Source organism: Ipomoea triloba, chromosome 1, assembly GCF_003576645.1.
Source record: "Ipomoea triloba cultivar NCNSP0323 chromosome 1, ASM357664v1".
In the NCBI taxonomy this organism is placed as follows: Eukaryota; Viridiplantae; Streptophyta; class Magnoliopsida; order Solanales; family Convolvulaceae; genus Ipomoea; species Ipomoea triloba.
Window position 1 is genome coordinate 30,956,591 of NC_044916.1, and position 71,182 is coordinate 31,027,772.

The 71,182-nt window shown below is 33.2% G+C and overlaps 9 protein-coding genes across 10 annotated transcripts in view; 3 read left to right on the forward strand and 6 right to left on the reverse strand.

Annotated features, from left to right (window-relative positions):
* Positions 1–6,426: 6,426 nt before the first annotated feature.
* Positions 6,427–8,012, reverse strand: LOC116032813 (NAC domain-containing protein 2-like). The gene is made up of 3 exons (XM_031275535.1): positions 7,660–8,012; positions 7,284–7,564; positions 6,427–7,184 (listed from the first exon to the last, which is right to left on the reverse strand). Exons 1-3 carry the CDS (start codon positions 7,826–7,828, stop codon positions 6,786–6,788), a joined length of 849 nt encoding a protein of 282 aa, XP_031131395.1. The 5' UTR covers positions 7,829–8,012; the 3' UTR covers positions 6,427–6,785.
* An 8,045-nt stretch (positions 8,013–16,057) lies between these two features.
* Positions 16,058–18,605, forward strand: LOC116019535 (mitochondrial uncoupling protein 3). The gene is made up of 2 exons (XM_031259796.1): positions 16,058–16,492; positions 17,847–18,605. The coding sequence occupies exons 1-2, from the start codon at positions 16,115–16,117 to the stop codon at positions 18,387–18,389; spliced, it is 921 nt and encodes a 306-aa protein (XP_031115656.1). The 5' UTR covers positions 16,058–16,114; the 3' UTR covers positions 18,390–18,605.
* A 529-nt stretch (positions 18,606–19,134) lies between these two features.
* On the reverse strand, positions 19,135–21,318 carry LOC115996606. The gene is made up of 4 exons (XM_031235922.1): positions 21,145–21,318; positions 20,851–20,973; positions 19,728–19,830; positions 19,135–19,638 (listed from the first exon to the last, which is right to left on the reverse strand). Exons 1-4 carry the CDS (start codon positions 21,237–21,239, stop codon positions 19,396–19,398), a joined length of 564 nt encoding a protein of 187 aa, XP_031091782.1. The 5' UTR covers positions 21,240–21,318; the 3' UTR covers positions 19,135–19,395.
* A 132-nt stretch (positions 21,319–21,450) lies between these two features.
* Positions 21,451–24,224, forward strand: LOC115996613. The gene is made up of 3 exons (XM_031235934.1): positions 21,451–21,802; positions 23,286–23,359; positions 23,800–24,224. Exons 1-3 carry the CDS (start codon positions 21,554–21,556, stop codon positions 23,867–23,869), a joined length of 393 nt encoding a protein of 130 aa, XP_031091794.1. The 5' UTR covers positions 21,451–21,553; the 3' UTR covers positions 23,870–24,224.
* A 1,210-nt stretch (positions 24,225–25,434) lies between these two features.
* On the forward strand, positions 25,435–27,773 carry LOC116017176 (transmembrane emp24 domain-containing protein p24delta9). The gene is made up of 4 exons (XM_031257711.1): positions 25,435–25,741; positions 26,042–26,251; positions 27,214–27,290; positions 27,379–27,773. Exons 1-4 carry the CDS (start codon positions 25,532–25,534, stop codon positions 27,521–27,523), a joined length of 642 nt encoding a protein of 213 aa, XP_031113571.1. The 5' UTR covers positions 25,435–25,531; the 3' UTR covers positions 27,524–27,773.
* A 117-nt stretch (positions 27,774–27,890) lies between these two features.
* LOC116017162 (integrin-linked protein kinase 1-like) lies at positions 27,891–32,704 on the reverse strand. Of its 2 annotated transcripts, XM_031257695.1 has the most exons (11): positions 32,394–32,704; positions 31,144–31,218; positions 30,517–30,633; positions 30,120–30,214; positions 29,544–29,664; positions 29,401–29,480; positions 29,235–29,294; positions 28,823–28,944; positions 28,649–28,734; positions 28,450–28,565; positions 27,891–28,210 (listed from the first exon to the last, which is right to left on the reverse strand). In XM_031257695.1, exons 1-11 carry the CDS (start codon positions 32,685–32,687, stop codon positions 28,120–28,122), a joined length of 1,257 nt encoding a protein of 418 aa, XP_031113555.1. In that variant the 5' UTR covers positions 32,688–32,704; the 3' UTR covers positions 27,891–28,119. The 2 variants fall into 2 exon arrangements, with proteins under 2 accessions (XP_031113555.1, XP_031113564.1); XM_031257704.1 differs by lacking the exon at positions 27,891–28,210 and having other exon boundaries at positions 28,485–28,570.
* A 463-nt stretch (positions 32,705–33,167) lies between these two features.
* LOC116017152 (26S proteasome non-ATPase regulatory subunit 11 homolog) lies at positions 33,168–36,889 on the reverse strand. Its single transcript, XM_031257685.1, has 2 exons — positions 36,699–36,889; positions 33,168–34,594 (listed from the first exon to the last, which is right to left on the reverse strand). Exon 2 carries the CDS (start codon positions 34,567–34,569, stop codon positions 33,298–33,300), a length of 1,272 nt encoding a protein of 423 aa, XP_031113545.1. The 5' UTR covers positions 34,570–34,594; positions 36,699–36,889; the 3' UTR covers positions 33,168–33,297.
* A 642-nt stretch (positions 36,890–37,531) lies between these two features.
* On the reverse strand, positions 37,532–43,501 carry LOC116032425 (probable protein S-acyltransferase 22). Its single transcript, XM_031274969.1, has 9 exons — positions 42,960–43,501; positions 42,733–42,846; positions 41,389–41,784; positions 41,080–41,148; positions 40,872–40,943; positions 39,770–39,898; positions 39,580–39,660; positions 39,314–39,496; positions 37,532–38,556 (listed from the first exon to the last, which is right to left on the reverse strand). The coding sequence occupies exons 1-9, from the start codon at positions 42,999–43,001 to the stop codon at positions 37,807–37,809; spliced, it is 1,836 nt and encodes a 611-aa protein (XP_031130829.1). The 5' UTR covers positions 43,002–43,501; the 3' UTR covers positions 37,532–37,806.
* A 24,118-nt stretch (positions 43,502–67,619) lies between these two features.
* The window catches only part of LOC116012368 (eukaryotic translation initiation factor 5A-5-like), a 7,261-nt gene continuing 3,698 nt past the window's right edge, over positions 67,620–71,182 (reverse strand). Inside the window, exons 2-5 of the mRNA XM_031251894.1 lie at positions 68,411–68,533; positions 68,253–68,309; positions 68,119–68,173; positions 67,620–67,927 (exon numbers count right to left, since the gene is read on the reverse strand). Of these exons, the coding sequence (XP_031107754.1) occupies positions 67,803–67,927; positions 68,119–68,173; positions 68,253–68,309; positions 68,411–68,533 (360 nt within the window). The 3' untranslated portion in view covers positions 67,620–67,802. The remainder of the gene's footprint in view (positions 67,928–68,118; positions 68,174–68,252; positions 68,310–68,410; positions 68,534–71,182) is intronic.

A 71,182-nucleotide genomic window follows, 5' to 3' on the forward strand; every position in this document is an offset into this window, starting at 1 on the left:
TTAAAGGGTTGATTTTATCGTATATTGTGTAAAATCGGTAATATTTTTTGGATTTGATGGGCGGTGATTTGTAAAATATTTCTTTTGATAATATTGCATATTTGAAAAAGAAGTATATATAATTTGTTATTGTAATTAAAAAAATTCTCATATGTACTCTATGAAACATAATGAAGAATATGTGTGTTTGTAATATTAGCTAGATTCATTGAACATTTGACCTCAATTAGTGGCCATGTTAGCAAATTCCCTATAGTTTGTGTACTTGTGTATGTGGATATAAAGCCACCAGCATGCACAAAAACTAATGATTAATGCTTAACGCGTAATGTTTATTTAAGCTGTTTTGTCCGTGAATGGAATAGACAAATGATATTTTGAGGGAATTAATCATTTAATTACTTTGGTCAAGAAATTAATTAAAATGAAGGATAAAAGTAAACTTTGTAAAGATAATGAAACTAAAGCTTAATGGATTTTTAGTACTACCGACTCTATTACATTGTAGTATTTGTTCATCTATACTTTATCAATCTGTTGAAACATAAAGAGTCAATACCGCATTCACTGAAGTTCGATCTCATGATATATCATTTGGGAGAACTATTAAAACAGGTTAATTTCACTGGACTAATTTGTTACGTCTCACAATAAAATTAAAGTGGGATGAGGTTTGATTTTTAAGGCCTACCTAAATAGCTATATAAATATAAGAATAAATATAAATAAATCTCTTTTATATATATAAAATTCAAATCATATGCAAAGTTGTTTCCAGGTAAAAACGCTCACAAACAACCTTTGGATCTAAGTCAATTTTTTTTTTTTTTTAATCTCATTCATTAATTGAGAGGAGATAGGCAGTGGCATTCCTGTAATTAAGTTCAATTTAATTACCAAGTTTCCCTCTTCTTAGGGGCAAGAAAGTTTTTTTTTTTTTTTTTTTTTTAAAAGGTTATAAACTCAAATAGAGCACTAACTTCATTCTCCCTTTATTGCTTTCTACATTCTCTCCACTACACTGCGTTTGCCCGTCTCCACTCCACAAACAACCTTTCTTACAAGGTTTTTGAAGATCTCAACGTCTTTTTTGCGCTCTTATTCTTATTTGATCCTTATTTTATATAGACTCCCCTTTCAGGTGAGAACCAGTATTCTCATGTAAACCTGTGAAATAAATAAATATACGGTAAGTACTACATGAATGCACAACAACTACTCCAGTTTCACAACTACTACATGAATTCATCAAAACTACTATAATAATGCACATAAAATACTGCACGGATGCACCGCAAATATTCGCGTTTGTCCTCTACGCATTCCTGAGAATAGTTATTATGCATTCATGTAGAATTTGTCATGCATTCTTTAATAAGTTCGCATAGAAAGTTTGGTTCACATTTGATCACAACTACATACATACATACATACATACATACATATATATATATATATATATATATATATATAAAATAGATCAAACAGTTGAGATGATTGAAGTGGTGCATCCGATGCAGTGGTACAATAGTGTAGTGGTGCAGGTGCATCAGTACAGTGGTGCAGTGATGTATATTAACAGGTCAAAAAAAATTATAAACCACAAGATCAACGGTGCATAATAATAAACAGGTTTAAATTAGAGAGAGACACACATACGCGCCTCATTGGACTTCACCTTTTTGATTGAATGGTTTTCTTATTATAAGTTATAACATATGTCAATTGCAGGACTGCTCTTTTTGGCCAGCAATCAATTTCTAACTTCTGTACGTTGATATATACCATAACTATTGCGTGGACCACGATAAAAAATACATAAAATATATTATTTTAACTCATAAAATATATTATTTTAACATATAGAGTACATTATTCTAATTCATAAAATATATTATCTTACCTCATAAATTTCATTATTCTAACACATAAAATACAATATACATTCTTCTAACTCAGAAAATACATTATCTTACTCTAGAAATTTCGTTAGTCTAACACATAAAATACATAATTATAACACATAAAATACATTATTCTAACTAATAAAATATATATATTATCTTATCCCAGAATATTTATTATTCTAACACGCACGTGGAGTAAGATTTTTTTTTTAACATCATAACAACATCGTTTTGAATCATGTTACATATACTAATTTGTATGATATATATGAAGCCACAAAAAAGTGGAAGCAAGCTAGCCAAGACAAAGATTAGTTATGTTATCATGTTTGAAATGATGTTTATGTTTATGTTTTTTTTTAAAAAAAAAAAAATACACGTAAGAAAGGGGTCGTCAAACATTTGATTAGACAAATGATATTACACCAATGATATTTGATTAGTGTGCCTATTTATTATTTGAGGGAATTAATGAAGCCAATGCCATTATTAAAGTATCAATATAATAACACAGATGAGGTTTCTTGTGAACTTGCCATTACTTTAATTTTTTGGGCTATTCGTCGCCTTTTAATTATGTGGATCGAATTTATATCAATTGCACATTTCTTGTGAACGGGTTAGATATACTTTTAGCTGACTAACTTTTAATTTTAATTTGTTAGTTGAATTTAAGTCACATTCTTTATCTTCAAACTTTTCATCAATTGCATTTAATCCTACCCTCCAATACTTACATATGCATATAATATGTGGCAAGTATTAACTTAACAAAATATGTGCCAAAGACCTTGTGGTCTAGTGGCATCCGGTGTCCCGGTTAACACTTCCACATGGATGATGTGAGTGGTTTCGAGCCTCAGTGGAGGCAATTATTAACTTGTTGTGCTTCAGTATGTTGAGAAAGTAGCTTTGACTGTAACAGATTCAGTAGTTTTTTCAAACTATTAAATAAAAAACCATAGTTGCTTTAATCTAAGATTCATTATTGTCAATTACCCTAAAATCAAATTTAAATTTAATATATATAAGAGATTTTCCTTAATTATGAGGCCTCTTGGTGCTATTCCATTAATTAAGTTTCTAAAAAAGTAATTCCTAGATATCTATAGAATCCAACCTCTTTTTTGTTTTAGAAAAAAAAAAATTTAAACCTCTTACTCTCCTTTGTTTTCAAGGAATGTAAACAAAAATTTTCATAAGTCAAAGTGCACGCAATATACCGTTGCCAGTTCAATTTGACCTTCTTGATTTGAGCCGTTCGACTATGGACAACCCATGCTAGTTTATCTTCTTGTGGTATTTTACGGACTAGGGTTACAAGGCAAAGTTTACCCAATGCATATATACTCTCAAATAGTGGCTGCAAGTTTTCTTCTGTCACTCAAATTTTATTTTAAAAAAAAAAAAGAAAAGAAAAAAAAAAGCACACAACCAAATATAGGAACAGCAACATTATATTCTAAACTTTTAAATTGTCAGATGATTTAAACTTGTCTAACTACCAAACCACCTCTAAGAATATAATATTTCTTGTTTTAAAAATATTTTTAATAAGCACATCTTAGACAAAAAGAAATTAAATACTCTTTTTTTTCTAGTACTAATGACTCACACTGCAGCACAATCTTATGACATCCCATAAAGAGTCACTACATATCACTTGACCACAAGGTTATTGGCAAATTTAAATACTCTACTCAGAAGTACTAGGGATTAATCAGATACACTCGAAATTACTTTTGATAAAGATTGAGTATTCGACTTTATGTTATAAATTATACAGTAATAATTAAGGGAGTTTAAAGTTTAATGTATTGAAGAATAATAACAACAACAACAATAATAAATTATTTTTATGTTTAACTTTAATTTGTGCTGTACTGTAGCCAGACTAAACCCATTCTTTGAGACATGATACTAAACAACTCAAAATATATATCGTTAACCTCAACATCGAAATGTGAATGTGTCGTCTAATTTGTTGAATTGTTAGTTGATATTGAAAAGTTAACTTTTAAAGTCAAAGTTGATCTGTATTAGTGAAACAAATTATTGGGGTTTCATGTTGTTAATTAGTCTTTGTGTTGGTAAAAGACTAATAGACACCATATCATTGTAGATGAAGTGAATTTGGAAGTTTAATGTCACATCCTAATAGTTAATTAATATACTGATAATCATTTATATGTTATATGTAAATTGACAATAACAAAAGTTTGAAAAATATACTATCTAGTTTTAACAAGGATTTAGGAGCACATTTTCTTATTAATATTTTTTTACTATATTTTATGTATCATATCAAGTACTATCTAATGTAATTGGTAATTATTAACACCCTACATATTATTATCTTTCGTATAAACTAGTTATTTGTTAATTGAATCGCTTATTTACAAGATAAACACACAAATGAGTCAGATAAGATGATATAAGACTTATTAGTATATATAGAATTAAATTATTGGTATAAGTAACACTATCCTTTTAGCATACATACCAATTATCAAATGAAATTTAAAAGTATATATATTATGTATATGATGGAAAAGTAAATAATTTTAGATATATATATTTGCGTATTCCTTCTTCCAAATCACATGTTTCTTATGGTAGGTAGGTCTTATAATCAATAGGATTTATTAGCTAAGTTTGTATCAATTTGACTGTGAGTTAGTCACATTATATTACACCATGTTATTCTAAAATAAAATTTTTATGTAAAAGATATGAGATAAAAGTAATATTATCTTAAAAAGGAAAATAAATATAATGTAAATTTAGACAAATTAGCAACATGTAGTTAACCATTTTTTTTCATTAATAGCATAACAAGTTGCATTATTTTATTATTATTTTTGTATGAAAATGGGAGGCTGAGAACTTTAAGGGGAAGACACATCGACATAACACCTCGCTGCTGTAGTCTCGCAAGAAAAACAATAACTTAGTTCTTCATTACAAATTGCAATTTTTTACGTGTGTGTATCAAAACATGATGTCGACTATTATGCAAGTAGAAAAATAAAGTTACACATTTCACTACTAGTTATAGTTTTTGATATACTGATAAACGTTTAATTTGATAATTGATATCAGAGCAAGATACAAATAATTTTTAACATAGTAATAAGCGTTTGACACTAACAATATAACGTGTGCGCTTACACAGACATATATATATATATATATATATATACAAATATTATAAAAGTAAGAAGGAAACAAAAAAAAAAAAAAAAAAAAAAAAAAGACAAACCAACTCAAGATTAGACTTGATAAACATATTTATTCAAATGAGAATAGTTCAACCTTATCTATAAAAAAAAAAATAGACTTTTTCTTGGTATTATTACACAAATGCGGCGGAATTAACTGAAAAATACCTAATAAATCATAACACTCCAAATATGTCAACTTCTTTTAATTGGACCTTTCAATTTTCAAGCCCCATGCATGCACCATAACCCGACCCTTCTATTATATTCCACCAAAATTACATCAAATTCCTTCCCACATTAATCCCATGAGGGCGGTCCATATATATATATCTACTCGTGACTTACCATTTTCCTTAATAATGTTCAAGTCATATTTTTCATCCTTAACACACAAAAAAATAAATAAATAAATTAACATTAAATAAAGTATTTTTTTAAAGTAAAAAGTCTGCCATTCTTGTGGAACGTGGTAAGGATGCAGTGAGAAAATTCATGGAATTTTTTTTGTTTTTGGAAAATTAAATAAAAACATGTGATGGATTGTAGTACCAAACAATCAAACTGCGTGCATGCATTAGTCAACAAGGTTTGCCGACATATGTGCATGTTGGGTTAAGTCTAAGTACCATTTCGAGCAGCCGATGCCAGCCAGACAATATCGAGTCATATAAAGGAGGCAAGTTTCTACATTATTTTCTTTATATTTTACCCAATACAAATGAAAAGTATTCGCACTTTGGTTTGCTTAGCTTGTTTTTGTAAAAGCAACGCCTTTTCAATTCGCATTTTAATTTCGTAAATACCCTTTTTATTTCTTTAAAAAAAGGGGATTTTATTAACAAACAGAGCACAAAGGAAAAAAAAAAAAAACTAAATAAGATTTTTTTGGCCACATGTTTCATCAATTAGTTACTTAAGATCACACACCAAAACTAATCATGTTCTTGTTGAGTAAAATTTTAAGAGCGACAAAATACTCCCTTATGCGTTTTTAGAAATCAGAATTCTCAAAGCTCGAATCGAGAGAGCGAAACCTCTTTATTTAAAAAACATGGAATATAATAACTGATGATCGAGGGACTTGAAATAAAATTCAAATAGAGTTGTATTACCATGTTTTGAATGTGATTGATATTTCAAGTCAAGCCTAAATCCCAACAACATATTTGACATTTTAGCTGGGCTTGCATTAACAATCAAGCAACTTATTAATTTTATAGTTTCATACCGAAATTTGATAATTAATTATATATATTATTTGCTTAAAACACGAAGAAAAACAAAAAGTTTAATAATTAATGGGAGATCATTATGTATGTATGTATGTATATTGATGGAAAGTGAGCTTCTTATTACAATAATCACAAAGCAAAATAGTCCTAGCTAGCTACTAATTTAATCCCCAAACACGTGTGGGAGGAAATACGAATATTAAATTTATAGGGGGGGTTTAATTTAATTATGTTTTTTTTTTGTCTACAGGAGAAAGTTTGGCTGATTGCAGCATGACAAATGTATGACACTTTCATCTGATCTTCATCCAATGCTGAGATATTTTACAATTGCTGGCGGTTTTGTGTCTGTCTTTCACTTTCATTCTTTGAATAATCGGAATCCCATTCCATTCCTTTCCTTTTTTTCCTTCTCAATGACGTCACTGGAATTGGAAAGCTGGGTTCACGAAAATGGGCTGGTTGAAGATGCTATTTTGGCTGTATTGATGTGGGACTACTTCACCAAGGCCAAAAGGGACAATTCCATTGTTATTGGTCATTAGTGTGGGGTTTTGGTTGTCAAAGGTTGCGTTAATATTGTTGTTGTCGCCTAGGAGTTGTGAAATTGACCCAAAACAATCCATTTCCAGGAGATGGGTTAATGAACATGCCCTTGGCAATTTCATGCCTTGTACTTGTGGTCCACCCTCTGATGAACAACTTGCAATTAATTGTGGGTTTGTTTCTTCCACCTCTGTCTTCATCATCATCATCCCTGTATTATTGGCTTTCCCCAAGTTTTTCTTCTTGTAAATTCGACATAAAACCCAATCGTCCAGCTGGAAAAAATTACAAAACGTTTATTATATACGATACTAAATGAAAGGAATCCAGGACATATGTGTGTGAGAGATAAATTTAATTGTGGTTTAGCTTACCCTCATGGACCCATTTTGCCTTGCGGGTAATGCTCTTGATTCGCTGAGGCGATATTCGTGCATGATCCAATCAGTCTTGATGCCCTTTGGTGGCCTGCCCTTGTAAAACACGAGAGCCTTTTTGACACCCACGTATTTAGAGCCACTATAGATGGCCTTGTCTGTGCCCGTAGCTTTCCAATAACCCGACACGGCTGCCCTATTGGGACGAACTCCGTTGGGGTACTTCCGGTCTCGAGGCGTGAAGAAGTACCACTCGTTCTCTCCGAATTCTGCTTTCTCTACAATTAACAAATAATATATATAATTAATAAATTATTGTAACAGGAATAAATAAATACTAAATTGATCAGACTATTTATGTGTATATACTAACCGGGCAATTCCCAAGGATCGAACTTGTAAACATCGACTTCGGGGATAATGGAGACAGGGCAGGGCCTAGAAGTGGCCTGGTTACGAAGGTAATACATGATGAGCTCTTCATCCGTAGGGTGAAACCTAAAGCCAGGAGGAAGATCAGAAGTTTGTTTACCGCCCACCATTTTTACAAGATGGAAAGGATCCAAAATATGTATGTTTTGGTTGTACGTACTAAACTAGGATTGTGTTTGTTTGAGGATATGTTTTGTGGTTTATAGCTAAGAAAGATAGAGAGAGAGAGAGAGAGACGGGGAGATGAGGAGTTGATTCTATAGGAGGAGAAAGGAAAATGAGGTGTTTGAAATGTTTGCAAGGGTAGAGCTGGGCAATTTATTTGCGAAGGTTTCTTGTCGTCTTGCATGCATGTATGGTATGATTACATCATATGCATTTGATTGGTTGTTTTTGACTTTGATTTCTAGCTTTCCTAGTATATATGGGGGTTAGGAAAATCACTTTAGTACTCTTCCTCCCACCAATCACTAGCCAGCAGCTTTGCTTTGCCTTAGACAGGGAGAGAATACTATTCTTTTACTAGATCTTATCTTGCCAATATGAGAAATCCTCATTATTTAAGGTTGCCAAGTGTTAATGAATATTATTTAGAAAAGTGATGAATACATCATCATCATCTTTTTTTTTTTTTTTTGGAACATGTATGATGATAATTACCATTTAATTATCATTATCATATCTTGTGAATGGTAATAAATGAAATACTATTTGTTGTAAGTACAGACAAAATTCAATTCTTCTTGAAGACATACTTAAGAGGGTGTTTAGTTCAGGCCGGTTATCTCACATAACCTTATGAATGTGAATATGGTAATTTCATATTTCCTTGTTTAGTTCAAAGGAATGTGAGATTACTGTAGAGAATGTGAGATTCCTAAACTTTGTTTTTAATTTATTTTTGGTAATTTTATGGGAATCATATTTTTCTTACATTCTTAGGTCAGGTAAGATTCATGAGAATATTATATTATTTTAAAATATCTCTTGAATCAAGCACTTCTCGACAAGTTGAATTTAAGACCTTTCCAAGTGGACTAGACACCGGAAAGGCTTCACCACCTTCACAAATAGGAAACATTATGCTTATAGATATTCGTCTCACATCGGGCATTGATGAGAATCCGAGGTAATTTATAAGGCTGGGTCAAACCCCTAACTTGATTTTGTTGTATAGTTAGAGATTATGCTTATATCATTTGGTATCAAAGCCACATCTTAGATGGGTGCACTTATAGAACGCCCCAGGCCCCGACTAGAGGAAAACATAATACTAATGGCTAATATTGCAAGGAAATTATTTAGGGTGTGTTTGGTTCGCACATCGAATCAGAATCGAAATGCGAATCAAATACTTGGTGATGGTAATGTGTTTTGGTAAAAGTATTTTGCATGTTTGATAATAGGGTAGAATTGGAATGATTATCAATATTGTTGTTTATTTATGTATGATCCTATAATGAGAATAAATGTTTTAAAAATACAAGAACAAAAAATCAAGACAATTTATTCTAATATAAAGACATCCAAAGCACCAATATGAATAAAAAAAAAAGCACTAATCCAAACTTAAAAATCAAATTACCAATTAGGAGGTGAATAATGGAATGAAACTCTTATTTTATTAGGAAATGAGTTTTTTAATTAATGAGATAATAAAATCTTATAGTAGTGTTCTAGAAATCCGCCAGCCAAACAATAACAATGACTTTAATTCACATTCCTTATAGCTAAACCCATGAACAAAATGCACCCTCAGTATTTGGAACAAAAATTGCCAAAATATAATTTGGACGAACCAATTCGCACTTATAATTAGCGTTATCCTGCATCTAGTGCTACTTTAACAAACTTATATTCAAATATAATTTAATTCATATATATCCAAAAATAGATTGAAAAATTCCAAGTCAAAAAGGAAAATATGCATATGGTCTTAAAGCTAGCTGGCTAGCCAGTTAAGCAAAGAGAATTATAGGAGTTTTGGTGCATGAGAACATTCAACTTTTGGAAGTGTATTTATTTTGGGTTTATTCTTTTCCACGCCTATGGAACCGCGTTGCAACATTCTACATTAATAGCCAACTCTACCTAGTTCCGATGCTTTATATTAGATATTTCTTCATTGCTATCTTTAAGACTTTAATTAATAGATATTTTGCCAAAACCTTGTATGTGGTCAAGCGGTATAACTGTAGCTCAACGTTTTATAATTTAATAGTTTGAGTAAGTATGTATGAACATATATTATATATATTGTAACAGAATCAATAATCACTAATACTTTTTAAAAAATTAAAAGATATTTTAAGCACAAAAATTAAATATATATTCTCGAGTTATACGGTAAAACAAAATTTGGCTCTTAATTAAAAAAAATTAATTGACCCTTTAAATTCGTCAAACAAGTGCAAGCAATGTGAACGGTTTTTTTTTTTTTTTTTTTATATCTTATGTTTCACTTATCGAAATATTTTAATTTCTTATCACCCAAAAATATTAGAAATTAAGGGTTTGCGTTTGAAAATTGTATAACCAATCTTTTTTTTTTTTTACCACTTTGAGTATTTGTAAAATTCTCTATCAGTATTTGAAAATTTTGATCGACTATCACTCCTAATTTTTTATCACCAATACTTAAAAAGGGGTCAATATTTTTTTAATTTAAAATTTGATCATGGTTATTGAAAATTAGTAAATAAATAAATAATCCTTTGGTTATTTAATATTTTTTCCTTTTCCTTCTAATAATTATATCAATATTACCCCGCTTCCACAATTTAAAATCTGAATATTTAGATCTGTAAAAAAAAAATCGAAAATTTAGATTTATCATCTCTACATGTCTCGGCGTAGGTAAACAATAACAATTGTCTAATGTTAAATATTTTCAAAACTTTAATTATTTATGGTCATCTGAACATTGATGAGGCTCTCCCCCGCCCCACAACCCCGCCGCAGAATGCTTATCCACAGGGCTGACGGGAGTGTATAATTATGGCAAGCTTATCCAATAGTACATATTTCTTTGGACTAATTAAAGAGTATTGTACATACAATTTTTTTCCATCTACGTACTCAATTATTGGACCAACCAACTCCCAAACGTTAATTAATTAAATTGCTTTTGGCGGCACGCTGGACTAGCAGTTGGTACTTGCCTACTTGGTAGTAAACAACGTGTTTAGTAAATTAGGATATTCTGTAAATATATTAAGATTGGAATGTTATATTTTCTAGAGTTCTTGTGGTTGAACGGGCATAACTGTGACTTCTCAAATGAGAGGTCTCAGGTTCAAACAACAATGTGAAGGTATTGATTCTATGTGTTTCAGATCAGTAGGTTAAGAAAATATGTATGAATAAATACTACATTGTAAAAGAGTTGATCATACTCAAAAATTAAAAAAAAAAATCAAATAAATAAATAAAACTCTTTATGTTCAATATGTAAATTAATTGATTTTATGATCACAAAAAAGAACGCATGATAAATATCATATCACCTCAACCCCAAGCACCGTCAAAATGGATAATAAAAAGTATTTAGCGTGCTTTTCAGCTCAAATACAATGTAAGAAACAAACAGCTTAGGTGTGAAGCAAAGACAAATCCCATACAACATTAATTAGTATTTAATTAATTGGTTGGAACTTGGAAATCATGGAGTGGATAACGTGTGTATACTATGTTACGTTGCTTTTTCTACTCTAGCTACTATAGACTTAACTTCTTAATTATATGATGGCTATTAACAAAATATCATTAATCTAATCAATTCATCAGGGAAACAAACTGTTGAAAAAATAGCATAAAATGACATCGTAAGTAACTTATTTTGTGTTACAAATATATGTGAGGTTCATTTTTAAATTCAGTTAAGTCAAAGTGGATTCGGGTTCTCCCTAATGAGACAAAGGGATTGATATATTGTACGCTCAAAATGGATAATGCGTGAATGAGAAATTGATTCTCAAAGTAGACCCTTTTTAAGTTGGAAAATGAAAGTGGAAAAACTTTAGCCTTTGTTTCACATTGAAAAAAAAAAAGAAGTGAATTTGCACTACTATATATATAAAGAGCTGTAGTTTGAATTGTATAGCATAGGGTCTTCTCTTGCATAGGCTGGGAAACCAATATTACAACGCTCCTAGCGCCTTTGAGAGATTCTAATGAAAGAGTGTTTTGCTCGACTCAAATTAAATTTCAACCTTTCATTACTTGTATTTTCCAGATTTTGTAGTATTATTTCCTTACACAAACTAAAATTTCAAAATTTTAAATTTAAATAATATTATTATTTCAAGGGTTACTAAGTGGATGAAGCATAATTATATTTTTGTACTATAAAATTATAAGTTTGATTTTTTTAAACACTATATTGGTTAGACCTATATAATGTCTTCTTACTAAGATTTGTCTTTTCGCATAATGATTACTAAACTACAATAATCTCCATACAGTTAAATTAAATTAAACTTTCATTACTAAAATCAATTTGTGCAATACAATTACAATTTATTTGCATTGATTGCCAATTGTGACATAGCTAGTAAGGATTATAATTGGTGGTGCAAAAATTAAAACAATTCAAACCATAGTCAAAATTGTATTGACAAAATATAAAATATCATTAGCTAGATAAAATTGTACGAATATAAAATATATTACAAATTCAAATACAATGTTTTTGATAAATTACGGGATAGTACTTATGTACATTATCTCATATTCCAAAATCATTGTAAGATCTCTCATTCGCTTTATTCAAAATACGATTAAAAATATTGTTTCTCAATCAATTAAGATATAATTTGTTTAAATCTAAAATCACGTGTTTAATTATTTTTTTAACATGTTTTTGGTTGAACTCACTGTACAAAGTCTTGCAAGTGCGATTTAGCCCTTTTGTGTTATTTGCAAAGTATTATAAAAGTGAGTTTTACTCTGTGTAAATCATCGGGTAATAGAGTAGATTTTCCTCATCATTTAGAAAAAATTCTAATTTATGAGACTAATATGTACAAAACACACATATATTTTATAGTAATTTAAAATTTTGGTTTAAAATGGAAATCTAGAGTTGTCGCATATAGGTGATTGAGTTGGAATATATATACGGACTATATTTTACTTAATTTAAAATTTTGGTTTAAAATGGAAATCTAGAGTAGTCGCATATAGGTGATTGAGTTGGAATATATATACGGACTATATTTTACTTTCTTTATCATAGTACTGAAAGTGTGAAACTAAATCACAAACTTACAAAAGCAGCCATTCCCCACATAGAAAGTCGACACGTCCCATACTAAAATGGGGTAGAAAAGATAAGAATTCCAAAAGAAAAGATTTATATAATTAAACAAAAAAATGAAAGGTGAGTTTTCGCTTCGTGGTTCTTATCCGTCCACGTCATCAGTGGGGCCTGTTATTGGAGCAGATCCGCCGTTGGATCTCAACATCACCCAATTATTTTTTAATATCTGTAAACGACGCGTGTATGGCGCATGACCCAACTTCGGATTAACATCAACCCTACCTACACGTGGCGTTTTGAATTCAACCAAATTTTGGCGCATCCGATGAGAATATCAAGTCCTAAAGAATATACCATGAATCTCAGCCGCTTGATTCGCTTAATTTTTCCAAATTCTACCTTAACATTTGCTGCCGCCATTCGTGTGGTGGACTTCTTAGGATTATATCCACACGAATTTAGCTTACTGATATAAGTTGGTAGAACAGATATTCACGATTTTAAAAAAGACAAAAAATTAATTATTTGTATCAAAACATAAACTACAAGATTCGTTAATCTATTTACATGATAAACTGACATATTTTCAATGTTCTTAATAATCAAACGATATTACTTATATCTCATAAACTTTGCTTTATATCATTTAATTTATTTAAAATTCATCCTCACACAAATATTTATGTAAAAACTATTTTTTTTTCTCAATAAAATGATACGAATCAAAATGTAACTTACTTTACAAAAATATGCGATCAGATACACTTTGCTTTATATCATATAATTTAATATTGGACACCATGTATACACCATGCAATGCAACTGATTTATAATTTTTTTAAGATAAAGTTGAAAGATAGATAATTGGACCGATGGCATGGAAGTAGTGAATAAGATAGGGGTGGTGAGTTTTAATATTAATTTAGTTGGCATGCGCAGATAATATAGTCGATTTCTTTCTTTTTCCCCCACCTTTAATTTTCAAGAATGGATGACTAAGCAGATTGAGTGTTTGGACCAAATACAAGCAGACACACATCATCAAATGAAAATGAACATTACTTTTTTACGGACTATATATTATTTTATACATATTATGTTTCTTTTTTAACTATGATTTTTTTTTGTTATTACCGTACAATATTTCCGCTCAGACTTATTGGTACCTGTCCTGTTCGTCAATAACGTTGGGTTTATCTGCAGTGTCACGTGGATAACTTTCACACATATATTGATTTTAAAAAATAATAATTATACGTAAAAAAAATACATTTTTAAGGAAAAAAGTTGTGTTTCGGTCCTCTCTCTGTAAGACGGGTTGAGTCAATATAAAAATGTGGAATATTTATACTCTCTCTGTAAGACGGGTTGAGTCAATATAAAAATGTGGAATATTTATACTAAAAAATATAATACTGATCAGGAATAAAATATTTATTACTCATGGGTGAAAATGTAATATTTTTGAAGAAAAATATAATAATTTTACATTTTGATTTAAAAATATTACATTTTTATGAAAAGTATTATCCATTCTCTTATAAGTAATAAACGCTTTATTTTTGATTAATATTACATATTTTTAGTATAAGTATTACATTTTCATATTGATCAGACCGGTCTTACGAATAAGGATCGGTGGGACGGTTTCAAACAATTGTAATTTTTTTTAAATGTTGTGGTTCATTATATTAATTTTAATTAATGGGTTCAATTTTTTATTTTTTATTATTTTATAAATATACATACAGACATGTAAATAAGTAGCAAACTTTGAATAGTGTCCATATCTTCATATTATAAATTTATAATAGTGAGTTTCAATTCAATTTGGATAGACACAACTTATGAATCTTTAAGTGATAAATTTCAATTCAACTACGGTCAATTAATTAGTCAATACATATGGATAGAAAAATCATAAGCATTACAAGCACAATATTTTTTTCTAGTCTAACATTATAAACATGAGAGTTCAAGTGAAAATAATTATCCCCTAAAAAGTGTGGACACATCCACACCTTCCATCTTGAAAAATTAAAGATTAAGATATTATATATTGTTATTGTATTAAACTTTCAAGTTTACCATAAGGGTGGGTTTTGGGTACTGGTGCACCAATTGAAAATTATAGGAATTTTTCACAAATTTGAATTTCAAAATTTATTGGAATGGAGAAAGGAAAGGAACCATGGTGGTCTTGCTTGGCAGTTTCATAATATGGTTAATTCAAAGTATTTGAATCACATTTTCTTTAAAGCTGATTCGCTTCTCTTTGAGAGTGTCAGAAGCATTGAAACTTCAGTTCTCATGATACAATGGATTACTAAAAAATGTTATAGATGTTGACAAAAAACTTAGCTGAATTTTAGTTATTTATAGGAGAGACAAAAAAAGGTTACATACATGCTAATTTTTCAAGCTTTGGGATTGTATGTTTAAATTTTGATTTGTACCCCTATACGACGACAAGAGAGAGTCTTTATACTATACTATTCAAATTTATTAAAAAGCTTAATTATATATATATATATATATATATATACACACACACACACACAAATCCCACGTACTTTTCTATTGTGGAGCAAATACAATTTAAAAGCCTTTTAGTTTTAGATTTCAATTTTTTCTTAACTCAATTGATACACATCAAGAATCAATTTTTTCATTCATCCATTATTTATTTTGAGTGTATAATATACTAAATTTAAACATCACTTAACTGACTTAAGAGAATTCAAATTCACTTTGACCTGACCCAAATTAAAAGTGCATCTCACTCAAAACATTAACTAAAAATATCACTTAACAAGTTAACATGTAATTTTTTTTTGAGAATAGTTAACATGTGATTTTGAACTAATCTTTCAATAATTTTTTTTAAAAGGTTAATTTTGGTCTAGATTATAATAACATTTTCAAAATTATTCCAGTAAAAGAAAAGTAGTAATCAATTGCCCAACATTTGAAAGTATTTAACAAAATTCATTTTAGAACCAATTCGACACAATTTGAAAATATTGGGGCAAACGTATAATTTCCTCAAAAAATAGATCTGTTATGACGTCGTTCTGATGCTCACAGTCTCGTTGACTCTCAGCCGTTTTCTCGTTGCTCCGAGCGCGAGAGCTCAATGAGATCCGGCGGCGCAAGCCATGAGCAGAAAGTGCAACCCGCCAGGAAGATCGCGCTGACGTCACTGTCTGCGGCGGCGGCGGAATCGGCAACGTTTCCAATTGACCTAATCAAGACTCGGCTTCAGCTACACGGCGAGTCTCTCTCGACAGCCCGCCCTACCTCCGCCGTCCGCGTCGTGTCGGAAATTGTCCTGAAAAATGGCTTTTCGGGGCTATACAATGGCTTGTCGCCGGCGATTATACGGCATCTCTTCTATACGCCGATCAGAATTGTCGGATACGAGTATTTGAGGAACGTTTTGGTGCCTTCTGATCGGCCACTTTCTCTCCCTAGCAAAGCTGTTATCGGCGGCATTTCAGGTGTTATTGCACAGGTACATCAATCCTTAGAAATTTCCTTATTTCATGATATCACTAAATTACATTTGTTAAATTTTCTAGTGAAATTTATTGGAAATTTCTTTTTTTACTTCTGTTTTTTCCGTTGATCACAATGCAGTTACGCACTTATGTTCTTGTGATGGCATACACGCATTTAATTTTTGTTTAAGAATTTCGATTTTTTGTAAATTTAATTTTATATTGAGAGTTGAACTTGCAAATAAACAGACTGTTCATGTGTTCTACTGAATGTCTGAATGGTTGGATGCCTTGAATTAGTGATGTCTGTTACTCTGTTCTAAGTCAATGAATGAGAATTTGATTACTATAAGAATTTGGTTGTGGATTAGAGTCCATTGGTTAGAAACTGGCAATCCCCTAGATGGAGTTTCCCAAAAGTTGAAATAGTAAGAAAGAAGATCAAATTGTACATGCAAATGCACTTGTAGATAATTCAATCTACCGCAAAAGCTCCAACGTTTTGAGCTTATGAAGCACTGAGGAAGCAGTAATGATCCTAGGGAACACTATAATACCACATTATTCTTTGAGGTCACTAGAATGATAACCTATTCCAACCCCAAATGAGGCATTAGATATGATATTCAAGATTTCTATTATAAGAAGTAGTATATATCTACATTATTATTGTGGAAATTACTAGGAATGTATATAAGAGCCATTGTTACTTCCTGATGTTTACTCAGGTTTTTTCACATCTAGGGAAAAGGGATGCCTTTTGGTGTCATTTAATATACTTAGGTTGGTTTAGAAACATCTACAGATAGGATTAGCATCTGGTCAAATTTTAAAATTACATCTAATGCAGTTTGGTGTCAAAAATGTTTTCGGCCCCTAATTAAGAGTAAGAACAATTCTAAGGAATGTGCTCCAAATAGGTGAATAGGGACCAAATTGGGATTCGACAGTTCCTTTCTTACATTTTGCTTCTGTTAAAACATTTTCTACACTCCAGTATTTGTTTAATTATGCATTTATCGGGGAACTTTTCCTTTTTCCTTCTCTTAATTTTAAGAAGGATTTTCACATTTAGATGGCAAGGTTGATAGATCTTGTTGCATAGCTTTATGAAGATTGAAGAAGGTGTCAACTAATTTTGTTTAGGCTATTACCGAGACTCCACAAATTATATCATAGTTTACTATGATGACCTTGAAACCAATCTATGGCTGCAGTTGTACGAGCACAGTGTGTTATTTTATTACGGCACTGTGCTTGCATTATATTCTTTTATTATTAGCAACATCTTGTCTTGGAAGTCTAAATATCTCTATTGGATCATATTTTAAAAAGGTTTTATGCTTCCTCCTTATATATATAATACAGGTAGTGGCAAGCCCTGCCGATCTTGTTAAAGTAAGGATGCAAGCAGATAGTCGGATGGTAAGCCAAGGTCTCCAGCCTAGGTATCATGGGCCATTTGATGCTTTCAACAAGATTATACGTACAGAAGGCTTCGGAGGACTTTGGAAAGGGGTTGTCCCAAATGCCCAGAGAGCATTCTTAGTTAATATGGGAGAACTAGCTTGCTACGATCATGCCAAGCGTTTTGTTATCCAAAACCACATAGCTGACGATAATATTTATGCACACACACTATCTTCCATCGTGTCGGGTCTAGCAGCGACCACATTGAGTTGCCCAGCAGACGTAATCAAGACGAGAATGATGAACCAAGGCACTGAGGGAGAAGGCAAGAGTAAGTATAAAAACTCATATCATTGTCTTGTGAAGACTGTTAGAGTTGAAGGTTTGGGAACATTGTGGAAGGGATTCTTCCCAACATGGGCAAGGCTGGGGCCTTGGCAATTTGTGTTCTGGGTTTCGTATGAGAAACTCCGGCAAATTGCTGGTCTCTCTTCCTTCTAGCATCATTGAATCCAGATTTTAAGGATTAATGATAAATTTTGGTATACTATGAATGAATGTAAGTTACGTACTGATGCAATGAATCCATCCAAAGTTTAAGTTAGACATACAATGATTTTTCAAAATCTAATGATGGATATATTATGATTCATAATTTTTTATTTTAAGGAATTTGATGTAAGATTTTAACGATCTATACACGATATGAGTTATTTACCCATATAAACTGATGTGGAGTCCTAATAAGCGTTAATGTGTACAATTAATTTTCAAGCAGAAGCATCTCATGCATTTATTTATTTATTCTTAAAAAAGCGTTATGACATGGACATCGGTCCACCTTGCTGTTCACAATTTTAGAACTTTATATTCATAATTACATAATTCTATATTCACAATTTCATAACCCTATATTCAACATAATGACACAATTTTTGAATCTATATACCAAAATTGTGAATATAGAATTTAAAAATTGTGAATATTGGGTAATGTAATTTTGTATATTGAGATTTAAAATTGTGAACATGGCCCGGGCCCATAGCATAATTTGCCCTCTGCTCCGTTAACAAAGAATAGAGTCCATAAAACATGAGCCAATCCTGCTTCTATAGATGAAGTTTAGGCATGGGGTTTGACCACCTCTAGTCTATAAAACACATTCAAAAGAACCAAACAATAAACTCGAGACATTTGGTAAGCTAATTGCTAATGCAATTGTAACTCTGGTACATATGCGCTATGATGAGTAGATATTAGTAGATAAATTAGGAAGGAAGAGCAATGATATATTACAGCTGCAATTTTCAACACCAATGGCAATGGAATGGGGCCTTAGGTTGGAATTACAATTATTCATGATGCAAACTTTCAACAACAATCATGTGGTGTGGGTAACTACTTTTTCAAAAAAATCCGATAAAGATATCCATTTTTCCCCATTGAATAACACAACCATCAGCTTCAAAAAGTAAAAGAACAGCTATGTTAAATATGGCATGCACCTTTACCAACTACCTCGGCGTCTCTCTTGCATCTCAGTTGCCCTCTCTTGTTTTAGTTTGTCCACAATTCTTAGGATGTCTGGGTTGTAGAAACGGTCACGGACATATGGCTTTTCTTCTTCCTGTATCTCCTCGATTGCTTTAGGATAAGGGTTGGGAGGTGGTTCCTTCCCTTGAAGGCGTGCAATTTTCTTTAGTCGAGAATAAGCCATCTTTTTGGCCTTTCTTTCTGAGCGATATTCCATCTACAATCACAAAGCATATGAGCTTAATGGGAGAAATCAAATAAAACTACAAGTCCCGGGAAATCTAATCTCAAAGAAAGAGCACATACATCAGCCACAGCCATAGCATCCTCTTCATTCAGGCCCTGCTCCTTCAACTCAAGCACTCGCCAGCCAAACAAACGTGCTGGAGGTGGGTCGAATCCACGAATCCTATTAAAACATCAAAATAATTAAATACAAAACATATATTAAGTGAGCAACCTTTTAGTTCAAACAAAACCTGCGCAGTTATGGACCAACTTTAATAACATAACATATATACTCCAATAAGGGATTTGAGTACCGCTACTCTACAGATGTATTATGTGCAGTTAACATATTATGAGTCTTCAATTTATTTAGCACATAATATGTTAAATTGTGGACACAATTTTTAGACTAGGTGGACCCTAGTCCATGGTATAACAATTGAAAATCGTGTTGGAAAGATTACATTATCATTTAAAATAATAATAGTAATTCTCTATTTTGATTTTGAGATCATTTAATTTCACAGTAAGTTGATGTTAGGCCTTAGGAAACAACAGAGGATGAGGTTGTTAACAGATGCTGCTAATGGTGCATGAAAAAGGAGAAATGAAGTAGTTCTTATTGGAAAACTGAGGTGGTGAGAGTAGTTGGATCTATCAAGGACCCCAAGGAGCAGTTCAGGACCTAGGTGCAGCAAAGGACGAACTGAAAAGAACAAGTTAGCAGGTTGATGCTGGTTAACACTACTAATCCTCAGAACAGTTTCAATGATGAGGCATAACATAGGCCACTTATGGAGGATCCAGAAAAGAACAGACCTCCAGTCCCACAGAAACAGTCTCGAGCCTACAGTATTTTTTTTACTAGCATTCGCATCTGGATTAATCCAGTTGTGCCTAGATTGGGCTGCATTCAAGAGGCTAAAGTATTTTAGAATATATTTCTATACCAGAAAATACTGATTGCCTACTAAATTCATCAACTAGCAGCCTAACCATTACCATCTAGAAAGCAATTCACACAATACAATGTTTACACTCTTAGGGCGTGATGCATTATGCTAAATTTCAACAATGCAGAGATTATGAAAATTTCAAATCAAAATTTTATCCCATAGATCCACAGATACGAATTAAGGAAGTAGGAGAAAACTTTGCAATGGAATGCAATACAAAAAAGCATAAATAGTGGACAACATACTTGATTGCATCCTCGTGTTTAGAATTGGGATGCTTCCGAAAGAACTTCTTTACATAAACATCCTCCGGAAGAGTAATCGGGTTAAGTTTTTTCTCGGCGCGCGGAAATGTAGCCGGCGGAGCCCTAAATTGCGAAGTTAAAGCACAATCATTCAAAAACTTGTTTTCTACCAGAAAATTATCTGGAAAGGAAATTATTCCGAGAAATCAAGAAAATTAAGCCCCGCCGGAACTTGCAGTAAAACGGAATAATATTTATAGTTTAAAAAAGAAAAAGAAGGGAAGAACTACGTACTTTTCCATAGCTTTAAGCCAGACGGGCTCGGCTTTGGCAAAGCCTTTGACGAGCTTTCGGGTTCTGGATAGCAGATCGCCTTTCATGAACGACATGGCTGAAGCGGCCTCGGTAATACGTCGTCGCTTTCTTCTGGTTCAGCTGCAAGTGAAGGAAATTGGGAGAGTTTCTGCCGGAAAGATGAAAGGGAAGAAGAGGAGGGTTTAAGTCATTGGGCCTAGATCCGAGCCCAATTATCCGGCCCATTTCATGCTTTCATTCTTTCTTCTCCTTCTTCTTTTTTCTAAAAATAAAAAATAAAAATTTACAATTCGTTTTCGTATCTGTTAAACCCTAATCTCTCCGAAGAATCAACATTTCGTATTATCGTCTCTTTGTGAAGAGTGTAGAGTTGAAGGAGCAACCGGTAATGGCTTTGAGGGCAGCAATGCTAAAGAGCTGCGGCGGCGGCGGCTCCAATATGGGATTCCCTTCCAGCTTGCGTAGACTTGCTCATGGCATTGCGCAGCCTGCTCCACTGGACAGTGCCATCGGCGGCCCGCCCCCTACAGCACCGCCTTTGGTTCTGCCTGAATTTGATGAAAGCATCAAAGGTGACGCAGAAGATATCACCTTCATCAATGGGTCTATGGAGCTCATGGCAGTCCCTAAGAAGAAGGTATTTCCCCTAACACCTTCCCGACCCTAGCAAATAAATATAGTTTCACTAATGTTTCGATGTTTTGTTAAGAGATGGCTTTTTATTTTTGATCATTGAGAATGCTTAATGATATTTCAAGTTCAGATGTTTAACTAATGAAGTAATGAGTTGTATCTAATAATAATTTATAACTGTGTGGTAATGCAATGAGTTGTATCTAATAATAATTTATAACTGTAATTTATTTGTGTGTGGCAACAGAAATTGGGTTCTCTTGTTTTATTAAAATTTAAACAAGTTTCTGTTTTTTTTTATTACCCACTCTTGATTACTTATTTAAGTTGGTTTGATATTCACATTATTAATGGATTCCATGCCAGGGAGCCCATCTCTACCATTGCAAAAGTTTTATACTGATAAAATCCCAGACTATTGGTGTGCATTGCCAGACCTCAAACTTTTGAAACCCCTGTTAGTAGTTGCTAGACTACCAGAAACTTGATACTTTTGGTCCTCACGTTAGAGTTTAGGTTAGAATTGGATGCTAAAGTGGAACTAGACTTCATGTGATTAAAATAAATCAAAGTTTAGGGTACTAAAGACATTTCAGGTAATTTCTTACTAATCTATCAAAATTTTTCCCAATCAGTGGATTGTTTCCTTCTTCCAACTGCAACTCTTTAGAAGCAGAGGTTTTTCTTTCTTTCTTTCTCTTTATTTCTCCTGTCATTTCTGCTGACTTCAGCTCTTCAAGTTGCTACTGCCAATGGCCTAATGCTCCTCTGGTCTCTATCTCACTAGTCATTAATCCTAAGTGATTGTCTTTTTCAGACATTCAGTCCTTAGCATTTTTTGTTTATTTGGTTGAAAATTGTGAAAATAATTGAATCTTGAAATGCCCACGTGTTTGATCTTGTTTTAAATCAATGGTGCTCTGGTTGGGCAGTGGTGACCTAGTGGCGGTCTGATATCGCAAGGTGGAACATGAAGAAGGTGGTTGTAGGTGATAAGAATGTCTGGTAGTGGTGAATGGTAGCAACGTTGGATAGTGGTGATGGATCTTGTGACCCAATGCTGTAGTGTTCATACAGATAGTGGAATAGGCTTTTATTTTTTAAAAATTCTGAAAGGACAAAACTGTGTTGGTACTATTGAAGTAATGGGATTTGGGATGGTGTTGTGACTATTGATTATTTTGGTCAAGTAGTCAAACATGAAGCCTGTTGCATGTTTGTTTTTGTTTTATATATTAGTTATCATTGATTTTTCTTTTTTTGAGATATAAAGAAAATAACTGCTAGCCTCCATGGTGGAGCAGCATGTGATGCATTCACTTAACCAATGACCATAACTGTCCTTTATTTGGAAATAGATGGGCTACTAACGGAGCTTTCAGTGTAGTTTCAAAAGTGACAATGTTCTGACAGTCTAGGGCCAAAAACAGACTTCTCTCTCTTATTTCAGTTTACATTTATTTGGTGGTATATATTCAATAATGCAGGTTTCTCGTCACAAGAGAGGGATACGAAATGGACCTAAGGCTCTGAAACCTCAACCAGTGATTATCCGCTGCAAGTAAGTGTTTCTAGAGTTAAAGTGAAAATTACAGTTTCTTTCAGATTAATTTTTTTTAAAGTCCATAGAACATAAACTTAGAACCCCTGTTTTATCTGCAAACTGTAAGTCCTTGCAAGATAATATGTGCAGTAGTTCTCAGATTTTCAGATTTATTTATTTTCTTAACTTCTGGTGCATCTTTTTCATGGTTGCTTCAGAGTCACTCGTCTTACTCATACTTTCTAACTTAATAGTTGTGCTGAAGTTGAATACCGTTTCTAGTGACAGAAGGTATCTAAGTGTGTTTACTCTCCAATTCATCCCCGCTTTTGTTAGAGAAGAAACCACATCTTCGCCTCACGCTAGGCTTTTTCTCTAGATTTCAATCGTCGGGCCTGGTAGTTTGTTTCTATATACATGGCCAATCTGATCGTTAAAATACTTGTGTAATTCTGTAGGGTTTGTGGCCGAGTCAAATTGCCACACTTCTTCTGTTGCAGTGGGATTAGGCAAGACCCTGAACAGTAGAGAGGTTCCACCTGCTGATCAAATTCAATTGTTGAAGCACGATGAATGGGATTAGTAAATATGCAGACTTCATTCTTCTTTGTTGCTGAAGCTGCCGTTTGAACCATTAACAGCTCAAGAATGTAGTTCGAGTTCGAGTTTGAGTTGAGTGTCTTTCAAGAGAATGAATTGTTTGATGGATTGATCCTCTAAGCATTAGCCTTGTTTGACTTCCAAGGTAGAAAAGATTACATCTTTGCAAGGATTGATGTTTCATTTCATTTAGGTTTGACCAGTTGATCATGTTTATACAAACATAATAATTTTTCGCCAGGGGCATTAATATGCAAGTATACAATTTCTCTTAAAAGTTTCATATCAATTCTTAATTTAATCAGATTACATACATGATTGAACTTTTGAGATGTAATCAGTTTTGGTTACTTTATGCTTTTTTTACAAAAAGTTTATTCATGTTGACTAGAGAAAATTAATTGTCTAATTTGTCAAAGAGTGACATGATCACTCTGAACTTCTAAACAAAACAACCAGCATCACTCTTCTGAACAAATCAAACTAATGGACACATATATGGAGGAAAAAGTCATCAAGATAAATTTGTTAAAACAAGTCATTCTCATAATGTCATCATCAACTATAAGTATAGTTGAAAGTTTGTTATCATCAACTATGATATGTAGCTGATAGGGAAATTACAAATTAGTTGCTACTCACCAACTTCCACTTTGAATTTCAAACAATGGACATGGAGAAATTTTTATATGAAATGCATTATTCCCGATATCAAATTTCAAAGCTTGAATTATTTCTACTTTTAGTCTCACAACTATTATGTCACTTTCGTATAATCATATTTAGTTCTCAAGTAGTATTTTTACCACATTTGGTACACAACTTTTTTTTGTTACATTTGGTTCTTTCAACCAAATCTTTGGTAGAAAATAATCAAAATGCATCACATTTCTAATGCAAAATCATACATTTATACACAAAAGCATTGAGATATTTAAGTTGGCATGGTTTTGAGTTGAAAATACAATGAATTGTAGTCATTTTCTATCAAAAACTTGTTCAAAGGGATTACATGTGGCAAAAAATAAAAGTCATACACCAAATGTGACAAAAATAAAACTTGAGTACCAAATGTAGAAATAATTTAATAGTTGTATAACCAAAATAAAAATATCGAAAATTCAAGAATAGCACGAAAATAACACTAAATTAACCTTATTAAATATGTTCATTATTTTTTATTACAGTTTATAGACCGGTTCCACGTAACAACCAGCGTTGAAACTCATGTTGTTTTCAGCTCACGAAACTTGATCTATGACCATTCCAAATTCAACACATGATCATAAAACCACACAACTCCTAAATACGATCATACGGAGTACTAAATTTAGAAGGCATTGGATAAAACATGAATATATTACCCTATAAATATAAATTATCCAACAAAAACAGTTCGGGGTCGGGCAGTTCAAAAGTCAAAACATGGGGGGCATTTTGGGATTTTGAACAAAAATATGAAGAGGAACTAAAAAATGGGGTTAAGTCAAATTTTGGTGATTTGATATCTTCCTGTCTCTAGTCCCATCCCGTCTTTGTGTTTCTGGTGAATCCTAAAGTAAAATTTCACCGGAAAGATCTCCCCGAAAAATGAGGACAAATATCAGCGGTTTCGCTTTGGTTCTGATCTTAGGGCTCTTCTTCACCCAAATCCACTCGCTCCGATTCGATCTAGAATCGGGTAAATCCAAATGCATAGCTGAGGATATCAAAAGCAACTCCATGACCGTTGGCAAGTACCACGTAGTCAACCCCAATGAAGGATACCCTTTGCCCGATTCTCACAAAATCACCGCTCGAGTGAGTTCATTTCCCCGATTTTGGCCTTTTCTTTTTAATCTTTTTCCCTTAATTATTATTTGGTGTTGAAATGCTAATATTCTTGCCTGATTTGACATTGCCCAAAATCGCTTCGGTGTTCTGGTCTTCTTGTTGTTGTTATGGATTTAGTATAAAACCGTTGCTTGATCTAACCGATTAAAATGCTTGATCCAAGTATGAAGATGTTGTTAGGATTAGTAATCCAGTATGTTCTGTCTGATATTGAGCAATCAAGGAGGGAGTGTTTATTGAATGATGTTTGGTTTGTGCGTGTTATAGGTGACTTCCACATATGGGAATAGCTATCACAATGCGGACAATGTGCCAGATGGACAGTTTGCATTTCAGACAGCAGAAGCCGGGGACTACATGGCTTGTTTCTTTGCAGCAGATCATAAGCCTCCAATCACGATTACTGTAGACTTTGATTGGAAGACTGGTATTGCTGCTAAGGACTGGACAAATGTTGCCAAGAAAGGCTCTGTTGAAGTAAATCCACTTTTCCTCTATGCACATCTCTATATCAATTCTTTTTCTGGCACATGACACTCACAAACGTTTTTTCATGTTGGCATATGACTATATTCTTTGTGTTTGACAAGTACTTGTGATGAGAGTTCTACTTTCACAATAACTGTTGGTTATATACTTATATGCATTCCAGTTGTGAAATTCTCTGCTGGGAAATGGAAAACTTATCTTGGTATAGGGGGACTTGTTTCTGAACAGAAAATGATTGAGGATAATGTTGTACAAGTGATCATTAAGCTAAGGAGAATGAGATCATTAAAATAAAGTTGGAAATTTATCAACTGTTTATGCAATTTCATTATTATGTCTTCAATCTGGTTATCAAAACCATAATGCATCACAAGTATGTCTCAGTGTATGTTGTAATGCCTCATTCAGTGTTCATGTGATAATGGATTATTGAAGCAAAGATTAATAAGTCAGTTGAAGGTGACATGATTATTAAATTTAAATGTTGAAGTTGAGATTGTGTACAAGTTAGAAAGACTAGACAACAAGGTTATGCAAGTAGGATTTCCCTTAAAAGAGGCCCGCACAATGCACTCATTATATATTTATGAAGTTCTATTTAAGAAATGATGGTAGCTATCACAAAAAAATAAAAATAAAAATAAAAATAAAAATAAAAAACCTGGTTGATGTAGCATTTGTGCACTGTATAATTTTTTCTTTGAGCTTTCACCACTTAAATTTTTTTTTTCAATTGACTTTTCATGGTTCTCATTCTCACTCTTAGATCTTACTGCATGAGTGCATGTCTAACTTCCTTTTGATTTCTGGGGTAAACCATGTGTAAATCTTTCTTCTTAATTTTTGCGTTTAAGTATTCAGAACCCTACCCTTATCCCCTTTATGTGTCCTTTTTGTCATGCTCCCTTCTCCTAATATTTTTTTATGCTTGCTTATTGCTTCTGATTTAGGTAATGGAAATGGAACTAAAGAAGATGTATGAAACTGTCCAATCCATCCATGATGAGATGTTTTATCTTCGTGAAAGGTAACTTATTATAACACATGCAAATATGTGATGTCCATTTGTATGGTTTCTTCCACTACTAATATTTCTCACAAAATGCACTTTGCAGAGAAGAAGAAATGCAGGAGCTTAATAGATCTACTCACTCCAAAATGAATATGCTGACCTTTGTGTCTGTTCTTGTTTGTTTGTCCGTAGCTGGGTTGCAGCTATGGCATTTGAAGACCTTTTTTGAAAAGAAGAAGCTTATCTAATGTCTTCTCCTAGCCTTTGCCCTTGTTGATGTACAATCTTAGATCAATACGCTGAAGGAAAAGATACATTTGTAGTCAATGTCAGGATAGATGGATTGGCAATAGCTTTGATAGTCCTAGCGCTTGAATGGTTACTCCAATTTCCCCCTATTGCCACTTAAATGAATTAAAACAGTTTCAGCAATTGCAAACACTTACTAATTATCTGGTGGAGTGGTGGTTACTACTTATTTATGTCTGCTTTTGGTTCTATAGCTTCTTTCTTTTTTTTGGTTCCAAGATCAACTTTTTTTGGCTTTGGTTTTGTTCAGCTCATGGAAAACAGGAAACAGCTATTGTGGTTTGAATATTTGATGAACTTGAGATATACTAGGATGGAAACATTATTATTCTATAGAAATTTATTGGTTCTATCACAATGTGAAAATACAAATAGCATATAATTACAGGTGAAGGTGAGGGCTACCTAAGACATGAAGTATGCTAGCTCAAGTGGTTGAATGCATGCACCAGACCACACTGCCTCTGCACATTTGAATAAAGGATATATGAAATATAAAATTAAATGAATGAATGTAGACCTGTGGAGTAAATGTTTATTTAGGTGTGGTTTTTTCAAGTCTCTTCAATATCTCTATGAAAGAAGGTCTCTTGTTAATATCCATTGCCCAGCACTGATCAACCAGCCTACAAGTTTCCAAATAAACAACAGAATGAGGAATTTTGTAAAGTTCCTAATTTTGTTCTTACTGTACACAAAATCTGCCTAAAATAACAAATTTCATTTCACAACAGACGTGAGAGCTTCAAAATTAATTAATCGGTGTGCCAGTGCAACTGAGCTTAGTAGTAAGTGGAGAGAGAATAAATTCAGAGATCAATGTTTTTGACAGTTGAAAATCCGTTACTGATAGTTAACAACTTACTCTTTCAGTTCAGGTACAAATCCTTTGGCCCGGAATGCAGGTCTATGGCCTTCTGCTAAATGTTTAGCTGCTTCATAGGCTTCATAGTGAGACAATGGTGGATCACCTTCTAGCATCTGCACTAGTTCGTAATTCACTTGTGAGATTTTTGTTTCACCTCCCTTTCAAGTTAATCACGCTGTTGAAAAACCTAAGATACCTCATATAATATCATCGCAAAGGAGAAAACATCCACCTTTTTGTCATATTTCTTGTGCTTGAAAACTTCGGGTGCCATGTAACGATCTTTTTGGCCGAATTTAATAAAAATTCTAACACTTTAGAAGCATGTGCAACTTAACTTGATTGCATGAAAAGAGAGAAAACTACTTACAGCTCCCAGTTTCGCCTGTCATTTTGTATACATCATGAGAATTTTGAACGCGAATGAGCTTGCTTAATCCAAAATCTCCAACTTTAAGATGCTCTGCACTGGAACTGACAAGAAGGACATTCCTGGAAGAACCACCATACCCAGCATTACAATTATTTGAATGATAACAATCATCATAACAATTTGTGTATCCTTAACTCAAATGAGCATCAACCACAATCTACTTGAGGCAAGCAAGCCCTTGTAACATAGTTGGCATTGGCCACTTGGATTATATCGTTCTACTTAATTCTACTAAACTGTTAAATGCCAAATCTTCCATAAGACCTCAGTAATAAAATTCAACATGAGAGTTGCAATGTCTAACAGATATCCATGGGTCCATTCATGCAATGCAAAGATGTAAACTTGCCTGGGCTTTAGATCTCTGTGAATAATAACATTTGGCTCAGTGTGAAGATAAGCCATGCCTCTGCCCACAAAAATATGCCAATGGTGTTGAAATAGTAGTTTATAGTTGGATCCGTATAGAAGTTATCGAAGAGGATATTGTAAACAATAAATTGAATTGCAACTACCTAGCAATGTCCATTGCGAAATTGATAGCCAATGATGGACTAAGTGCACCTTTTTCCTTCAGATGCTGATGAAGATCACCCTGTGACAGCATATAAATTGAGGGAAGGTTTTACAGTAGAACGAAAAGATGCTAATCGCTTACCCCTCTTAAATACTCTGTAATTAACATCAAAGGTTTTTTGTCAGTAACAGCTCCAAGAAATTGCACCACATTTGGATGACGAAGTTTCACCAACAAATTTACCTCATGCCTGAAATCTTGACTGTATCAAAGCAAACAATAGGTCTCAGTTCATGTAAATCTTTATAGCATTCATAAACAATAGGTCTACGTAGATTTCTATGATGTATTAAAGGTGGCAGTCATTTCTAGCAAACTCAAGGTCAGCAGTCACTTCGAATAATACATGGAATTCTGTGACTTCCAATTTGGAACTTTAGTAAATTACATATTCTTATAGAAATAAAAAATAAACTTCAAACAAGGGGCTTCACACGTTCAAACCCAGAACCAAGAAAGAAAATCCCATAAAGAAAAAGGCCCTATTGAAAGCATCAAAAGATAACCATAGCAACCAGCCTGGCTCCAAATCCTAATCATTTTGCACTAATAATAGGGAAAATTGAAACCAATGTTCCAGATTCCAGATATTCTTTATGCTTCAATTGGAAGTTTATTGGCTGTAATGAATGTAGTCATCCCAAAAAGGTAAATTACATCACCATGCGATCATCTGAAAGATTTGGAAGAATGCGTTTGATAGCAACAGGAGTTCCACGCCAATAAGCTTTTACTATCTCACCAAACGACCCCTGTTTGTATCAGCTGCTATTAGTACACCATAAATTTGCAGAGACATAAAACAACTAATATACAGCCCAGATCATGATAATGTCAGCAACTTTCATCAAGCATTAGATACAATTTACATAATAAAAAATAAAATAAAATAAAATAGAGAGACATGATATGTGTAGGAAAAAAGACATGGAGGATACAATTTACTGAAGCAAAGAGGAAGTGAAGCAGTAAAAAAGATAGCCCTAGTATAGAAATTGAAACAAACATGAACATTCCACTTGGCATTAATTAGCTTAGTAAAGTATTTTCGTACCTTCCCAATAACAACTGAGTTTGAGAAGTCCAACTCTGAAGGATCAACCTCCCAATCACATTTATTTGGCAGAGGTGGTTGAACAGGTCTTGGTTCAAGATGGCTTCCATTTTGCCCCTAAATATTACCACCAAAACTTAGAACACAATCCAGTTCCACACACACACACAGGAACCAGAAAACATATATCTCAGGGTGCATTCGCATGCTTAGGAATACAACACCAAAAACATAAGGGCAGGATTAGGAAAAGAAAGTATGATCAGTGCAAGAAAATCACAAATATGATATCAAATAAAAAAAAATATTGAGTATGCTTCAGAACCAGCTATAAAAGACGAGAGAAAGGGAAACACAATCAGGAATATGTTATCAAATGAAAATCATATGGAAGTTTTTACAAAACGAATTGCCAATGAAACTGGTGGAAGGAAAAAAAGAACTCTGAAGTCATTCACATGGAGACTAGTAAGAACAAGGGCCCAAAAACAATGTAGTAAAAGAAAAGTAAGCAGTTAGTAGCATCACCTAAAATTCATAAAATATAATGCATTCATTTCAATTAATAACTCAATCATAGAAAATTTATTGAAGTTTTTCTGAAATATGTCAAGGAATGGAACTTACAAAAGATTGACCACCATAGGACTTCAATAATTCAATCATGCGAAGCTTTCTAGATCCTTCAGCATCAGCCAGAGGCTGTCATCATGAACACCATTCAGACATATCCAAGAGTATATGCTTTGTAATAAAATGTAAATAGAGGTAGAAGAGTGTACATGCAAGTTTATAGACAGATGTCCCATGTGCTTGGGAGGCCCTCCTCAACAGGAAATAACTCAAAATCCAAAATTTTAAAAATTACAAACCAAAAAATGCACCATATTGTAGATTCAGCCATTCCTAGAAAATGGACACTCTAATAATGCAACCTCACTAGTCACCATCAAAGAAGGGAAATAGTCAAAATACAGAGAATAACCATCTAACTTAATGTCAGTAGACAGATTAATGTTCCAACTCTCAAAGCAAAATATTATAGTACATGTTGTTTTTGGAAGTGGAAAAAGAGGATGTCTTTAGTTTCTGTGAACTTAAGGTCACTGGTCTGATTGAATTTGAACTCCCAAAACAAAATGCCAAAACAAAACATTATAATACATTTTGTTTTAGGAAGTGGTAAAAGATTAAGCTTTTAATTTCTGTGTCAACCAGAGATAAATGTAAGAAAATTAAAGGAAGAAGGAAATAGGAAACCTAAAAATTAAAGAAAACATTAAGACAGAGGTTGCAATCCCACTAGTTCACATTCCTAGTGAAACAAAGAAATATTAAAGTAGGAGAATTTTGAGGAAATGACAACCTGTGAAGGACATTATAGATATACATATTCTTCAAAATAATTCAACTTGATTTTTGTTTTATCATAACAGAAAAATAATAGTTAACATAATTTTACTCCCTAAAGTTTTGAATAATACCTCCAAATTCACAATGTATACGAGGTTTCCGACTGCACATAATATATCTAGCGGCAAAGGGAACAAGATATGCTTTAAGAAGACTATCCATCGGAATAGAATATACTTCATATTCACCATCATTGTACTCCATGTTTGTCAATTGTCATGATATTATTCATTCCATTATATTTAAAGCAAATTTATTACGCGAAAATATTTTATATTCATAATTTCGAGAAACACATCGAATACAAATACGATGAACAGATATATACGTAGAAGGGAGTAATGTTGCTCTTAATTCCATGCAGAAATTTTATGCAGGATAATTTAATTTACATCACAATGATCGAAGAAATTGGTTAAAGGACAAACATATGTACACGTACAAATGAATACGAAAAAGTATACCGTATTTTTCCAACGATCTTGGGCATTGACGTCGGCGCCGTGCTCAATCAAACATTTGGCGACGTCGATCCAGCCGTGGAGAGCAGCGACGTGGAGCGGAGTACGGTGGTCGTAATCTCTGGCTTGCACTAGCGTCCTATCTTCCTCTAGCAGCTTACGTACTGCATTGGCGTCGTTCTGGTGGGCGTGCCACAGTATCATCGACGTCCGGCTCGGTTTCGACTTCCCTTTCTTTTTCTCCGCCGCCGATCCTGCCTTTCCCCCACCGCTAGATTGGCCTGTGCTTCCGCTCATTTTGATCGCAGACTAGCTTCCGCTCTCCTCTGTGAGCTTGCTTTCTATCAGAGTTCGTTGAATTGGCTTTTCTATGCGTCTATACGCACGTGCCCAGCTTTCATTCTGTTATTCCTTCTTTCGGATTACCATAGTACAATTTGTAATATACTTACCTTATCAATTAATTTTAATTTATCTAACTACTATTAATTATTTGACTTTTTGTAATAGCTTCTTATTTAAAAAACAAAATTAAAAACATTGCTCAAAGTAACTTTTTTCATAATTTTTTTTTTGAAAAAAACATTTATCAACTATTAGCTAACAACTAATTTACTAAACACTTTTCTACAATTATAATCCAGGTGTTTGGTAATTAACTATCAGCTAACATCACAAATACACAATAATGTGGTTGCAGTGGTTCAGTAAAACCTAATAATGGTGAAGAATGCAAATTCTAGCTTGAAGCATGTTCAAGGCTGAATTCAATCAAAATTTTCAAAAGCCACAAATCTTTATAGTAAACAGAAACCTTAAATTCAAATACAGGATGGTTCTGGTTCCTTAAAAGTCAGCTAAATCAAAAAGGAAATATGAAATCAACTCATAAATTGCAATCTGAAACTCAAGCCATTATTTTGGCAGATCTTATGAAAAGACTGTCAACAACCTTCCCCATGTTTGAGATGGTTTCTAATGTAGCGGGATATATGGCATCTGTCTTGGGGTCATCAAAAATTACGAGGCATCCTGCACCTTGGTCGAGAGTTCCAGCGAACTTCTTATCCAAAATCATCTGGGATAGCTTCTTCTCAACATGGTCAGCGGGCAACTCAATCAACTCAGCAATATGATCGATTTCAACCTTCGAGAAAGGCTCAATCAACCTGCAAAGATTTTGCTCCAACAAAGTGTCATAGAGGGAAGAAAGGTGCCTGTGGACAATGGGATCTTCATCTAGCTGTGTCTTGAAATCTCGAAGAGCAGTCTCAAATAGCTTCAATGAGCGTTTTGAGTGAGCATCAGCAACAGCTTTCATAGCATCCAGTTCTGGTCCCTGATACTGCAATCCAACCTTAGGCGATGATATTATGCTTGCTACATCGTCAGCCTGGCTCACCATGATCTTGCAAAGCAACATATATTTGAGGCTATATATGGCCTGTGAATCTTCAAGAGCATTAAACGCTTCAAATGCTTCATAAAAATAGCTGTAAGCTGTTTTATAATCTTTCTCCTCAGCATGAAGGATCCCACTCTGCAAATCAATAGAGCCCTGCTGACCTGGAGGCACATATATAGCATTGGCTGCTGTACGGGCAGCTGTCAGCGCAGCTTTTGCTTTGGGAAGGTTTCTCAACGCAAAATGAAGCTTGCTCTCTAGCAAGTCAATCTCCACAAGCAACAGCTTGTCGTCCAATCTTCTTACCTCCTTAATCAGCCCCGAAAGGAGTGTCAATGCCTCAGCATACTCCTTGTTTTCCATCAAAAGAGCAGCAAGTCTAGCCTCAATCCTTTGGCGAAGGAAAGTTCGCTTCTCAGCTCGGGTCCACTGCACTATGTCTTTGCAAAGGGCAATCTGAAGGTCAGATGTACCTGGCATTTTTGACAATGCATCAACAATAACTCGAACAATTTTTGCTGTTTTTGCCTTTGGTATCAAAGAAAAGAAGGGTCGCAATTTGGTCAGAAGGTTTTTAAGATCCTCTGCCCTATTCTCCTGCCTTAGCAGGTCAGAGAGATTGGAGATTGCCTGTTCTTTTATCCTTAAAGCATCAGAAGAAGATGAAGGGTTATTGAGGATGCTGTAAAGGATAGAGAGAGCCTCAGATGGACTTTTAGCCTCAGAAGCCTGAGCAAGTGAATCTGTTGTTGCAGGAATGTATGATGAAGCCATGCCCAACAAGTTCAGATTACAAATCCTGCAGTTCAAAGTAAAAGCACTTTATAAGAGAATATGCAAGTAGCACAAGCTGCAAACAGAAAAGTCACAACCCAAAGGAAAAATTAGTCCGGATGAGAATATCCTCCATTCAGCTACAGAGTAGAGAGCATAATCAAAATTGCTAAAATATAAATGTAGAGATATTCACTCAGCCAAGTCTAAGTTTACATAATGTTGAGATTTTGAGAAGAATAACAGCTATCTTAGAAGTTGAATGATACCCACTATTCCACTATATATACTTTCTATCGCACACACCCAAAGTCCTCTTACTGAGGTCTTCTGTTTGAAATCACTTTTTTAAATGTAAAAAAATATACGGAGTAAGATTCATCATACTGCATAAAATCATTTAGTTCTGTTAAGTTCCAAGATGGCTTAAAGGTCAAGATCCTACCTGCCAAACATTAATATTATGTCTGAAATTACTCCATGTGTCAAAAACTATGAAACTTCCAATATACAAAAATCTTAGGTAATGCCACAGCCATCAGCAATCATACTTTAGTACAAATATATATTCTGAGGTGTTTGGATGTTGCATCTTAGACATTGGATAACCTAACTTAAAACCGTTAAACTATTGTGTATGGAGATTTACAAAATGACCAAGATGATAGTGTAACAGTCCGGATTGTTCTAATGCCACTTATCCAAAAGAAACAAGCAGTCTGGAGCCCAAGGAGCCATCAATAACAATAGTTCTTCCCCCAACCAATATGTCCAGGAAATATTAGACTTGGAATTCAATATGGGGGAGCAAGAGGTATTTTCGCAAGAGCTTAAAGCAATATGTCCAGGAAATATTAAGAGACAGGGTAAGCAAAGGAGTATGTCATTCATAGGCCACAGTCAAGCACATGAATCATTTGAATCAATTTTTATCCCAACTCGCCAACTAAAACTGCATGGATCTCCACAACAAAGATGGTTTTATTTTATCCCTCTTTACGCCTTGAGGACAATGTGCTTTTTGAAGGAGTGGAAAGTGATACACCATGATATAGCTAACTATAGAGAATCAAATAAGGAAATTATGATATCATCATTACCTTATTTTGTTAGTATAGTTTTGGTAACTTTTTTTTTAGTACTATCGACTCTATTATAAGGTAGTATCTATTCAATACTCTCTCTATACTTTCTCTATTTGTTGCAGCCCAATGAGTCAATACCCCACCACCGGGGTAACGAGGTTCAGTCCTATGACCTTCCCTCAAGGAGAGCCACAGAGGTTTAGTAATTTAGTATAAATGGTCATGTTGTACAAACAAAAGGATCATCATACTATAATGGAATTATCTTTCCTTCTCATATTCTTTCTCACTATTTTGTCTCTAAAATCTCTCAATTCTATCTCCCTAACCTCTCTTTATTCTTTCACTATCCTCTTTCTCTCTTGAATAATCTATGTTCTTCCCCTCTTCATTCTTGATTCTCCCTCTCTAGTTCTTCTTTGTGAAGTCAACACTCACTTGAAAATTGAAATAGTGTTACCTTGATACAAGATCATATGGTTCGTATCAATAACTATGTCTCAATTCATTAGATAGCTAAACATATACATCAAGAAAAAAATGTTTACTAGGTAAATGAAAAGCAAGGATTTTAAGAATGCCATAAGGCTTCACAACATGCCCAACATAAAGTCCCTATTCACAAACAAGCTAAACAATAAATTGACTGGACTGAAGGTGCTAGAATGGTATAAGCTGAGGAACAGGAAACATTTACACCATTCATAACCTTGTTAAGGACATGCAATTTACACAACAAAATTTAACTCCAAAATTTTGCAGCCATGCAGCCTAGCAAATCACACAAGTAACACAATGGCCAACAGATTTCACAGTACTATGAAATAGCTATTCTGAGTTCAAGAAAAAACAGATCTCTAAATACAATAGATCGAACGGGTTTCTTTTTTACATTCTAAGAATTAGTATATCCAACTTCAAATAAAATTGGCTAGTAAATATAACAATAATCAAATAAACTCAGAATTCTAAGTTAATAAATGATATGAATGAGAAATTTAATCACTATAAATGGGAAACGAGAGTAAAGTTGAGAAATCTTACGCTGTATTGAAACTTTATTAGCAGTCCAAACCCTAAATTGCAACCTCGCAACCCTTTGACTAGGGCAGAGAGAAGTAGAGAAAGTTGGATTCGATTTGAAGGGAGCTAATCAAATGTGAGCATGGGATCCGTTGCGGGTCGGGTACTCTGTATAATTGTAGATTTGTAGGAGTGCAGGAAGAAAGGTATCCCATTTGCCAAGTTACCTAAAAAAGTATTATTCCAGTTTTTTTTTTTTTTTAATTACCTCTTTTTGTTATTAATATTAAGTATTTTCTTGAAATTTCCGTGACAATTTGGCGTTAGGCTATCCCGTGCAAGTGTATCTCACTTTCAAACGTAAGTCCTATATTTACATCATCAATTTTAAAATTATTCTACTATTTTTTCTATATTTCTTGCAATTTCTCACCTTCAAAAACGGTCTCACCTTCGTATCATAAATTCATAATTGTAAATTCATATATTTTTCATTAAATAAATAATGTAAAATCAATAAAATATTCAAAAAATAGCTTTTGCTGCCATAGTAAAAATAGTGGATTGAAAGCTTACTAAAACCATCATGGCAATAAAAAAGTTTAAAAATTAATTTTTTTTTGCCACCTCACCTGGCAAGTTATAACTTGTTGGTTGAAAGCTTATTAACTTACTAAACCATATTTTACTATTAGATTTTACCAAGTATTTTTTGAATACTACTAACTCCCAATTGAAACACAAGAGGTATAAAGGGAAGGGTTTGATGCCACTGGACTAGAAGGTACTTGGCAACTCAATAATCTTTGTTCCTTGTATTTTAAAAAATAAAAATTGTTAACTCCCACACCATCTCATCAAAAGAAACATCACTAGTCCTCCATTTACAATTGAGTTAACCAAAGGTGTACTGTTGCAGAAGGAAGCTTGTAAGATGGTGATAACAGATCAGCAGACATTCATTCTCTTTCTCTGAAGTCCAAAATATTAGACTTTACCAGTTTTCCATATTAAACAGAAGAGGCCAAGATGAAGCATGCAACTTTACAAGAACTTGACCAACAAATGAATAAATCTCATCTCAAAGTACTTGCAAGAGCAAAATGATTAGTTAAGGGAACTTAGGTGTTCAAAGCCTTCTGCTGTTAGCCTGGCTTGATGAAGAAGACGGCACAATCAATCTGATGTCCCTCTCTTTCGGGTCACTCCACTGTGCTGATCTTTGCATGAATCTGGTAGGAACTCGGTCGCTATCTTCACCACCAGACGCATCATATCCATCGCTAGTTGAGCTTGACAACGGGATTTCCTTCTGTAAAGTAAATCCCGATGTTGATAGACCCGCGTGATGCCTAGCAGCATCTTCAGCTCCTGAGACCCGGAGAGGGCGAATATCAGGAGAGTCCAAACTGCTCTCGGGAGAAGAAACAACAATGCCTCTCGAGCTGGACTTTGCTTGGCTCGGGTGGAAAGCGCTTCTTGATGGCTCAGTGATCACAAGGCCTCTATTTCTTTGACCAGTTTCATTCAATAATTCACTCAAATTTTCAAATGGTAGCTCTGCAGGTAGTCGAACACCACGCTTACTAGGTCGCCGCTTGTTATTGTCAGGCCTAAGGGCGATTTGACGGTCACTACTTCCAAAACTACTGTTAGCTTCAGGGGCATGAGGAGTTTGCTGTCTCACAACAGGCTGCAGAATTTTTGACTTCTTCCGTGCCTCGGCAGCAGCCTTTGAAACATCCTCGGCATTCATCCTTGCTAATGTCCATGGATTGATCTTCACGGCTGCAGGGTTCTTTTTCTTGGCCGCCTCCTCAACCGTAGTCTTTCTCCCGAGTGAACTGACAGATACATTGTCAGGAGGAACCACATCAAACTGCAAATAGCCACCAGTGGCATTAGTTTCAAGAAGACACGCAACATTCATTCTGACATTTCAAAAAAGCAAATAGCGAAATAGAGAATTAATTAAACTGTATGTGCTGGCAAAGGAAGGTAACTCGATGCTAATCTGGAGTTGCATTTAATAAGCTTTAAATGTCATCATGACCTGACTCTTAAACGAGCTTGCAATGTAGGCTACCAACTGAGGTTCCAAGAACACTTGATGACTGAGAGTAGTACTTGGACCCCAACTAAGCTGGTTAGACTGTTAACTTGGTAACCATAAGGTTACAAGTTAGACTCAATAGAAGCCGCCTATTGTCCTTCTTGGTTTGAGCCGGTCACTCTAGGCTGATTTACCTACTTGTGATCATTTGACAGCTACGGTCACAAGGCGGGGTTTACCCAGTGCACACCCTCGGGTAGTGGCTGCGGGTTTCTCTCGTTACCCAAAGAACACTTGATGGCTAAACAATAGTTAGAGCTCAACATCCATTGTTTACTACTCAAGCGCCCAACACTCCAGAAACAAGGTTTTGGTATTCATAGTGCAACTTCAAGAGATCGGTAAGCAATGAGTACATAGAAGTAAATTAAAGCATATAACGATTTTCCAATAGAATGAAGCTAGAGAAATGAAATTGTATAAAACTTAAAATCCTCGAATATCTTAAACAGTAACAATGTCATTTATTAAGTTAGTGAAACATATATACACATATACATATCAGGGAAAAGTGGTAAAGTACCTGATCCTCAAGAAAGAGAGGCGGGGGTGTGCACCATGCCGCCCGATGAAAAGTATTAAGGGAGCTTGCACTGCTTAGCCCAGTAATGGAACTAGCTGTCGACATTTGGGGACTTTGCTGACCTTCAACGCCTTGTTGCTCTTGCTCCCTCAGGGCCATGATATAATCATATGTGCTAATTCCCTGTCACTTCCAAGTATAACATTGTTAGTTGGAAGCCGAAGGAGGTTCACTGGTTTAGAAGCATCACATGATGAAAAGCAGACCTTCTTGATAAGAATTATGTGAAAGAAGAAAAGTTGAGCAAGCGGCAATGTTGCTATCATCGCCAATATGGTGCAGACTGCCTGTCATATGCATATTTTTCCTTAGTAACACAACGAACGACGAAGATAAGGCAAATGAGTTTCTTCTATCTCTTTTACTTTAATGACAATGACTTCAAAGAACACTCACCACAACCATAACAAATGGAACCACAGAGAAGCTGCTTCCTAATTTTGAGGTGATTTCGGCATAGAATCTCTTCTTCTCTATAAAGCAGCAGATTAGAACAAGGATCCCTGTTGACCACTGAAGTATAAGCTGCAATCCCCAGTCCAAGGTGCAGAAACAATAAAAACCTGTCAACATTTGATTAAATAAAAAAAGAAAAAGGCTAAAATGTCAATTTGGCCTCTATGCTTTTAGGGAGTTGTTAATTTTGTCCTTTTGGTCAATTTCAGTCTATATTATTCATTTCATTCAATCACTCACTTCTCCACTTCCATTAAAATTCCTTCAAAATTACCCACTTTAAGACAATCCATTCATGTCAATGTTTTGACTAGGCCACCTGTATATAATTATATTTTTTTTTAAAAAAAAATACATCTCAAGCCCATTTTGTTTTTGCCTACCCCTTCTCTTCACACCTCAAATCCCCATTCATGAAATTTAAAATGTCAGAAAGAAGAAAATTGCCAAGACCTTTTTTTGGAACCTCAAATCCCTAAACCTTTTTCTTCAAAAACATTTAGGGTGGAGGTATTAGAAAGAATGAATGAAAACAAAACTGGCTGAAGAAACCGAGGAGAAAACCCCATGTTCAACACCACCTCACAGCTCCATGAAGGCCACCGTCCCTCACTCGTCTCTTATTTCTGATTTCGATTTCAATAAAGGGGAAGATTTTATCTTTGTGGGTAAGGAATAAAAAGCCCTATGTTTCCTTCATCTAAAGAACCGGAGCCATATTGACATTTTACCCAATACAAAAAATAATGTCATGAAAATTGCTTGTTCTGAGTTGGACTTCACTATTGTGTTTTTATCTCAGAAAAATCTATTCGATGGAAGGACAGGTAGGAGAACGGACATTAAAGTAGGGGATTAATTGTGAACTTAGATGGTATTCTTGTTTACCCTGCATATGAATTCAATAATTCATACACACTTAACCAAAATACAAATGCAACCTGAAGAATTGATCCCCTATAATCTTGGATGAGTCTAAAGACAATATGAAGATACTGCAGATTCGTGGTAATGGCATAAAGCAAGCAAGGTCTACACATACCAGTAGGAGAGCAGAAACCATGAGAGTAAAGAATTTCCGATAGTTCCTTTTGCCTACACAATTATTTAGCCACTATAAAACAAAAGTGAGGACAAGAATTAGTATTCTCACACATCTGTGTAAATTCATGCATGTAGACGTACATCTGAACATGCACGTGCTTCTCGACAAGCAAAATTTGAACTTCAAATCATAGAATGTCAAATACCCTGCAGTGGTGATCAAAGCGGTCAACACATTTGTCACATACTCTACAGTGCTTGCTGTATTTGAACACCTGCATGGTGATAATATAGTGATTGATTAGGTTTAAGTGGTAATATATTGCAACAATCCAGATAACTAGTCAACTAGAGATAAAAAGTAGGTGTATCAGGGTCACGCTGCAGAAATACGGTGTTCTAGAACAGTTATTCATTTTATTTCATGCTTCTATAGTTTGGATAACATCTATATATGTGTCAGTTGCCACTAAGCAGAGAAAATGGTACAAATAAATCGAAAAATATACACTCACCTCTACTTCACATAAACTGCAATAGAACATGCCATCTTCACTTGTCTGTTCAGAGGACTCTTCACGTTGATCAGAACAGTTGCACACAAAAGCACAGGGTAGTAAAGGTAACAATGCAGAAAAACACGATGCTTGATGAGAAGTCTCGATTTTCTTTTTGGTTTGAGCAGCAAGATGTGTGGCTGCGTTGGGATCCTTACTGTTATTGTCAAAAGTTTTATCTCCAGCTAAAGCAGTATTAGCATCTTGTACCGAGTCTCCGCCTAGTTTAGATTCTTTAGCCTGGGCAGATTTATTATTGTCCGCAACACGAATATACTTTTTTGACTTGAAAACTCCTGAATCAGCAGGATCAGACGCAGCACACCAAATATACAAGCCAATAACACATACAATCTGGGAAAGAAATATAGGAATGTCAGAGAAGTTAACTACTTAAATTGGACATATAAATAAATATGGGAAAATTCTTTGAAACAACCAAAGTGTTTATGATGTGACATTTAGCAGATGCTGATAGATTCGTATGAATATTAATAATAAATACATAGGCATAAGCCTTTTTGAACTACTAGGTTTTCCAAAAATGTCCCAGTTTTGCACAGAAGTTTTAAGCACATGAAATCCATGTTCCTTAGTCATTACTACATTATACTCTGTATAAATCCACAAGTCAATCTACATCAGCCAGTTCAATAGAAGCCAGTTCTATGCAAGAATAACAGGACACCAGGACCAAAAGAAATTTACAAGTATCGGTCATTGCTCTCTAGGAGTAGATCAGATTCAGTTACTCATTAAGCCCTGAAGGTTTCAAATTCCTTCCTGTCTTCCATAAATATCCAACCAGCACCTAGCCTAGTAGTAACATTGGGATTTAGCGTTTGCTAGAAAGGGATGCCAAGATCCATATTCCAATTTCCAAAGCCACCCCTTCCTCTTACCCCGGAATTGCCCAGATCAGAAATTGAAAATTACCACTTCCCAAACTAATCAATTATCAAATCAAGGCAATGAGGGCCATAACCAACCTTTCAGTTAATGACATTGAAGTTTAGAGGGTGTGCATTTGGCCCCGGCATACACAAATTAGTCAAAGTTGAAGCTCAATAACTATAACTCAAACTGATCTTCTGAAGATTATAAATCCCAAAACCTCCCAACAAAATGAAGGAAGCAGGAGGGAATCAGGGGACTGGCAAGCAGAAATAATTGTACAGCAAAGTTCAGAGATAGATCAAAACAACAAAGTGATTCAATCAGGGAGTAAGAACAGATCTCAGCACTTAACAGTCTCATACTAATGCAAACATGAAAATAAAATAAAGAGGAAAAAGGACTCACAAGTGGTGAATATAGCCCCATTACAATGTACTGAAACAATTTATTCCCTACAAAAGGCGCAAAGAACACATAGAAAGCAAATCCCAATGCCAGAAACACAGCAACAGCTACCACCTGCAAACATACATATCTAAATTCAAAACACCGAAGCAAAATTCAAACTTTAAAACAATAAAACCAATATACGAAAAAAAAAAATTAAAAGATAAGCACAGATAGAGATCGACCTGGAGAGGATGGTAGGGAAGCTGCCATCCGTGCTTCCTCATTCTCTTCTGATTCAATATTCTCTTGGCAAGAAAAAGTACAGTAACAGGCAAACATAAGAAGCAAAATGGCCTTGAAATGTGGACTTTCAAGGGTTTTCTACTTTTTCCTCGCTATTTTCTTCCTTTTTCCCTCATTTTCCGGGAATATCCAGATAAGTTACTGTTCCAGCAACCAAACAAAAAAAACCCCATGCTCATCTCTCATGGGGTCTTGCCGTCTTATCAAGAAGTGAAAAAAAAGAACAACTGAAAGAACAGCATTAATACAAAAGAAGATAAATGCACAGTTTACAGTGAAGGAAAAAAGGGTATTGAGCTATGTAGCTTTGTCTGCTTCACTAAATCATAACACCCGTTTTTACAGTGAAGGTGAAGAGAAAGAGAAGAAAGGAACCGCCTTTGAGGTGAAATGGCTATCGGGCTTCTTTTTCATTTATTATTATTTAAAGAAATTTTTGGTTTTCTTGAGAAATCTCATGGAGGAAGCTCATCTGTATCTGTTTTTTAGCTGAGAGGGGAAAGAGACGGCCACCGGATGGCTTGTCTATATATATTCATTTCTTTTGTCCTTGTCCAAATTATATTTTTCAAAATTAATTAAAGTTTACTTTTAATCTCTTAAATACTACAGTTAATATATAGAAAATAAAATTATATTGGTTTTAGACTAAAATATTATCATTTCTCATACTAAACACTATTCTCATGTGATCTCCCTTCATGCAATTATTTATCAATTAAAATAGAAAAAAGTACGCTTTTAGTCTATCAATTATTACTATAGACTATGATCCATATTGCAATATGGATCATATAAAAATATTTATTTTTAATGTGTTAAAAGTCTATTTATAAGTAATATACTTTGAAAATAAATATTCAATAATCAATATACTAATAATAAATATTATATTAAAGATGATCACGATCTGTATTATAATTGAATTAGACATATAAAATATAACAAGAGAAATATGTGGCAAAGTTTTATTTCTTGAAAGTAATATATCATTATCATTATTCTAAAATAAAAGCCAAAATGAAATATGAGAACTTAATCTGTCTATGCTAGAAAGCAGTGGAATGACAAAAACACAGGCTAGGGACGACCAAAAAGTCATTAATTAAACATGTCAAAATATCATTACGCTACACATCTATTTTGTACTTTGTTAGATTTATCGTCCTTGATATACTCTATCTCAATAAATAATTGATCAACAAATTCAAAATAATTACAATTTGATTTAATTGTGCATCAGAATTGTAGGTCAAATTAATAAGACATGTACATATCGTGATTTACCCTCTCACCAACTCTTTAAATTTAAGATTCAAACTTATAAATAAATAAAAATTATTTATTTGGAAGATCAATTAAAAATGTTCATTACTTCAATTATTTGATCTCCAAGCAATTTTTTTAGAGTGATGAGGAAAATTCACAATCGCTACTCGAAAGTGTGCACTAGATAAATCTTGCATTGTAATCATAACCAACAAATGACCACAAGGATATAAACCAGTTAGTATAATTAAGTTGTATATATCTAACTGACTCAAATCAAGAATGTCATAAATAGATCACTCCCACCGAAAGTTAAACTTGGAACATTATAGTTACTTAGCCAACAATATGATCAACTTAGTGTTTTCGTTTTCCAAACATTTTTACTCCAATCTAATTGCTAATTACTACACATATCAACCCAAAATTTATTTTAAAAACCATTGTAGTTTGAATGAAGATAAATTTTGAGGTGAGGAGGAAAACTTACCATCACTGCACTTGATGAACTTTTATCCTATGCAATATGACTCAGAGTACAAACTACACCAAAAAAAATAAATAAATTATACTAAGAAAATATTGTGCAACAATGGGCTAACATGCTTTATTTTTACAGTATGTTATAGTGTAGATTTTATTGAGAATTAATCTAATCTTATACTTAAGGAGGAAAGAAATTTAAAGTGTTGCATGCATGGATTTGTAACGTGACCAAGTACTAAAAGGAGCAAATAAAAATACTAAAAGGACAAATAAATTATAAGAAATGATCAGATCTGCTTCCTTAATAATTAATCATGATTATTGGATGCACTTTAAATTACTTGTATTAGAAGCAAACTAACCATTGCTTTTATTATAATTTGACCCCTACTGTTTTTTTTTAGATGTATTTTGCTTTCAATACATATAGGGGTTGGAAAGCATCACTACTCTGCGTCTCTACCTTCAATTCTAAGATTTGGTGACAAGTTCTTGTGACAGTTGAAAATAGAAAATGATCAAATATAAACAAGTCAAATTAAATAATTAGTTAATGCTAATGAGAGTGTGCAAGTAATCTCTTTTAATTTATCTAGAGACCTTAAATTCAAGCACTAGAAATACGATAACCTTAAAACTAATGACCTGACCCAAACAAGCAAGATAATATTAATTTCAAACAAACCGACTAAAAACACTCGTAGTCAGACAAAAAAAAATAATTATTTAATATTAATACAGGAAAATAGAATATCTATAATTGAGAATATATATACATATATCACCCGTGACTAGCCAGCCTTTTCATTTTTCTTTGTTTTAGTAAGTTGATTGAAATTTGGATGCATCCCGTGACCTCACCACTCACCAACTAAAAGCTATTATATATTCAAACTATTGTGGATTAAGTAAGAGTTTAGCATTTCACATTTGGTTAATTTTGGGATAAGCATAAAGACTATTTTCATAATCTTTAGGGTGAGTTTGGATTTAATTTAGTATAAGATCCAAAGTGTATTTTTAATTCTAGTCTATTATACTAAAGTGTACGTTAAGACCCTTTCTTATATAAACACCGTTTAAATTGTCATTGATCTATTTAATTAAAATACCTCCCTAACGTACACACCACTTACGAATAATATATATGCTATTAATATAATTATCACTAAACACAAATCATCTTCATTAAATTAAATTAATTTCAAATTCTATAAACAAATAACTCGATCAAAATCCTACCCAAAATATGGAAGAAAATTGTTGTGATGGGTGTTGAAGATGCAATAAGGTCGGTCAAGCATCTGATGTTCATATCTTAACAGATTCTTCTTGTCTACAACGTATGTAACGTGTGATATTTAATTTGATTGTGCATGGGGCCAAGGCATTAAATGGAATGGAGATAAAACTAAATGCATGTCGAGTCCCCTCCCTTAGCTTAAATGATGAGCAATAAATAAAGATGGCAGTGGTGGGTGGCATGCAACAACAATAATGACTACTTATATTGCAGAGCAGCTTTCAACAAACATTCAATTGTAACTTTTATTAACTTTGTACTATTTTTATTTCAAAACTACTAAATTTATTTTAAAAATAAATTATTATATTCGATTTTATGTTTTAGTACAACTAATGAATTTTATTATTTATAAATAATTTAAATATTATTTTTTAAAAATAATTTAATAAGATAATAAGTGGTAGGTACCCGTAGTGGACACCTGCACTTGGTGAGGAGAGGTGAATTTTGAAAAAGTTCATGAGGTGCGAGTTAAGGACATGAGTGAGTGGAGAAAGTATACGGTGGGCCAGGTGGTAGATGTAGCTATCCCTAGACCTAAATGTATATGCCTCAATCAATACATAATTGTGGTTGAGAGATTTATTATCCATTTTTACGTGGATGTATAAAGGGTGTTTTCTAATAATCATAATTTATGATTCGTTCAAATAGGTTGAGGCATGATGAAAATTATGAATTTTACTGCGACTGATGAAATTATGTTACTTAAGTGGAATCAAATATTTACACATAATTATTATAAATAAAAATGAACTATAAAGTCATTTTCAATAACCTCACATGGTTAAGAACTAAACAATACGCATAACATTGCTTTAATTAATAACTAACTAGTGTATATATACTATTGGCTTTTTTCCTAATAAAATTGTTATTAAAATACGTTGGTATAATGGATATTAACAAGCTTGTATTGCTAATGTCTCTCTGCAACTTCTGAATATGTTGTATTACCTTAGTTAGGCAAAAACTTGTGTGAGGCCGTCTCACCATGAGACGAATCGGGACGGGCCGGGTTAAGATGCAAATATAACATTTATATGCACAAATATCATACTTATATGCTCAAATGCAATACTAATTAGGAATAAAATTTTTGGTACTTATAATGGTAAATGTAATACTTTTAAAGGAAAATACAATGCTTTTACATTTTGATTTAAAAGTATTACATTTTTCCTCAAAAGTATTATATTTGCCCTTATAAGTAAGGGGCACTTGTCAACATTACTTATTATGAAAAATGTATTACTTTTTCTCTTATAAATAACAAAAATTGTATTCTTGATTAGTGTTATATTTGAGCATATAAGTATGACATTTGCACATACCCGACCCGACCCGTCTCACGAATAAGGATCCGTGAGACGGTTTCACACAAGTGTGACCCTGTAATGTATTAATTTGTCCACAAAAAAAAAAAAAGAAAAAAAAGCTTAACATTGCCATGACCACACAAAATAATGGTTATTGTATAATTGGTACAATTGGTACACTTTCAAATTGTAAATTGAGACAATATTTGCCGAAGAATGGCACTTTTGACAATGACATTTAACAAGAAATTTGTTGAGCCCATATCTAAACGACTAAACCTCATTCCCTGTCTCCCTGAACCAAAAGAGCAATTTCAATGTCCTGTTTATATTTCAAACTCTCTTAGTTGGTCCTCCTCTATGACCCTGGCTCATTATCATCATATCATACCACAAGAGTTATAGTGTTAGATAAATAGTTTGAAAAGAAGTTAATATCAATTATTTTTAGGAAAACAACCCCAAGCTGGTTGCTTAGGCATGCACATCTAATATATCGAATATGTTTATACTGAACACATGACTTTAATTAATATAATGGATAGCTATTTTCTTTGTCCTACTATTTTTCTCAATTAAGTTCATATACTTGACAACTAAACACCAAACCAAAACCGTAACACATTACAACAACTTAAAGGACAAGATTATTCCAAAATTTTCATGTCCATTCCCAAAATAAAATAAACATTAGTGGATACCACCTAATTTTATGGTAAAAATCACATTTTAAAAATTTGTTTAGCTTGCTGAATGAGAGCATGCAATGATGCTTCTGGTGGTTGGACTTCAAAAAAGTTGTGCCGAGAATTTAAATAATAAAAAGCGGCCCAAGGACGGGCTAATATGTCTAAATCCGAAGCAATAAGTTGTTACAAAAAACTATTTAATCAAGCATTCACATTGATTGTTGTACCAAATCAGACTTTCATCTTTTATGTTTTCAAGGCTTTGCATGGAATGAAGAGCTCAACATGAGAATGCAATTGGCCTGGTATGTAGTTATGGACTTATGGTGATGACTCATCTTCGTTATCACACAAATATATGGAGGCCAACATGCATAGTGGTATACGTGTTAGTGTCCGCAGAAAGTGTACTGTTACTTACTCTACAGCATAACTGATAACAAACACGTTTAAGAGTATTTGCTCCCTGCCATATATATTAGGTTATTTCACATCATCTCAATAATATAAACATTAAAATGTTAGGAAAATTAAAATAGCATATTTGGTCCCTAAATTATACACATATTGATGATCTAATCTTTTAATTATAACCGTATTTATTTTTTTACGTCTCAATTATAAGTTAAGTGGCGCGCTTGATCCCCGACATTAGGTTTTCGTCTCAACTTGAATGAAAACAACAAAAAAAAAAAAAAACAAAACAAAACAAAACAAAACAAAAAACAAAAAAACAAACAAAAACAAATAACAGAAAACTTATATTACTGGAGGGATATATAAAATAATAAATTCACATCTTATAAGGAACTTGAGTCTCATATAAAGCACCTGACACTCTCTACAAACAAATGTAACACTTGATTACCGTTTTCAGACATGTGAAACACACTATCCTAAAAGTTTCCTCTTTTACCAAGCAAGAAGGGTAATTAAACCGCCAAAGGCCTTGTGGTCAAGCGGCACCCGGTGTACACTCCCATGTGGAAGGGAGTGGGTTTGAGCCTCTGTTGACTCTTTGTTCTTTAGTACTTTGAGAAAGTAGCTATGGACAGATACTACATTGTAACTGAGTCAGTAGAACTCAAAAAAAAAAGGGTAATTAAACCATAACTTTTGAGATGCAAGAAAATGTCAAATTTCTCAAGTTATTTTTATTATAAATTCACTAAGAGAGTAACTTATTTTTTAGTATGTAAATTAAAAGTTCTTTCGTAAATTCTGCAGTAACTTAGTTGTCATATCTTGACAGCATATGAAGGTTTTATTATATATATATATATATTCATTATCATACATCTCATCTTATGCCCTCTTAAAAATCAAAGTAATAAAGGAGAAACATGTGTCTCATATAAGGAACCTGAGACTCATTTATGGAAGTTAATTTTTATTTTTTTTTAGAATTCTCATAACTTAAATAGTCTCAGGTTTCTCTATCATTACTCTAGCTAATTTTTAAGAGAACAAATGAGGGGATGTATGATGATAGATGATAGTAAATATACTCGGACGGTACTGATCCGACCATGTGGTCGGCGGGTCGGGTGCTCTCCAAGACCCGATTGGCCATACGTAATCACGTTCCTCTCTGGTATTTTCAGTTCGACCGCGAGGGTCGGCTGTGACCCTTGATTGACAGATGGCTGTCTCATCAGCACCGCCACGTGCTACCTCTCACCTTGGTGGGAAAAAAGACGGTTGCATGTCCGTCACGTGCTGGTCATGCTAAAGTGGCGGAGCTCAATCTTTTACCTCTTATAAATAGTGCATTAATGAGGAGAGAGGAGGACTTTGGACTGATTCTCGACTAACAGCTTAGAGAACACTCGGACAGTAGGAAGGCCCACTGCCGACTCACGTTGTATATTGTTTCAGCATTTTGGGCCGGATTAATAAGAGAAATCGTTTTCGTACTTCAGCTTCGTATTTTACGTTATCAATAGATATATATAAGAATTTTTATATGTTGTCAGGATATACGCTAAGACTAAGCTAATACATAATTTACTAAGAATCTCAAGTTATTTTGGGGTGAATTTCTCATAAAAGCAACCTAAAAAGTTTGATATCTTCTTGTATTTCAAATGTTTTGGTATCATTACCCTTATTGCTTATAAAGGAAAATTAAAAAAAAAAAATAGACGATTGGGTTGATTACCCTTGTTCTAGATGATTGTATGTTGAATATAATTCATGAAGAAGTTGAATACTCACATAGGATTTAGTGTGATTATGAAATATTTGTCTGTTCGTTTGTTGATGTTTGTAGCATTGTATTCATTGACATGTTTTAAAATTTGAACAATTTTATAACTACAATAAAAGTTAGATCAAAATTTTAAATCATTCATTGTATAATTCATATTTCACATTATAAAATTTGGAGAAATATAGAAATTTTGATACTTGTTAGACTTTAATTTGTATTGTAACGATAGTTGAGCAATATTTAGTCCTAACTTCAATGTTGTATTTCGCATATTGACAATGAGAACCCGCTTCAAACTCAACACGAACGGGACTAGGAAATATGGAAGGACTAGCATGACTAGCACATGAGGTTTGATTAGAGATCACTTAGGGAGATGGGTGATAGGTTTTCGATGAAAATCGGAGAGGTTGAAAACTTTTTAGCTCAACTTTGGGGGCTTAGGGAAGGCCTCAAAGTGGTTAGGGATTGGGTACTTTTGCCTGTGGAGGCTGAAGTCTACTCAGAGGCCTTAGTAATGGCGGTGAACAAGGAGTTGGAGGATTATCAAAGAATATCTTGCTTCTAGATTGCAAAAAGGGGATTTCTAGAATGGAGGTGAAGAAGTTTTCCCATGTCTTGAAAGAAGGGACTAAGTGTGTTTATTTTCTCGTCAACATGGTGTAGGAGCCAGAAGGGTATTTGGGAGACGATCATTTGGATTTTCCCATTAGTGATAATGGAAGAGTTACTACGGGCTGATACATATAACGTAGCTACGAAAAGAGTGAAAGGCTAAATTCCCGCGTTAAGGGGTTGGAGGACAATAAAAGACAATTTTTATCTAAATGGTTGTGTTGGTATGCTCACCGGAGGTTGCGATGACTGTGCTGCTCACCGGAGGTTGCGATGTCTGTGCTTGGACTAATCAGTGCTCACCGCCGAAGCTGCAACATATGAAATTGTTGTTAGTGTTGTGTAGCGACGACGGCTTGTGAGTTGCGACGCTCTAACGTTATACTTGGAAGAGGCGGTGAGTCGATGACTAGGTCTGGCAGCCGATTAGGAAATGAACTAAATCACTAATGTTTTAGGGTTTTGGAATTTGGGGTTGAAATTCTAATTTCTAATTATATATATATATATATATATATATATATATATATATATATATATATATATATATATATATATATATATATATATATATATATATATATATCAAAAAATTGGATGAGATGAATGCAAAGAGATGCTGAAGAACAAAGCGATTTTCCTGAAGTTTGAGTGTGATCATCGGGAACACAAGATAGAGGAAGTGAAGAAACTATTCTTGTTTATGGAAGCTACCTTGGACGATGTTCCAAGTTGTAGGTAGACGAATAGACGATATAATGCATTGGTATTTTTTGCTTATGCTTTGATTGCTTTCTAAGGATTTCATATTTGATCGGTATTTTTGTTTATGCTTTGATTGCTTTCTAAGCATTTCGGATTTAATCGTTTTCTTTCTGGTATTAATCGTTTCAAACAGCAGGATGGAGACCATATAAATGCACGATTTAGTCATTTTTCTGGTATTTTTGCTTATATTCTCTAGCTAATTTAGTTGTGATTGATGACTCACATATAGTAGTAGATTAGAGCATATCAAAGCTACAGTTAGTTGTGATTTAACTGTTCAAATTTTTATCACTTCGAGATAAATGTTTTTTAGGTAGCATTATATAAAACAAATTTAAAAAATTGTGTATAAGAAAGGAACAAAAGCACATATTTTTTTTAAAAAAAAAAAATTTACTCAGTAGCGCGATTCAACTAAATTCGTTCTTTGTATAAACTACCTTGCAAGCTTGGACCCCCTCTCTCTTGCACTCTCACTAAGCTGAAGATGCCGCTTAAGTTCAAGATGCCAGTGAAGCCGAAGTCTGATCCAGCTAAGGAAACATATGAATCAGCTGTTAAAGCTATCAAGAAGTTGGATGAGATGAATGCAAATCTTGAAGAATGCAAAGAGATTATGAAGAACAAAGCGAATTTCCTGAAATTTGAGTGTGATCATCTGGAACACAAGATAAAGGAAGTGAAGAAAACTATTCTCGCTTATGGCGATCCGATTGCCAAATCTTATGAATCATTGTAGAGAGCTCTCCTCGGGCTGGATAGCCTTGCTACAGATTTGGAAGCCACCAGAGCTGAGATACACAAGGAGATGAACTATATGAAGTTTTATATACAAATAAGGTGAAGGATTTTCTGCATTAAATTCAATATGTCATTGATAGAGTTTCAACTAAATTTGTTACCTTATAAATGTATTGTTTTATGATATTTTACTACAAGGATTTCATCATTATTATTATGGTATTTCTACTGTAAGTATGGTAAGAATTTAATCCTTCTTGTTCATAACAAATTGATTTAGACACGATAGATTGGCCTGTCGAAGAAGGAAACAAAGGTGAGGTGGGAGGAGGGGACGAATGTGACGGTGATTGGTGGCGAGGAAGATGGGAGGGGAGAAATAGAGGGAATAGGTCGGGGAGAAGGGGCGAATGTGACGGTGATTGGTATCAGAGCTATTTTATCTCGTTGCATAGCTATTAATTGTTTGCAAACTTCTTATTAATATACATATAGTTTTACACAACTTCTACATGGTATCAGAGTTGAAGTTTATTTAAGATAGTTTTTTTTTTTCTTTCAAAGATTTGATCTTCTTCTTAGTTCCATATTTCACCCGATGGCTTCCACTTCTACAACCACATCTCTCATTTATTTAAATGTTCCAACTTACTTTCTCATCTGGCACTGATATCATGTAAAAGTTGCGTAAAACTATACTCTATCGATGAAATCTGAAAATTAAGGCAGAATATCCTTCATCTTCCCTAGTCTCTGCTCCAGTTAGGGATCGATGATTGGTGACGAGGAAGATGGAGGGGAGAAATAGAGGGAATAGGTCGGGGAGGAGGGGCAAATGTGACGGTGATTGGTATCAGAGCTATTTTATCTCGTTGCATAGCTATTAATAGTTTACAAACTTCTGATTAATATACATATAGTTTTATGCAACTTTTACATGGTATCAGAGCTAAAGTTCTTTAAACAAGTTTTTTGTCTTTCAAAGGTTTGATCTTTTTTCTTAGTTCCATGTTTCACCCGATGGCTTCCGATTCTACAACCACATCTCTCATTTATTTGAATGTTCCAACTCACTTCCTCATCTGGCACTGATACCATGTAAAAGTTGCGTAAAATTATACTATGTCAATGAAATCTGAGAGAGAAGAACTTTTATCTTTTCTAGCTTCTCCTCCAGTTAGGGATGTCAATCAGGCCAAGCCACTCGATTTCGGGCTAGTCATGTAGGGTTGTTGGTCTAATTGGTTATTTTATTATTTTATTTTTGGGTTCGACTTGGCCCTAACCCTAAACTTCGGGTTGTCGGGCTAATTGGGTGGGTCGAACCATCTGAACTAAAACAAGCCCGATTTGCCAAGTTGAACCCATTTAACCTTTGTTTAAGTATGTTGGTTTTATTTTTCCGATCCGATCCAAATGTTCATCCCGTTTAGCCTCTAAGGGATACGTACTAGTGTTATACATGGTCTCATGGCCTATGTAACCCGCGGGTACACCCGTATAACCCTTCAACCCTAGTTATACCTCCATCATAAGTTTATTTAAATGTTTATATTAGTTTAAATGTGTTTGTAATTTTGCATTAGAATTTAAAAATAATATTAATACTAAGAATTAAACTCTTTGTTTCTCCTTTATTCTTAAATCTTAACCTAGCACAATCAATTAAATGCTAAAAGCATTAATTAAACTTTTTTGTATAACAATATATTTATTTAAATCATTCACTAACATTATATATTTATATAATTATATAACACACACATATTAATGATCAAATAAAAATCACCCCATAAGTGAGAATGTGAGAATCAACATGAATGTAAACAATTTACTCCAAGGTAGATAGTGTGCTTGAAATATTATATTGTGTGCATTTATATTGTAGTTTACAGGTCTCACATAAGGAGCGGTGTTAACTTAGTCATATTATAATTTTTAACTTTTATATGTATTAATTAATACGTTTAATTGTAATTTTATATTAATATTAATATTAATATAATTATATATGTAACTAATGTAAATTTTATTCATTACATAAATTAAGTAAAGTTATAAACTATAATTTTTATAAACTTAATAACTTAATAATATTATAATTGTAAAGTAAAAATAAAATATTAAATATAAATTATATCAATGTTAAATAAATTATTAAGTAATTTCAAACTAGGGCATATATACACCAATAAATATAGACTTATACATAATTCAATTAATCTAAATCGGCATTTATAAATTCTAACTAAAAATGATTAATATACTTACACAGTTACACTATACTATAATATTTATAGTAAGTTTTTAACTTTTCATTATTTATTATTGTAAAAATAATTTATATTGTAATATATTTATTAAAATTTTATTTAAAATGTACCCTAATAATAAAAAAAAATTACTAAAGATGAACTCACCTATAAATTTCATGTATGTTATGTTTCAAATCACTTCTATAATAAAGAATAGTTTTCAATAGTTCGAGTTATTGGGTTAGCCCATTTAATTTCGGGTAGCCTTATCGGGCCATCGGGCTTATCGGTTTCGGGCTCATTGGGCTAATCTTTTCTAGTCCCGTCGGTTTCGGGTTTTGACGAGCTAGCCCATCGGGTTCGTGCCTAATTGACATCTCTAGCTCCAGTATTCTTATGTAATACTTCTGATTGTTCATCTCCTAGCACATCTCAGTTCTAATTCTGCAGCAAGCGCATCCAGCTTAAGAAGAGCTTTCTGTAATCTTTCATAAGACTCGGAAATTAGATCGATGTGTTGTGGTGCTCCGCCATACTATTTAGCGGTATAGAGATTGTGCGAGAGAGAGAGAGAAAGAGAGGGTGCAAGAGAGAGCGAGAGTGAGCCCGCCCTTATGTAGTTAGAGTGGATCATTCATTCATTCCATTGAAACTGTAGTTGATTCATGCCCAATTCCATTGAAAATCATTCTGTTGACAAGTAATTGTGCAATGTAACTACATGCTCCATTTTTAGTTTTTATTGATAGGGAGGGTGGTAAAAAAGAAGTGATAGGGAAGGTGGGGCTTAGGGCTACTGTCTCCAAGATCTCATCAACCGCCCTCACCGTACTAGAATTAGTCCCTGCTGGGCTATTAATTCCAGCTAGGCCTGATTTAGACACGGTTAACCCATGCTTTATTTGTATTATTTAAACTAGTATTTTCACCCGTGCGTTGCACGGAATGAATTTGTTATAATATTTTAAGAAATATTTGAATCGATATACAAATATATAAATTATAACATCGAATATGAGTATGAATAAGTGTATAAATGCAATTATAGTATGAGTCTTCCTTGCATGCAACAAATATCACAAAAATTAAGTGTTCTAAAATAAGTGTATAAATGCAATAGGTAGATAATTTACATTATTGCATCATATTCATTAATTTAATTACTTGTCGGTTAGTTATTGCAAGATCTTGAGGTACACTTATATTTTGATATTCAGTAAGTATAACTATATTAGAGAAAAAATTTACATGGAGTAATGGGATAATTAGTTGAGTAATTGTTGGTTGACCGTAGAGCGTTGTGCTGGAGGAAGAAGATGATATATAGTGAAGATTATATTGCCCTTCACTATATATCATCTTCTTCCTTCAACACGTTGATATTCTCTGGACAAATAACTGTTGGAAAAAAATTAGCATAAAATGGCATTTTACTGGAAATATTGTGGTACAAATATATGTGGGGTCCACTTTCGATTTGGGTCGGGTCAAAGTGGATTCGTGTTCTTCGTAGTTAGACGAAAAGATTGATATATTGTACGCTCAAAACTGATAATGGGTGAATGAGAAATTGGTTCTCAAAGTTGACCCATTTGAGTTAGAAAAATATAGAGAAAAACCTTTCAAGTAACTTTTGTCCCACATTGGTTTGAGAAGTGGTTTGCACCACTACTTATACAAGAGTTTTTCTAAGGCTTATTGAATTGTATAGCATAGAGGCTCTCTCTCTCGCGCGTGGGGGTGGGGGGTGGGGGGTGCAAATGAACTTAAAAAGGCTTGACTCGTGCGCCGATACCTGCATGCACGAATGCCGTTCAGAAAATTGGTTGGCACTGCGGGTTGAATTGTGCCAAATTTTCATATTTTTTACAATATTACGCAAACCATACCATAATACTATCGGTCTGTTTTGGGCGGGAAGTTAAAACTGAGGATATTGTTTTTATTAATAGTATAGATTGCATTGCAGAGAAATATATATACTGAATTACTACCATTAGTAATTCTAGTCTAGAATTGTATTACGAATAGGAACGTAGAGAAGAATATATTTTATTAAGAATTCTATTTTAATTTACAATTGTATTAGGGATAGGAAGTGTATTACCATATTTTACAATATTACGTAAACCATAATATTATAGGTCTGTTTTGGGCGAGAAGTTAAAACTGAGGATATTGTTTTTATTAATAATATAGATTGCATTGCAGAGAAATATATATACTAAATTATAACCATTAGTAATTTTAGTCTAGAATTGTATTACGAATAGGAACGTAGAGAAGAATATATTTTATTAGAAAATCTATTTTAATTTACAATTGTATTAGAGATAGGATTTGTATTAACATATTTTACAATATTACGCAAACCATAATATTATAGGTCTGATTTGGGCGGGAAGTTAAAACGGAGGATATTGTTTTTATTAATAGTATAGATTGCATTGCAGAGAAATATATGTACTGAATTATTACCATTAGTAATTATAGTTTAGAATTGTATTACGAATAGGAACGTATGGAAGAATATATTTTATTAAGAATTCTATTTTACTTTACGATTGTATTATAGATAGGAATTGTATTACAATATTTTACAATATTAAGCACACCAAAATATTATAGGTCTGTTTTGGGCGGGAAGTTAAAACTGAGGATATTGTTTTTGTCTGTTTTGGGCGGGAAGTTAAAACTGAGGATATTGTTTTTATTAATAGTATAGATTCTATTTTAATTTACAATCGTATTAGAGATAGGAATTGTATTACCATATTTTACAATATTACGCAAACCATAATATTATAGGTCTGTTTTGGGCGGGAAGTTAAAACTGAGGATATTGTTTTTATTAATAGTATAGATTCTCAACCCAACTTTTTTGAAGTCCAACCAACAGAAGCATCATTGCATACTCTAAAAGTCACTAACTCTTTAAATAACAGAGAAATTCACAATTATTACCTTAAAATATGTGTTAAGTAAACTCACTATTACTTAATAATCTACCAGAGGTAAATATATTAAGAAAACTAAGTACGACAAATGAGAGGGAAAAATCACCACTCTTGGTCTGAATATGTTATACTATCACTAAATTCACTTCCACATTAACAACTTTCGCCTAATGTTTTCCAACCATTTGAAATCAATATTTTGCCTAAACACTATAGATGGACAACCATTTGAAAATGACCCAGTACAATTAACAAACTGAGATTAAATATCCTCCATACAAAGTACGAGAATTACTTTCATTATGTATCCATTTCTTAATCTCATGCCAAAGAAGTCTCTATTATATTCTTAATATTCTATATCGGCCTGCACAAATACGTGAAATGCATTTCAACTATTGTAATTTGTACGCCTACGGCACATTATTCCGTGGACTTGAGTTCAAAATACACAATTTACATATTGAATGTGAACATTCAGTATGTAAATTGTGATGGGACCCAGGTCCATGGTATAACTATTAGTACACCAACCGTGATTTATATAGCGTTTGGCTCAAAAATAAAAATAAAAAGAATAAGAATAAATTACATAAGGAATGAAATAGAAAGGGAATAAAATAGAAATATTATTTTATTATTTAGCTGGTTTAAAGAATTACATCACAAATTATATTTAAATGTTTAGTTGATTAAAAAATAAAAAATCTTGTGGTCTAGTGGCATCTGGTTTGCTCTCTCACATAGAAGGGAGCGGGTTTGAGCCCTAGTAAAAGCGACTGTTGACTCAAGCTTCAGCTGGGTGCTATAGTTTTGGTGCACCCAATGCATATATTAAGGTTTTTGCTTGGGCAGTAGATTTATCTAGTGACAATTTTGTAAAGTTTATTGGTTAAGTAATAATAATTTTGTGTATTATTCATTGACCAAATTAATTATTTTTTATTTGTTTAATCATTTTAGAATTTTTTTATTATTCTTAAATTTTATTTTTTTTTTTGTGTTCAATTGTACTTTTAATAAAAAAAAATTAAATATATAAATATTATATATTAATATTAAATTTAATATTATAAAAAATTACATTATAAATAACTTTAATTAAACATTATTAATTGAATCAGAAACATGAGAGAGAGAGAGAAAGTATAGCCTAAATAGATAATAAACAAATGAATAAAGATGTCTACCCGTGGGAGAACAATTTGAATTGGCAAAACGAGAATAAATAGTCACAATTTCCCAAGCATTTCTATGCAACATCTACAAGACAAGACACTATATCAAATGAGTCAGAGATTGTTGCTCAAGACCTCAAGTATATTTAATTTCAAAATGCTACTCCGTATATGTTATTATACTGTAAAAAGTTTATAATGATATTTAGTATAATTAGATATATTGATTGATAATAGTGTTAATTGTATTAAGAATATAATAATCTCAATGGTGTTAGTTTTTTGTTCATCAAAAAAGATAAGGTTGGACAAAAGAAAAGTTTCATCTAGTTAAACCAAAAGAAATATTTCATTAGAAACCCCAAAGTAAGGTTTTATCTTAAATCAAAAGTAAGGTTTCAAACCTGTCACTTTCACTGAGAGATAAAATATATTGGTGCAAACAGTAAAATAGTAGGAAACCTTTGAATTGTTGCATTGATGGTCTGCATCTATTTAAGGTCCTCTACCTCTCACTGGTCAAAACATTAAATTTCATACACCATCTAGAGAGTTGGATAGGACCGTAGAATTGAGGGAAAAATTACTAAGAGAAGCAAGCAGATTCAGGCAACAACAAATATCAATTATGGCTGGAGGTTAGATCATATATATTTCATGTTATTTAATCTCATAGAGAGAAAAAAAAACCAACAACATTTAAAAACAAATATCTTATTAACGCGCCAGTTTGTCACTGCTAGTGTGCGTGACGCGCACCAACAAATCTCATTTTTATAATTTTTTTTACCGGGCTCACAAAAAATTCATTTCCTACAATATCCATTTTCTTCTCTCTTCCGTTCACATATGCCAAAAAAACTCAAGAAAAACAATGTTGTGGATGCTCTACGAGCAATTATAAATTTTTTAAAAATTGTAACGAATATTATCAACAATGGTACTAGTGATATTCAATACAGTTGGACATATATACATAATTATTACACTTAATATTACGTGCACTATTGCAAATTTTATATTATATACGTAGTCACATCCATGGATATACAATATAAAATGGATGTTAATTGAATGGTTCTACTTAACTACTAAGTTGTTACACATTATTTTCAAAAAATATTCTCTGGTTGAATATTGTAATGTATGGACTATCTTTATAGATGCATTTTTTCCTTAAATAATCACACATATTATTGTTGAAGAGACAAGGACATTTATTAGATGTCTTCCATTAGCCACTGCATTTGGAGGTTCACGGTTAGACATACATTGAGATTCCCAGCATGAATATTTTAGGTGGAGTGGGTGTGCCTGTGGTCTTCTCATCCATTGTGCCGTGTGGACCGATCGAATTCAAGAATATTTTTGGTTGTATGCCACCAAAACCGCAATTAATTTTGAAATACCAACGCAAAATCTTTGACTCACATCCTATACACATTTCTTTCTTTAATAAATTATGTTAGAGACCTATAAAAGTGTTATTCTTTATAAGTCAGTCTCTAACTTATGTAGATTTCTCACTATCCATAGTGATTGATTGTAGTGTTTTTTCACATTATGGAGAGATTAGATAAAATTACATGAATTAAAAATTTTCACTGTTAATGTGATAATAAAACTAGTTGTATTCATGGTTGTTATGAATTATCAAACTCTACATAATTTTATTTTTTTTTAATTATATTACCACGTAGATGGTGAAGAAAATTTTAGGGTGCGTTTGGTTCGCACATGGGAATCGAAATCGGTATGGGTATCAAATATTTGGTAAGATTAATGAATTTTGGTGAAAGCATTTTGCATGTTTGGTAGTAGGATGAAATGAGAATGATTATTAATAGTCGGGGAAAAAAGGAGGAAACTAAGGAAAATGAAATCCTTATTAGTAAGGGTATGATTTTTCAATTAATGAAGTATTCCAAACTCATAGTAGTATTCTAAAAACCTGTCAACCAAACACACTCTTAATTTTTTTAAATAGCTTCGTCTGTGAGATTGCTCTGAATTTAGTTTATATATATATATATATATATATATATATATCGATTTTTCTTTTCATTACAGTTCAAACTTAAAAGAAAAGAAAATTGATTACTTGCCTTACTACGGCAATACCTAATTACCTACCGTACCATAAAAATGAATATTATATTGTTAGTCTAAATTTTCAGATACAATTTGGAATTCTGTATCAATAAGATGGAAAGAGGAAAAGAAAACCAAACAATTCAAACTTCGTAACTAATGTTTAAACTATATAAAAATTTAGCACCATCAGTCAATTGAATTGAATGGTATGTTTCATTTTAATTAAAAATCTAATTAAAGGATATGTTTTAATTTGCCTCAACTAAAAATATAAACTAGTTGCAGTTGAATTACACACTTATAATTACTATATTATATGCTCAATAAATTCAAGTGTTACAATTTTTTTTTAGTACAAAAAAATATATATATTTTTTAGTACAATATTTTTATTATAGAAAATAAAAGTTCTTGAACTTGCATTGTGATCTCAAAATTAAATTATGAGATCGAACGATTATATTTTAAGTCTTTTAGGATTATTATTATTTTTAAATCCATTTGTTTTCCATTGTTCTCCTAACATAAAAATTAAAACATTATTTTTTTAAAAATACTCATGATGATTTTTACAAGGTATGATCTGTTATACTTTATCAAACATTTTTAGCTTAAAGAATCAAAGTCCCCACCACCAGGGTTCAAATCTATGAGCTATGGCCACCAATTTAAAATGGTAACCAAAATGCCACCACACTACATAGTAATTGGCAATAATAATGTTAAACTATTTAAGTATGAGGTTGATACGTAATTTTAACAATCGACTAATACACACACATACATACAAATACCTACCTGAAGTAGTTTGTGGTTTGTGGTTTCAGGTTTGATATCTGTAAGGATAACGATATACAAAAGGATGGCCATGATTGATAGCTAGATCCAATTAACTCTACGTCATCAAACTTAATTAAAGTTACTGTCGTCATCTTAATCTAAAGTCACCCAACCTACTCCTTGCCAGTATATAATTTAGAGGTATAGTATATATCATGTAGAGTTTTGCATTAATATATAAGTTTCTTTTGCTTTCACGTAATTAGATACTTTTTAAAGTGATCACTATACATACACACACACATATTTAATATATACAATAAATATAATTATAATTCTCAACATTATAAATAACATCATTCTAGAAACTCTTACAATTACTATTCTATATTCATTACTTCTTGGCATGTCATTCAATACGGAAGTGATTAATAAAGTATAGTACTTGTGGAGGTGAAAAGCATTTTCCTCATAAATATATCTCAATATTATATTATTATTATAACATTCATGCATTAGTAACAAGTAACAATAAACCAATTATAACAATCTGCCAATGACCTTGTAGTTTAATGGAACATGGGTTGAAGATAATACAAAGTCTTAATTTATGAGAAAATAAATTATTTTAGTAAAGAAATAAAATTTGGTGTAATGGGTTGAAGATGGAAAAAATTTGGTGTAAGAATATGCTGTGAATATTTATTTTGGTGTAAAATTTTGTACAGAATTTGGTGTGGAGGGTTGGAGATGGCCTTAGAGCATCCTTATCAATGGAGTTATTTTATGGTTTTTTAGGAGTTATTGTAAGTGTGATTAGGAAAAAGAAAATGGGATGAGAGAAAAAAAATAAATAAAATAAATATAATTTTAATAAATAAATAAAGTAGTAGTGTGACCAATCATTAAATTTCTTTTTTCTTGGAAACCTAAATAACCCCATCTTTGCAGAACAACACCTCAATCCCCTCTCTCTTATATTCTCTCCCTCTCCTCTACGTGCCTTTCATTCCCTAAAATACTGTGAAATAACCACCACTATGTGCTTGCTCTTAGCACTGTTGCGACAATTACTAGTTTCTCTATAAAGACTTATTCCATCAAATTTGTACTTCATTCATTCAATCAACTGAATGCGATATCCGTGGCTTTTTTTTTTATCGATTATGTATAACCACCCCAATTACACCTCAGTCTCGCTTTCTCGCTCTCGCACTCTCTCCCTCTCACAATCTCTGTACTGAACATCATGACAGGGCCTTATGAAGCATTGCAGAGAAGTCTCATCAGGCATGATTCCCTTATTGCAGATTTAAAATCCATCATAGCTGAGATACGCAGGGAAATACGCAGGGAGATGAACCGTCAGAAGTTTTATATACAAATACTGGAGCAGAGGCTAGAGAGGGTGAAAGATTTTGTGTCAGAAATTCCAGATGTCGTCGACGCTGTTCCAACTAAATCGCATAGCTTATAAATATATTGTTTTCTGATATTTTAGGTTCTGGTTTTTTAACTATAAATAAAATTTACGGTAGCCAGAGGGGATAGGCCTGAGAGAGGAGGAATGTGACGGTGGTGGCAGGAGGAAGATGGAGCTACGGCGGTAAAAGGTTTTTCCTATACACATTTATCGTTGTGATATGAACATCCTAATTCACATTTAGATATACTTTCATTACATTTTAAGCATATTGTGCATTGTACTTTGTTGGTGGTTTTTTCGGGGCACTCGTAGTCTTGTTGCTGACCTAGATGAGTATGGGATTGGGTACCAACAAATGTAGTCTCAGCAGCAGGAGGATTAGTAGGGTTACCAGGAGAGATATTTGCGTTTGCCCCTGCTTGATTGGTCAGTAACTGTTTGACGAGCTTCTTCAGATTGGCAAGAACAACGGCATGGTTGTAGGATGTAGTGGACAGAGAAGAGACAGTAGTGGACAACTTCTCAACTTTTTCATAGTGTAATTCCAAAGCTTTGACAGATTTCTGCGGTGCTTTAAAAGCAGGATCATCTGTGATGGTACTGCCCATAACGCCGGCAACGGGAACCAAATTGATATGATCACAGGTTTGATTTCATGTTATGGACCTGTGGGATACTGAAGAGGAAGGAGAGGACAGAGAGTTGGGGAGAAGTTGGAGGAAGAAACTTCCTTTTTGATTTTATTCAAATTCCAACTACTAAGACAATCTATTATTCTCCTTAAATATAGGAGTTAAAAGCTTAAACATAAGGAAACAATAAAAAAGGCAACTACTAATAAACTAGGAAATAAGATAACTAAATTGATTCTCAATCAATTTTAGCATATTGGCTGCCCAGGATCTGTTATCAAAATGCAGTTAAGAAAATAAAATAGCTTTTAAAATACCTTTATCTTCATGAACTTGTTTTCTCTTGCCACGTATAGTAATTGATTTCTCTTAACTTCTTCATTGTACTTGAAGTGGTAGATTGCAGCACTGCTGCTTACAACTAATATGAGAAAATGATATCTTCTCTTGCCATGTTGGTTTAAAAACTGTTATAAGACTGTACATATATATAATTGATACAAGAATCTTAGTATTAAATATTATTGTGGATGTTAATATTCTTGGAATACTAACAGTTTATTGTGTACTACTAATGATGGCCATCAATGCAAAGCACTTTTTCATAATAACTAAACCTTTCTGGAATGCCAAAGAACTTAATTTTACATTTCAAAACAATAAAAACAAATTTGCAGTCTTGTTATGATATTATTAAATAACATCTGATAAATTTCAAAATATAATGTTATATTTGATGTAGTCAATTAAGCCAACAATTGATAAAACTTTGATATGTGCTGCTTAGTTAGACTATGTTTACGATAAATGTGTTGCTTACGTATGTTAATGATCCTGACAGAAACTTGATTTAAGTTGTCTTATTCAAAGTATGCTAACACTTTTTTCTGGAATTTGATACTATGTTTTTTTTAATAATTTTTATATGATTATTCTATTGTATATTGCATCTTCTATTTGGAGGCCTTTAGATTTTTCTAAAGGATTAGCTGAAAGCTAACTATGGTGCTTAGGTATGTTCATTTTACATTGAAACTTAAGTTGTTTTCTTTTATTCAAAGTATATGCTATTATACTTACTTACACTTTACAGTACGTTATTTTATTTATTTATTTTAGTATTTTATTTATTTATATTGCAGATTGAACTTGACAAATGTTTTGTCTTTTTATAAAGTTTGAGCTGAAAGATAAATATGGGGCTTAGGTAATTGCAATTTTGATTGAAACTTTACCCTATATCTCATATACAAAGAATGCTCTTTTTATAATGTTTAGTACTTTTCTGATCACTTGCTATTGTTTGTTTTGAATACTATGCTCAAATATTAATATAATATTGAATACGTACTATTGAATGTTACAGCTGATTTTCTTCCCAATTAAATGTGTACATAGAGTTTATTTGTGAGTGCAATACGCATTTTAATATAAAGATTTTTGAATAAATATAATTAAATGATAATTATAAAAATATAATAATGTAGTTATAAGTTATTTAGCGACACTTAATAACCGCCACTAAAATTTTAAAAAATAAAAATAAAAAATTAGCGACACTTAATAACCGCTACTAAAATTTAAAAAATAAAAAATTAGCGACACTTAATAACCGCCACTAAAATTTAAAGGAATAAACTAATAGCTATATTTAGTGGCGGTTAGAGAACTGCCGCTAAAAACAAAGTAAACTACCTTATATTTAGAGGCGGTTTCAAAACTGCCGCTAAATGCAATGATGGTCAATAATTTCCACACTTGTCTAAAATCGCCTTTAAATCCTTCGCGACACACTATTTAGACGCGGTTGGAGAACCGCCTCTAAAAGTTTAGTGGCGGTTTTGAACCGCCTCTAAATAACAAATTAACCGCCGCTAAATAGCCTTTTTGGTGTAGTGCCCGCCTTGTGACCCTAGCGGACCACAAGGGGGTAAACCAGTCAAGGTTGTCCATAACTGACCGGCTCAAACCAAAAAAACCAATAGACCACTCCTGCTAGGAGTCGAACTTGTAACCTTATGGTTAAACAAGGAAATTGCTATTATATGAAGATGTGTGTGTATTATATGTAGGATAATCATATAAAATCTCACAAATCCTTCTCCTAATGTCCCGTTTGTTCTGCTTCTATATTTTCATGCAAACGTTTTTTCTTTAAGCATCTTCTATGAGGCAAATATTTTGTTACATGTGTTACCTATATGTTTATTCTATATAGACAGATGTTTATGGTGTATATGACCGCCCACCTACAGACCCCGATGCTGTACTTCTCCAAGAAATAGGTGAGCATTTAAATCTGAGATGTATGGTTGATTGAAGTAAACTTTCCTCGGCTAATTTAAACAAAATATTTTCAGGATTCTGAGTAATTTTTTAAAACTTAGAGGTTTATTCTTGCCACATAACGATACCCAAATAATAGTGTCATTCAATTATTTGAAGTACTCCATCCAGTACTGTTCTTAAACTTGCTCAATTTGAGCGTAAAATTTATACAGCATTATGCTAGATTACATATTAGACCAAGGTGAATAACAAATGAACTCTTGCAGCTGTGCGTGAAGATGGGAGCTGGTCCGTAGTGAAGCCAACCTTACAAGGCACGAGCAAACCAGGTTAGTGAAATGGCCTCCGTATATAAGTTGAGAGTTACTATCGTATAGTGAAGCCAACCTTACAAGGCACGAGCAAACCAGGTTGATGAAATGGCCTTCGTATATTAGTTGAGAGTTATTATCGTATAGTGCTAGAAGAAACAGAAAAAAAAACGATGGAACTAGATGATTTGTTCCTCGTTATTCTTCTTTCTTCTCTCTCGATGACAGTCAACAGCTGAGATTAACATGTGAGAAATTCCGCTCTTGTCAGAATTTACTGTGGCTTCCCATGATACAACTGGTGGTATGGTTACCAAAATATCTGAAGCTGCAAGACTGGGAATCGATGTATACATTGTTAAGGTAAAAAACAGGGTTTGCTTTGACATAACGAGGAAATGAACTCCCTTTCATTATTTTACTTGAAGTAGGCGTTTGAGTTCTCCGAAAATTGGATGGATTATGCAGGTGGGAACTGAACACTCGCTCCAGGCCCTTGATGGGAGCCTGAGAGGCGAAATTCCTAGCGATTGGCGCGGAACAGCAATTCGACTTGTAAGATAGAAGACCTTATGTGGAAAACAAGTTGTGAAATGTGAGGGACTGGGATGGATTCCTTTATACCATAGTTGCTTGGATATATCACAGTCCACAGACTAAAAATTTTCTTTTCCCATTCAGGATGTCTACAAAATTGAAATCTTCTAATATTTCAAAGAGTTATTGTTATTTTGATCTCACGAGTTTGATGTCATTCTTATCTTATAAAAACTAACACTATAGTTAGACTTTTTTTTCCCTCACTTGTGAAGTTAGTGAGAATCAACTGATTAGACCAATCAACTACGAATCAAAATAGCATTTTGAAAATCAACTGATTAGACCAATCAACTATCTCAATAAGCTACGGAGTATTTTATTAAGAGTTCTACTATATGGACTCACCTCCTAAATTTTTACTCTTTAATGTGACGGACATTAATAAGTTATAAAAGTTGAGAATGAAAAATGAGAATATATATACTACGTATTATTTTCCTTTTATCAAACACTAATTTTAGTTGTTTGACCAAGCCAAACAATTGAAAATAATTATTCAATCATTTTCCAAACACTCTCATAATCTTTTATAATCATTAAAACTCCGTAACCAAGAAAAGAAAAACAAAACCAAATATATTTTTAAAATATAATAAATCAAACATTATAAATTTAACATGTGAAGTCACTGGATGTATACAGATAATTGTTGCAGTTAGGCTTTTTTCCCCGGACCAAATTCTAAAAATGACTCAATTGAAAGCGAAATACAATAAGTTTACAACCAGACACAACACAGAACGACATTCCAAACTTGCCTAACTATTTTTGGAGTTATTCAAATAAAGAGAAATTTGGGACAACAAATTTTGCAACAAGTTGGTTCAGAGTGTCTAAACTTGACACTGAAATAATCTAACTCTTGGGCCCAATATCCTTGAGAGCACAGATCTGCTCTTCTACCATGACAGACATCACACTCACAACTAGGTCCTTGCCGTCAGCAAATCCATCCTTGATCTGGCATAATTCAGTGAAAACTTGAATAAGTGCAGTGCAATGAACATAAAAACAAGTCTTCAGGTATTTTTTTCTTTTTATGTGATAAAACCGACAATATTTTTAAAAACCATAGTGGCAAGTATGTCAGACAGACTAGGAAAACTCCTGAAGCATATATGATCCAAATTAGGAAACTTCGTGTGCCCAGTAAAAAGTAAAATACACTGACCTGTTGGAAGCTTGAGGTCATCCTTAGTGTTGCCATTCTCAGTTAGCAGACTCACCTGCAATAGTTTCCAGATTAATAATATATTACATTCACAAAAACAGCATAATGAACTTAGCAAGGGAGTTGCAACATACAAATCCATCTTCAGAGATGTCAATGAGCTGGTAATCTGTGCGGTTAACATGGGGAACCTGCAATTATGAAATACAATTAGAAAATAATACAGACTGCAACAAGCCTGAACATCTCAAAGGAAAACAGCATACTCAAAAGACAAAAGCAGATGGCATACATCACAGTTGTGTGAAGATGGAACAATATCTTCAAGCTTCTTTCCAGTGAAAATGTCAATTCCAACAAAGTGGCATTTAGCATGCCCATGCTTGCCAGTCTTGGAGGTTGAAACTTCCACAACCTATTCCCCCAAAGTCAAATATTAGGACAGAACTAAAATCAAGTAATTATTGAATAGATATCTTACATTGTGGAACTATATATACAAGTCAAAATACAAGGGATAAAGCCAAATTGAACAAAAGAAACCACACTCTGCACTCAAACACTTAGATGGCCAGATTATCCATAAATGCAAATACTTTGATGCAACCACACTGTTAATCAAGCACATAATTAGTTAGCATAATGATTTTTCATCTATCCATGAAGAATTCTTTGGAGGAAAGTAAACAGCAAAAGTTGCAATGTTCAGAAGCTAAGCCCTGGAACAATTTTAACAAATTCCAATACTTATAAAGCAGACGCAAATTCCAGACAGGTCCTATCAACACCATAGCAAGTGATCAGCCTTAAATATACACTGTCACAATCTACTACTGCATTTAATATTCAGACCTAAGCTATGCAGATGCTACTAAACAGCAAGAAAAAATGGCAAAAGTACTAAACATATATACTCCGTAGCGGTGAATCTCGGGCTTAGATTCCTTAGGCGGTGAATGTTTGAAAACCCAATTTTTTTAAGTCCAACCAACAGAAGCATCATTACATACTCTAAAAGTCACTGACTCTTTAAAAAACAGAGAAATTCGCAATTATTACCTTAAAATATGAGCTAGGTAAACTCACTATTACGTAATAACCTACCAGAGGTAAATATATTAAGAAAACTACGTACGACGAATGAGAGGGAAAAATCACCAAACTCTTGGTCTGAATATGTTATGCTATCACTAAATTCACTTCCACATTAACAACTTTCGCCTAATGTTTTCCAACCATTTCAAATTAATATTTTGCCTAAACACTACACATAGACAAATTATTGTGTAGACCATAGTCTATACAGTGTTGCGTGAACCATAACAAAATGTACATTTTTAATATACTACAAATATATTATCTATGTACTGAATGTATATTATACAAAATAATATACTTTCAGTACTCAAATACTGAACTTTCTCTGAATATAATGTGCCTTTTTAATATATTAAAAATACATTATTTATGTATTAAATGTACATTTGAGACTCTCAACTTTTCTGAACAAATTGAAGATGATAGCCCAGAAAACTTGGCCCAACCGTATTTCAAGGGCAAATTATACCGTGCACCACGGTGCACACAGCAATGTGCACCACGTACGTAAATGACGTCGTTTTGAGCATTGTAAACTAACCGTCCTTTTTTTTGGAAATCATGTTTCCCGTTTCGGCCGGTTTGTGTATTTATGTTAATATTCTGTGTATTCTAAGTAACCGTTCTGTGTATTCCAGGCAATCATTCTGTGTATTCTAGGCAACCGTTCTGTGTATTCATGTTAGTAACACATGTTGTGATGTGTTTGTGCCTTCGAATGTTTAGGAGGATCAGTTTTGTGTATTTTGTGTCAATATTCTGTGTATTCATGTTATTAACACAAGTTGTGATGTGTTTGTGCATTCGAATGTTAGGAGGATGAGTTCTGTGTATTTTGTGTCAATATTCTGTGTATTCATGTTATTAACACAAGTTGTGATGTGTTTGTGCATTCGAATGTTAGGAGGATGAGTTCTGTGTATTTTGTGTCAAAATTCTTCTGTGTATTCTAGATAATCGTTCTGTGTATTTCAGGCAATCATTCTGTGTATTCTAGGCAACCGTTCTGTGTATTCATGTTAGTAACACATGTTATGATGTGTTTGTGCATTCGAATGTTTAGGAGGATGAGTTCTGTGTATTTTGTGTCAATATTCTGTGTATTCATGTTATTAACACAGGTTGTGATGTGTTTGTGCATTCGAATGTTAGGAGGATGAGTTCTGTGTATTTTGTGTCAATATTCTGTGTATTCTAGGCAAACGTTCTGTGTATTCTAGATAATGATTATGCGTATTATAGATAATGAATTCCCTGGAGTCATTCACGTCCGCATCTACTAACATCGAAACGACGTCGTTTCGAGTGCACATTGCTATGTGCACCGTGGTGCACGATATAACGATTGTATTTCAAGACACTCTGAATTGCGTTGAACAAGATAATTGAAGTTTATAATAAATATATAACGGCCCAAAGGTATATTCAATTACACCATGTTTCTGTGCAGTCAAATAATTAATATAAGAATGTAATGGTAGAAAATTCAAAGATTCCAGCCAATTACAGCTCAAGCATAGACCTCCTTGAAAACAAAGTGAGATAATGAATATATAATATATTATGTATTGTAATATTACTTACTAAAAAAATGTCTAATACAATGATATGATGATGAAAATGACCCAGTACAATTAACAAACTGAGATTAAATATCCTCCATACAAAGTACGAGAATTACTTTCATTATGTATCCATTTCTTAATCTCATGCCAAAGAAGTCTCTATTACATTCTTAATATTCTATACCGGCCTGCACAAATACGTGAAATGCATTTCAACTATTGTAATTTCAATCATTATTGCATGGACCATGATCCACACAGCTGTGTGGACCATCATTATTGCATGGACCATGATCCACACAGCTGTGTGGACCAAAAATAAAAAGTACATTATTTTTGTACTGAAGATACATTATATTTATACTGTAAGTACATTATTTTAGGATACATTATTTTTGTAC

Coding starts and splice junctions, on each gene's coding strand:
- LOC116032813 (XM_031275535.1), bottom strand. CDS start 7,828: ATGGTGGGCGGTAAACAAACTTCTGATCTTCCTCCTGGCTTTAGGTTT. Junction 7,565..7,659: donor CGATCCTTGGGAATTGCCCG/GTTAGTATATAC, acceptor TGTTAATTGTAG/AGAAAGCAGAATTCGGAGAG. Junction 7,185..7,283: donor GGCAAAATGGGTCCATGAGG/GTAAGCTAAACC, acceptor AATTTTTTCCAG/CTGGACGATTGGGTTTTATG.
- LOC116019535 (XM_031259796.1), top strand. CDS start 16,115: ATGAGATCCGGCGGCGCAAGCCATGAGCAGAAAGTGCAACCCGCCAGG. Junction 16,493..17,846: donor TTTCAGGTGTTATTGCACAG/GTACATCAATCC, acceptor TATATAATACAG/GTAGTGGCAAGCCCTGCCGA.
- LOC115996606 (XM_031235922.1), bottom strand. CDS start 21,239: ATGTCGTTCATGAAAGGCGATCTGCTATCCAGAACCCGAAAGCTCGTC. Junction 20,974..21,144: donor TGGCTTAAAGCTATGGAAAA/GTACGTAGTTCT, acceptor TTCGCAATTTAG/GGCTCCGCCGGCTACATTTC. Junction 19,639..19,727: donor ATGCTATGGCTGTGGCTGAT/GTATGTGCTCTT, acceptor TTGTGATTGTAG/ATGGAATATCGCTCAGAAAG.
- LOC115996613 (XM_031235934.1), top strand. CDS start 21,554: ATGGCTTTGAGGGCAGCAATGCTAAAGAGCTGCGGCGGCGGCGGCTCC. Junction 21,803..23,285: donor TGGCAGTCCCTAAGAAGAAG/GTATTTCCCCTA, acceptor TCAATAATGCAG/GTTTCTCGTCACAAGAGAGG. Junction 23,360..23,799: donor CCAGTGATTATCCGCTGCAA/GTAAGTGTTTCT, acceptor GTAATTCTGTAG/GGTTTGTGGCCGAGTCAAAT.
- LOC116017176 (XM_031257711.1), top strand. CDS start 25,532: ATGAGGACAAATATCAGCGGTTTCGCTTTGGTTCTGATCTTAGGGCTC. Junction 26,252..27,213: donor CCAAGAAAGGCTCTGTTGAA/GTAAATCCACTT, acceptor CTTCTGATTTAG/GTAATGGAAATGGAACTAAA. Junction 27,291..27,378: donor ATGTTTTATCTTCGTGAAAG/GTAACTTATTAT, acceptor TGCACTTTGCAG/AGAAGAAGAAATGCAGGAGC.
- LOC116017162 (XM_031257695.1), bottom strand. CDS start 32,687: ATGAGCGGAAGCACAGGCCAATCTAGCGGTGGGGGAAAGGCAGGATCG. Junction 31,219..32,393: donor AAGATCGTTGGAAAAATACG/GTATACTTTTTC, acceptor TCATGATGACAG/CCTCTGGCTGATGCTGAAGG. Junction 29,481..29,543: donor TTACAGAGTATTTAAGAGGG/GTAAGCGATTAG, acceptor ATGCTGTCACAG/GGTGATCTTCATCAGCATCT.
- LOC116017152 (XM_031257685.1), bottom strand. CDS start 34,569: ATGGCTTCATCATACATTCCTGCAACAACAGATTCACTTGCTCAGGCT.
- LOC116032425 (XM_031274969.1), bottom strand. CDS start 43,001: ATGAGGAAGCACGGATGGCAGCTTCCCTACCATCCTCTCCAG. Junction 39,899..40,871: donor TGGTTTCTGCTCTCCTACTG/GTATGTGTAGAC, acceptor TGGGGATTGCAG/CTTATACTTCAGTGGTCAAC. Junction 39,497..39,579: donor ACATAATTCTTATCAAGAAG/GTCTGCTTTTCA, acceptor TGGAAGTGACAG/GGAATTAGCACATATGATTA.